Source organism: Emys orbicularis, chromosome 23 (assembly GCF_028017835.1).
Source record: "Emys orbicularis isolate rEmyOrb1 chromosome 23, rEmyOrb1.hap1, whole genome shotgun sequence".
Lineage (NCBI taxonomy): Eukaryota > Metazoa > Chordata > Testudines > Emydidae > Emys > Emys orbicularis.
Window position 1 is genome coordinate 12,308,391 of NC_088705.1, and position 70,614 is coordinate 12,379,004.

The 70,614-nt window shown below is 56.0% G+C and overlaps 1 protein-coding gene across 1 annotated transcript; it reads right to left on the reverse strand.

The window, feature by feature from the left end:
* Positions 1-15,908: 15,908 nt before the first annotated feature.
* On the reverse strand, positions 15,909-57,846 carry LOC135893860 (mitochondrial peptide methionine sulfoxide reductase-like). Its single transcript, XM_065421816.1, has 6 exons — positions 57,774-57,846; positions 40,814-40,882; positions 39,922-40,041; positions 27,681-27,785; positions 21,509-21,615; positions 15,909-16,085 (listed from the first exon to the last, which is right to left on the reverse strand). Exons 1-6 carry the CDS (start codon positions 57,844-57,846, stop codon positions 15,909-15,911), a joined length of 651 nt encoding a protein of 216 aa, XP_065277888.1.
* Between the last annotated feature and the right edge of the window lie 12,768 nt (positions 57,847-70,614).

Here is a 70,614-nt window from a genome sequence, read left to right on the forward strand (position 1 = left end):
GCTTCCTTGAGCATAGGGACAGCACACAAACAGCAACGGGGCAAGCTTCCCCCACTCGTGTGCCTTAGCCTGACCTGGAAGGTAGCAGAAGCTACGTCTACACTACAGAGCTATGTCAGCATAGATAGACACAGCAGCATACAGTTCAGGGCGACTGCACCTGTATTTCCCGTCCGTAGTCCCCCTTCCAGGGCACCCCCTCTAAGCCTTCAGCTCCTCAGCCGTCACCTCTCTTGAGCAGAGACTCACGTCTCTCTCCCTCCTGACCAGGTTTTTTCCAGGCTGCACAGTCCTCCGCCTACACTGCGATATCCCCAGCGAGCCAGACTGCCAAGACAAGCCGAGCATCCCCGCTTTGCGTTCTCGCCAAAGGCCACGCACAGTTGTAATTGCCAGCAGTCACAAGTTCCCCACAAAGCCCTTTCTAAGCAAGCACATTTATTCTTAAGGTGAAAGCATGACCGAGAAAACATATTAAAACCAAGAGACGTTCCGACACGCGCACCAGATGTCACCTGCCAGTTTTATGGGGCCCCACTAGGCCCAAGTCCTTCCAACCCTTCCCAGGGAGGATTTGGGCCCCTCTAGGACAGAAGGCCCTGTCTGGTTGCTGGATCAGAAAGACGGCATTTATCCCAAAGTCCCTTCTTTGTGTATTGGTATCCGGAGAATCCAGTTTTAATCAGTACATGCAGCCTGTCCAGGTGGTGGTACCTCTCTGGAGTGGTTACAACTTGAGTGAATTTGCCTAATCCCCCTCCTTCTTAGTTCATGGGGGCTCTTGGTAATCCTCCCCCCATGGAATTATATATGACCCCTGACCCCCAATGATAGATCAACTGAATACAGTGAGATCTCCCAAAGATATTGCAGGAAATTGCCCTGTCTGTCACAGCTGTGTCTACACTGAGGGTGTTGTCGGCACAGCTCTGTCGGTCAGGGGTGTGCAAAAATACACCTGGGATTCACTGATTTGGTGGCACAAGTGTGAGCTGCTTTGGAGGAAAGCGGTATCAAACCAAGCCTTCTCTCCAGACCCAATCAGACAGACCCAAGGCATCCAGAAAAGCAGCCAGACATTTTTGGGCAAGTCCCTGACCCGAGCTACACAACGTGTCTGTCTCTACTCACCAAAGAACCCAGCTGGAATCAAAGAGGCCATGTAGAGATGGAAGGGCATGCAGCCAAGACTGCTGTCCATCCAGCCCCCTTCCTGTAAGCCGCTTAACCCATCCTGAGATGTGAGATCGAAGAGGCGTCTCTAATGACACGCAGTGTGATGGTAATTCTGCCTTGGCCATTCATCCCGTCTTCATCTGCCCACGTCCTTTCCATTCATGGGTATTTAAAAGTGCAGCAATCCAGCCAGGTGGGAGCGTGGAGACTCACAGCTTCGCATGATGCCTTCCAAAGACGAGCCCGCATGCAGATTTCGGTGCCTGGAGCAGCCTACGCCCCATCTGGTTACACGGCATTTGGACAGGAGGCCTCCGAGGAAAGCACATGCTGATGCCAGAAGTGGCGTCAGCGATTCAGCAGGCAATAGTCAGGAGAGGACAACGCCCCAGCCGGCTGCTAGGCGGCACGGTGCTGAGCAAGGTGACAGCAGCTCATGGTGCACAGAGACATTTCAAAGCGTGGCCAGCTTGTAACTGGGTGCACTCGCTGCTGGGGCGCCTCCTTGCGGCTGGGTCTGGGGATTAGCTCTCTCTGGGTCTGGCAGCTGTTTCATAGAATCATAGACTATCAGTGTTGGAAGGGACCTCAGGAGGTATCTAGTCCAACCCCCTGCTCAAAGCAGGACCAACCTCCACTAAATCATCCCAGCCAGGGCTTCGTTTCCCTGGGCACCTTCCTACCTTATTTCTCCCTCTCCTGGCTCATCTCTGGATTTACCAGCCTAAGCTTCCTCCGCTCCCAGGGGCTACTTCACCCATCTCAGCTTCTCACTAGTCCCTAGTCCAGAGCCAGATCCCAGGATTTACACTTCCCCTAGAAATCCGCCTTGTCCCTAGCCAACTCCCTGTGTCTCTAGTCTAGGGAGTGTCTGGAGAGCCCCTCCCTGTACCCTCCTCCTCTCAACTTCCTGGCTTGATACAAACCCCAGCCTGCCCTTGCCCAGCTGGGCTTCATCATCAATTAGACTTAATCAGACCCTGGCTCTCCCCCAGGGGCAGCCTACCAGGTTAATTGGCCCTTTTTAACCTGCTCAGGCCGTGTGTGTGTGTGGGGGGGGCACACCCCGTCACTCAGCTCTAGCAATTGTATCGCAAGTCTCATGCTACTTGGAGTTTCTCTTCAAGACCCAGCTCCCGGAGTCACGTGATTATGTGAGAATCACAGCTTCCAGTCAAAAAACAGAGCTTCTAACTTTGTGTTTTCAAGCTTTTCTCCACCAACACAAAACCCCCACAAGGCCACTAAATTGTGACATTTATTAGCCTACAACACTCTCATGATTTCTAAGCCAAGGTCTTTTTTCTTTTTCTTTTGCAGCCTGACTCATTACTTTTGAATTGAATGCTTGGGGCCAGCCATCCTGGATTTACCCAACCATTTGGGGCAGGAGGCGAAGCCGACTGCCACCAATTGACGTTTTAGCAGGAATTTTGGGTGGGCGGAAGATACGTTACTCAAAGGGGAAATTAGCACTGGGGTTAACAGCCTTACTATTGCAAAAGGCAGCGAGGGAGCTGGCTCCCTGCATGCAAGTCCGCCCGAGAGCCTGGGCACTTACTGGGAGGCTAGTCCACATTGCAACTTGGGCTGCCGCAGCATCACTGCTATTGGTGCCCGAGTCAGCGAGGTTAAAACTAGTCTGGGTTTGTCTGCACCTGCAGCCATCACACCCCTGACTGCAGTGTAGACAGACCCTAAGACGCCAGGGTTCTGGCTGCACTTTTAAAACTGAAACGTAGCCTCTGTCTACCGTGGCGGCCAAACCATTTTCAATGCCAGGAATCGATGCCTATTGCCTGCCATGGGTCATCTCCCAGTGTAGAGAAGGTTATCTGAGTCCTTGGTGGCTTTGTGAAGCCCAAGAGTCACATAACTAGCTTCTGCTCTGAGTCCCACAGGGGTACGGCTGAGTGCCCGGAAGCCAACAGCAATCTCCACCTGATCGGGTAAGCCAGGTGCATGGCTGGTTTGCACTGCAGGCATGCGGGGGCTTGATGCTTTCAGTGGGTAGTTTGTGGGGGAGGGCTCCCCCCGCTTTTCCTGGAGAGGGTCGGTTGTTTGACTCCAGTCTGGAGCTGTTAGTCAGGACTGTGCTGTTTGGGCATGTGCCCCCTGTGAAGGTTCCCCTATGACTGGCAGCTGTAAGGGAGCCAGAGCCCCTCCCCAGGCCTGAGGGGCAGATGTCACCTCCAAGAGCCCAGCTAGGGGGAGGGATGGGCTCTGTGCCTGGGGAGCCGGGAGGAACTGGCTGGCCAGGGGAGCACTGGCATGGCCATGCCTGGGGTTCACACTCCTGCCAGGCAAGGGCAGCGCCAGCCAGGCGCCAGCCTGCCAAAGCCCCAAGGTCAGGATTTGGCCCATAGTGACGGGGGGGGGGGAAATCCTAGGAAATCAGGCTCCTCGGCGGTTGCTAGTGGAATACGGAGCCACCGATCCACACCCAGCAACAATGAACTGGGCGGACTCTGAGCAGCGTCTTCCTAGTAGACAGGTGTGAACGTTAAAAAAAGGAAAAAGACACATGGCATTAATGGGCCCCCTGGTTAGTTACTTTAGCACGCAGGGGGGGGTCTAGTGGAGGGGGCAGTGGGCTGGGCACCAGGAGACCAAGGTTTTATTCCCAGCTCTGCCAGGGGCTTTGGGCAACTCATTCCCTCTCCCACGGAAGCTCTTTGGGGAAGGGGCTGGCTCTCACTCCGTGTCTGTGCAGCACCTCGTGCACTGGGGCCCCGATCTCTCGGCACTGCTGGAATATAAATAATAATACGGAGAGGCCAAGGAGCAAAATGGGCCTCCAGTGTGACAGAGCTCCTGTAACAATGATTCTTTTGAGCCACTTGGCAGGGCAGCCCGGAAGCAGCTTGCCCTGGCATTGCCCACGCTTACTGCAATGTGGCAGCTCCTCTTTGGAGACAGGCCCCAGCAGCATCTTCTCGGCACCCGCCCGGCAGCATCTGGGTTCCTTTATCAGATTGGATCCCTGCACAGCTGGGGAGCAGAGCGTCTGTGAGCGAGCGCTGTCTGTCTCCACGCGCAGAGCTGGGGGGGGGTCGGTGGTGATGCAGTACGCTGCAATGCTGGAGGAGAGCTGGGGAGGGGCTGAGAGCCGACAGCAGCTGAAATCACCAGGGGTAGGCCGATGGAGTCACAGCAAGGGACCGGGAGAATACAGCCCTGCTCCTCCCCAATGCCTTGTTCCAGCTGCAATAGCCGCACATGCCCTCTCAGCCCCAGAGAGTCATTGGGCACAGGTTGCCTTATGTGGTGACCTGCACAGTGAATTGGCCCCGGCCTCATCTTCCAACCTCTCCCGACAGGGTGTAGCTGGGCACATGGCTGGCCTGAGACACCCTCAACGCCACGGCCCGGCTGCAGCTCCCGCTGCTCCTTGCCCCACTGAGCGCCGGTGCCAGGCAGCCTGCAGCAGCAGTGTTTGCATTGGAGGAGAACCCAGCCACCTCTCCATGGGCAGCCCCCCTCCGCCTGGGAAGGGGAGAGCAAAGGGACATACAGGCAGGAAGTGCATGGGGCGTGGGGCATGACAGCACAGCTCTCCCTTTGCTCTGGTACATTGCCCATCTCTCCCCTCGCAGGTGGGTACGATTTCCCATGGAAGCATGGCCTACTGGTTAAACCGGCGGGCTGGGAGTCAAGCGATTTGTGTCCTGCGCGTGACTCACCCTGCAAACCTGGGGGAGTCCTGTCACCGCTCAGTGCCTCAGTTTCCCCATCTGGAGGTGACAGTTATCTGCCCCAGGTGGGTGCTGGGAGGATGACTGTGTTAGTGCCAGGGAAGCCCAGGAGGGGAGGCCCACAAAGCCTCTTCTGTAGGGCATTGTGCTCTGCTACTATGGCTCAAACTCCCCCCGCCACACAGCTGAGGTTTTTCTTTTTAAAATGTACCCTAATTACCCCGGGGCCAGTGCAAAGGGGTGGAGCTGACACTGGAGAGTGAGGGTCACTCCCCCATAGCAGGTGTGGGCGGGAGAAGCTTCCCTCACCTGGACCCTATCACTCTGCCTCCCCGAGTGAACCGGAGGGGAGAGGGCAGTCTGGGTGATCCCTGGAGGGCTGGGGGGCCCCCCAAAGAGACCCCCCGTAGCCATCCCTCCACAAAAACGTAAGGAGGGGGAACGCTATGAAAGAACTGGGATCAGGGAATTACTGGGGCAAAGAATGCAAAAAACAGGCAGGGCCAGGGGGGCTGGAACAATTTGTACAGTGGGGGAGCTGAGAGCCATTGCACCAAACTGCAAACCCTGGATATCATGGCAACCAGTTCCAGCCCCTGTGGGCAGGGGAGGTCATCGGAGAACAACCAGGGCCCGAGGGGGGGACACTGAGCAGAACCCTGCCCACCGGCCGCTGCACCGAGCCAGAATCCAGCAATTGGTGGCTGTGCCGCCCGACGTGGGGGGCCGCGGGACGTTGCCCACACTCATTCCTTGGCCTCTGTGCTAACGGCAGGGCGCCAACGAACACCCATTGGCGGTGGAATGTGCGATGTCAACGCCCGTCCTCAGGCACCGATTTGAGCCGCCACCAGCCTCCTCCCCTCCGGGTCCCCAGACGGTCACAAGCCGGGGAAGTTGAACCTAGAGGCGAACGAACTCCATGCTCCTTCGGTTCTGCCCTGTCCTGAATGCCAATTTAAAGGGGCAGCGTCCCACACGGTCTCTGACGTGGGCATCGACTGGCCAAGCCTCGCATGGGAGGAAGGCCCCGGCCGCTTGCTCAGACCGCAAGCGCGCCGAGGTGGGCCTCTGAGTTCGCGCCTGAGCTGCACCGGCTCGAGGGCAGGTCGCACGGAAACAAGAAGCGCGTCAGGAAAGGGGGGGCTGCCGCCGTGCCGGCTCCACACAGGACGTGAGTGGGCGTCAGCGAGGCGCTGCTGCTAGCCCAGCGCTCGCCGGAGCCCCGGCAGCTGCTTTCCTGGTAACTGCGGCAGCTGTGCGAGGGCACGTGGGGGGCCGGGGAGCGCCGGGGAGGGGAGGGGCGTGCGTGGGCGGGAGGGGAGGGTGTGGGTCGCGGCTGGTCCAGCGGCAGGTGAGTGGGAGTGGAGGAACGGGGCTCAGAGGAGCAAACAGGACGCCGCAGAGATCAGATTACTCACCTCCAGCTGCAAAGCGCAGCAGCTAATAAAAGACTGAAGCTTCCTGTTGTTCCCTCATTAACACCCTCCCCGCCCCCCCCCCCAAGCCCCAATGTACAACGCCAGCTGCAGCGAGAGAGGCATGAGAGACAGACACACCACCCAGGGACAGCGTATGCTGAGCAGGCCCGGCCTTCACGCTCACTTCCCCAAGCGGGGTCAAGGGGCATTGGCCGAGGACTCGGAGAGCCTGACACTAGAAAGCAGAGGGCCTGTGGTGCTCAGCCCAAGGGGTACGCCCGGGACTGGCCCAGCAGTGCCTGCTGCACGCTGGTCGAGCTGCGCCGGCAGGCCTGCGACTCAGAAGGACCCAGCCGCATTGGTAGAGATCGAGCCGCGTGTGCCAGGCCTGGCCGTTGCTATTGGTCTATCATCTTCCTCCAGGGCTTTAAACAGAACTCCCCCCCCAGACCCATCCCCCCAAAGGGATCGGAGTTCCCGTTGCAGACTCAGATTAAAGCAAGGCGGCAGCCCCGGGTCTCCCTGCAGCCCCAACGCCTGCCTCAACTCGCCCGGCCCGAGGCAGCTCCAGAGGTGCCTTCAATGGCTAGAATATGGTCACCGTGTCAAAGAGTTCCCCCCACCCGCGACATAGCCAGGACTGACGTGGCGGGGGGGCCATTCCTCCAGAAACACAGTGCCTGGGTCACTTGGCCCTTGGGGACGTCCGGGTGTGGGAAGAGAGGCCAGGTCAAGGAGCCAGCCGCAGCTGCCTTGCCATCCTGGAGGGCTACGATCAAACAATACAGCTGTGGAGGGAGGATGGACAGGCAGTTTTCTAGGGAGCTTCCCTGTAAACCAGGGTCAAATACTAGCTCCATCTCCACCTCCCATGCAGCTGGCTGGGCCGGGAGGGCCGGGTCCGTCAGCTTCCTGAGGCGTTCCCGGGACAGACACGACCACACCCTGAATCGAAGCACCCCACGGCTCCAGACTCAGACCCAATGCTGGGCTCATTGGAGCCTCCCTCAGTCATTTGGCAACACCCAGAGCTTCCAACCCATTGCGCTAGGTGCTGTACAGACACACACTCCCTGCCCCAAGGAGCTCACATGCCACCAACAAGACAGGCAGAGGGTGAAATAAGGTGTACATCTAACAGTGCGGGTAAGTCACCACTCGCGGGTCGTGGTGAATTCTCCTTTTACAATCAAGGCAAGGGTTAGCTGTGCCAGAAACGATTTGCCTGTGTCAGACTGGCTGGTCCCTTAGTCTTTGAATCTATGGACCAGACAGAGGGAGGAGGTGACTTTTTCCAAGGTCAGAGAACAGACCCCAGACCTCCTGACTCGCAGGCCTGGACCCCTTCCACTAGGCTACACTGTCTCTCTAAGCAGCCACCCACTGCTAGCAGCTCAGCTGCCCTCAGGGGAAAGTTTGGAGCCAGAGCAGTGGGGCCCCTCCCTACACGCAGTAAAACAGCCCAGGTGCTCTACCCACCCCTTGAGAGAGCTACATGCCAGTAGATCTTCCCATCGCCCCTCCTGGCCGCAGGCTCTGACTCACCCTCCTCCCATCTCTCGTGCACCTGTCTCTCTCTCACACGCACACTTCCTGTTGTGAATCACCTGGAGTTTCCAACCAGCACGGGGCGTTTGAGCTTCTAACCTCAATTGACAGGCTGTTTTCCTGGGGCGGGCATGTGCTCTTTTTCTTCTTCCATTTAAAGGACACCCGTCAGCAATTGTTCTGAACTGGTGGCTGGTGCAGAGACACAAGAGGAGAGAGACCCATCGGCTGTTGCCAATGGGGCAAGGACAAATTCGGAAGCCAAGGCAACCAGGGAGTCTTTTTGAAATGACCCTTTACGGATTCTGAAGGGAACCCGCCTGGTGCCAGACACCTGCCGCACTGACAGGGCAGATTGAGGATGGGCAGCTGCGCCCGTCAGCCATAAAGCAAGGGTGGCCCAAAGGCTAGGGCACAACGCAGGAGGCCTGGGGTGATGAATACAGTAAAGGCCTGGAGGTGCTCAGCTGCTTAGGGTAACAGGGGCCAGGCGCACTCACCCAGCTGGGCGTTTGGATGGCCTGTAGAATGGGGCTGGGGGGTGGTTGGTACAATTGGGGTATCATAGAATCATAGAATATCAGGGTTGGAAGAGACCTCAGGAGGTCATCTAGTCCAACCCCCTGCTCAAAGCAGGACCAATCCCCAACTAAATCATCCCAGCCAGGGCTTTGTCAAGCCTGACCTTAAAAACCTCTAAGGATGGAGATTCCACCACCTCCCTAGGGAACCCATTCCAGTGCTTCACCACCCTCCTAGTGAAAAAGTTTTTCCTAATATCCAACCTAAACCTCCCCCACTGCAACTTGAGACCATTCCTCCTTGTTCTGTCATCTGCCACCACTGACAACAGTCTAGATCAGGGGTAGGCAACCTATGGCACGCGTGCCAAAGGCGGCACGCGAGCTGATTTTCAGTGGCACTCACACTGCCCGGATCCTGGCCACCGGTCTGAGGTGGGCTCTGCATTTTAATTTAATTTTAAATGAAGCTTTTTAAACATTTTAAAAAACTTATTTACTTTACATACAACAATAGTTTTGTTATCTATTATAGACTTATAGAAAGAGACCTTCTAAAAACGTTAAAATGTATGACTGGCAAGCGACACCTTAAATCAGAGTGAATAAATGAAGACTCGGCACACCACTTCTGAAAGGTTGTCGACCCCTGGTCTAGATCCATCCTCTTTGGAACCCCCCTTCAGGTAGTTGAAGGCTGCTATCAAATCCCCCCTCACTATGGGGGAGAGGAGAGGCCAGGGAAAAGGGGGTTTCGTGATTAGGGACTGTCTCACTAGTCACTGGCCTCCTACCAGACACCCGCCCTGTTCTGCTCCACTACGCGCCCAAACTCCATTTCCCCCAAGGGTTCAGGACCGGGGGCTACGCAGGGTCTCGCTGTTTCCGATGCCATCACGCCCCTCTCGCAGACATCGGTGCTGCAGAAGCGTTGGTCAGTGGCCAGAGCACAGGAGGCCTGGGGTCTGCTCTACCACCAACTCATGGTGCGACCACGGGCCAGTCCCCCCCTGGCTGCGTGCTTTGGTTTCCTGGCAAGTGGGGATGAGAGAGTCCTTCGCTTCCTTTGTAAGTGCTTTGAGATCCAGCCATAAGGGGCCGTCAGCAGGCAGGGGGCTAAGCAAGTGTGTGTATGTGTGTGTGGGGGTGGCTGGGGAGGCCCGGCTGATTTACAAGGCCTGGCCCAGAGCAGGGTGCGTAACGTGGAGAGGCCAGGGCCTCAAGGCCCAGCTAACGAGCTTCACAGCAGGAATTGAGCAACTGCAGGTGGGGATGAGGGAGGAAATCTAGAGCTCCGTTTGATTGCACTGATGGCAGGGACTATCTGCTGGGCCCTTCAGCACCCAGGGGTGACAGTCGGGCCAGGGCAGGGAGGGGAGAGGCAAGGGGGCTAGGCAGGGCCGGTGTAACCACTAGGCGAACTAGGCGGCTGCCTACAGCGCCAAGATTTAGGGGTACCAAAAAGCGGTGTCCGGCGTCACGGGAGTCAGGTGAGCGGGGCAGGGCGGGGAGCGAGGCCTCCATAACAAACCCGCCCCGCAGCAAGGGGCGCCGCGCAGGACAGTCAGTGGGAGCCTGCGGCGGAGCAAGGAGGAGGCAGCCGGCCGGGCGCGGCGACCAACGTGGCCGAGGGACGGAGCCGTTGGGGGAGGCAGGACGCGGTCCTGAGTTCAGGTGAGCTTCGCCCTCCAACGCGCTGTGGCTGGGGCTGGGCGCAGCCGCCTCCTGGGGCGAGGGAAAGTGAAACTAAACCCCGCAGAGCGACGGAGGGGATAGGGCTGGCGCAGGTGCCGTTTCCAAACACCAATGCGGGGAGCCGGCCCTGATCCCCAGGGAGATCCTCACCTGCTCCCTGGGAGAGCCCGGCTCTGCCCTCCTTGCCCCCCCCCCGGAGGGCGAAGTACTCAGAGCCTGGGAACGTTTAGAGACCCTGTGAGCTGGGGGCATTCTCAGCCTCCTCCTTGCTTATAGGTTCCCCAGGGCCAGAAGGGACCGTTGTGATCATCTCCTCTGACCCCCTTGTATTAATTCTAATGAACAACGCCACATTATGCAGCATTCATTTTTGACAGTTTATAATAAGCGATGCTCTGGGGGGAGGGGGCGCAAGGTGGAAGTTTCGCCTAGGGTGCAAAATATCCTTGCACCGGCCCTGGGGCTAGGGCAGCAAAGCTGACCTCCAGCAAGTACAGGGCAAGTCCCCAGCCCCCGGGCAGTGTGAGCACCACGTCCCACCTCCTGGGCTCAGGGACACTGTGGCACACGGGGCAGGTGCTGTTGGATATCAGATGAGCCGATGGCCACCCATTCCCTGCTCCCGCGAGGCCTGGAGGGGTGGGTCAGGCAGCAGCAATCCTTGGCGCCGCCAAGGCTCCCACCTGTTCCAAGAGGCAGGCAGTGGCCCCAAGGGAGCTGGCCGGGACTCATAACACAGGCTCGAATGGCACCGCGTTCGCACGTGCCGGACAGCTGGGGGGGCGGGGGGGGGGGCGCAGGCCCAGCCCCAAGGACATGAAAGCAGGGAGTAGGGGTCAGTAGGGCACGGACAGAGAGGCCCACGGGCCAAGTTCACCCCTGCTGTAAGTTCGCTGACTTCAGTGGAGGTGGAGTTTGGTTCACTGGTTAAATGCGACAATGGTCCTCATCAGACAGTTAAACTAAAGTCCTGGGAAACACCCTCCCAGAGGCTTTCCCATCTCTAAGGGCAATACCCCCCCCCCCCCCCCCGCCCCCATGGCTCCCCGGGCAAGAACAGAGTCTGGGATCTTTATCTCTGACGGCTTACGCCTCTGGTGCTGGAGCTGAGGGAGAAACTCTACTAGCTGCTCACTGTAGTAGGCTCTTATCCTCTTAGGTGACTAGCTGAAGCCCGCCGCATGGGGCTGTAGCCCAGCGCCCCGAGCCCCGCCACCCAGGGCTGAAGCTGAGTCCTGAGCAACTTAGCTTTGCGGGGCCCAGGCACTTGCCTGGCTTGGTACCCACTCATGCCAGCTCTGGCTTTTATATGCAGGAAACCAGTTACTGTGGCACAGGTGGGCCATGGAGTTTTTATAGCATGTTGGGGGGGGGGGGGGGGGGCTCAGAAACAAAAAGGTTGAGAACCCCTGGCTAGTGGATAAAGCACTGGATTGGCACTCAGGAGACCTAGTTCCTAGCTCTGCTGCTGGCTAAGCGTAGGCAAGTCACTTCCCTCCCCATGCCTCAGTTTCCCCATCTGCAAAATACTTTGAGAGCTGCTCTAGAAGAGCTAGGTATTATTCTGTGGTGCTAAAGGTAGGGAAAGGGCACAGCCGAGTGCTGTGCAAGCTTCCGTCCTCCGGCATAGCCAACACACCTCCCTGCTGACCTGCTCCAACCCTGCCCTTCGTACCCAGAGACCCTTGTGCAGCAGAAACGCTCCATTGTGCAGGAGGCTTTCGAGAGGACCACCACTGGCGGGGGGGGAGAAGCCAGGCTGAAACCCATCCAACTCCTTGCATTGGTGACCTACCCTGTGAGTCACAGCCACAGCTGTGACATGCCCCAGCACTGATGCAAGCCAGCCCACACACCCTGAGCATCTACTCCACGGGGACTAGCTGCACCTGCTGAAAGATAAATAACCTGATTAACCCTTTGGAGGCTACAGGGATGGAACTACCTGTCCTCCCAATCTACAGAATAGAAGCATTAAGAGCAATTTGGGGTGGGGTGGGGTGGGGTGGGGGCTAGGCGAGCTTTTAGAAACAGAAAGTAGTGTAGATGGGCACAGAAATCTGGCTGAGATTGTCCCCTGTATTAAAGCCGGTTATAGATGGAGGAGGGAAACCCCTCCCTCCAGACACATGGCAGACCAAAGTGAGTCAATATCATTTTTATGGCAGACATAAAACCTAGGCCTGGATTCTCGGGCCGCTGCTCAAGGATTCCAGGGGCGGGGCACCTTCCCGGTCGAAGCCAGGCACACGGCAGGCTTTAATGAAGATGAATTCTGAGCCAGCCAATCTCCCACCCCCACCCCAAATCAAAGCAAAACCCACTCCCCTGCTTATCGGAATTCAATTAAGAGGCCTCTATTGAAAGCCCCTGCCTCTTACCCATTTTGCCCCCTCCACAGCCTGATTCACGGGCAGGGCGAGAGCTCTGAAAACACCCGTGTTTTATTTTTAAAGCACGCCAATAAATCCCATCGCCTACAAATGCTTAGGAGGGCCGGCTTATTCTAAGGAGGTTGGGGGGAGACTTGCGTGACTTGCTAGCCGTGGCTGCATTGAGCGGAGTGGCCAGTGTAACAGCACCACCTGCTGGCAGTGTGCCCACATCACCGCCATGGGGGAGTCCACGCCGGAGCCCAAATGAACAAGGCGAATTCCAGGGCAATGAACGGTTCAATCACTTGCCCCGATTCAGCCGTGGCCAGATTCCTCCCCCTCCAACTAATCCATCCCCGCCCCTACTTCTCTCCCCAACCCCTATCCCCATTAGCGGCCTTTGCACGTGAGACCGGCGCCATATGACACTCCCGTGCGGACGTGACCTTGGGATTTCTGCTGCCCGGTCGCAGACAGGGCCTGGAAAGCTGGCCTCAGGCAGAGAGGAAGATACGGGGCAGGCAAAGAGGAGGAGATCCACACGGAGGTGCTGAGGAAAGAGGCCGGCCTCTGGCCTAGTTTTGGGGTGGGGGTTGGCCCTAGGGGTCCCCCATTCTCCTGGAGAGCAGGGCTTTATGGTGAGTGGCAGCTGCTCTGCCGCGGTGCTTTAAGTGTCCCCCTGGGATGAAACATGAGGCAGGGGGAGTCCCCTTTTGCTGGGCCCCAGCCAAGGTAACTTCCACGGAGACTCAGGGCAGACAGGCTCCGCCAGACTTTCGAGGGAGCTTCGGTGGGTGGTCGGGTTTATGGCTCTTTTCCTCCTCCCACACACCAGTTCGGCCTCCCGGCCAAGAATCACAGCTCCTCGCTGCTGAAAGGAAGAGCCGCAGGGGAGCAGTCACTGCGCACGGACTGTACTGGGCACTATTGCCCTCTGCTGGACAGAATCAGAACTTCCCACCGGGCATGTCATAGATTCTATACTGCTAATGGGGATTCACCTCTGGCTCTAGAGGCAGGAGTCTGTGCTCTCAGGGCAGGAGGAACCTAATGGGAAATTGCTAGTGGCGAAGGGGTGCAGATAGCAAGAGCTATCAAGGATTCGTTACATCTGAAGCCCAGTTAACTCCCCCTTTCTCTACCCAAGCATGAAAGCCATGGGCACTTTACACTTGTGCGCTGAATGGGCAACGTCTTGTAACTGCACCACCAGGCACGGGAGCGGTGAGCAAGCCAGCGCCTTTGGCTGCTGGAGCCTGCTGTGCACTAGCCCTTTTACCCCAAGCCCCTGTAACATCACGCCCCCACCCACCCCCATCAGTCCTCAACCCAGGCTAGGAGCTGCATCAACGCAGAGACACCAACACATTCATCAGCCCAGACACAACACGAGCCCCTGCCGTCAATAAATCGATCCCTTCATTTATTCAGCGCAGCCCAGGAGACGCTGGATCATTGCAGAGGATCAAAATGGCACGGGGCCAATTATGAACAAGGCCGGCCCCACCCTGGTGAGCGTCAATTTAAACGCCACCTCTCTGCCCAGGGGAGTTCAACGCCCGCTCCCCCGCTGGCCGTAGGCAACACTGGCGCCGAGCACAGGGTCTCTTTGCTGGTGCAGACTGGGTGGTGGCTGCTGCTGTCAGGGTGGGGGAGAGGGGGGCTGGCCCTTTAAGGGGAGCTGGGCTCAGCCCTGCCTGTGCCTAGTTATCTGCCTTCCAGGTGGTGGGTTTGGGCATGGGCAGGGCAGCATGTGATGGGAGCTCAGGGGCAGGGCAGCCTGTCAGACGGAGCTGGCTGGGTTAGAAAGACCGGCAGGGGCTTCAGGGAGGACGCAGAGAAGAAGTTGATCTCTCGCCCAGCGAGAGGGCAAGGCCAGGCTGGCACTCACTGCAGTGAGGGGCAAGGAGCAAACTCTTCAGAGGGCACCAGCAGGCCCTGAGGAAGCAATTGGCATGCGGGGGTGGGGGAACTGCAGGTTCCTGGGGAACCGTCGGTGAAATAAGTGGCTGGGGGGTGTGCCACTGGCTGGGAATCCGGACGGAGGGGTGGGACCCCCAGGACCATATGAGTTAGGGCAGCCCCAGCAGGGAGCGCGGGAACAGCCCTAGGCTAGCATCGCTCCCCAGGCAGTGGGAGAGCAGAGAGTAAAGGACAGGCGAGCAGACAGCAGCCCACGAGATGTCTCTCCTCCCCTGGTAGGGTTCAGATCGGGAGGAGGTCGAACCAGGCACCAAAGGGAGCCCAGAGACAGCGAGTCAGGATTCAGTGACTGCTTTCCCAGTCCCCTGGGGCAGAGCCCATTACAAGCTCCCCCCACCCACGGCTGCCCCCGGGGCGCGTTAACAAACCCTGCTGCTCATGGGAAGGGCAGGGCTGCTGGTTGCTAACCCGGCCAGCACCTGTGTCCATTGCTCGGGGAGTCTCATTCTCCGGGCCACGGGGGATCCAGGAGACCAGTGGAGCAAGGAGAATTGGTGCTTTGGTATCATTGTCAAGGGTGATGGGGGGAGGGGGAGACTAGAGGCCAGGGCTAAGCCCCAGGACAGGGGACTTCTTGGCCTGGAGTCTAACGGCTACAAGTTAATAGGTCCCCGCTCTCTCCATGGGGAGGCCTCAACCACCTTCAGCGATGGCCCGGCTCCTTCTCCACCAGGGGTGAGGCTCCAGCTGGCAGCAGGGGCGGGCTGCAGCTTTCCCAGGGTGGTCTAGCAAAGCCAGGTGGAGAGAGCAGAGCGTTTGCTGCCTGCCCCGAGGTCCCTGCGTCCCCAGGGCTGGGCACCTCTGTCCAGACCCTCCCAAATCCAGCAGCAAAGGAGGCTGAAAACTCTTGGCCTTGCCTCACGTTGTGGTGCCGAGGTTGCCCCATCCCGCGGCCAGTCCATGTGTGACAGATGCTGTAATGGCCGTGGCAAGGAAATTCTTCAGGTGGTTAGCAAGCGAGTTACCCCCCTCTCCTATGCTCCAGCCTCCCAGTGAATCGAAGTGACCCCAGAGGATGCTCTGGAGGGAAGGGGGGGGCGTAGGTGTGAGCAGATCAGGACGAGGAGCCAGCAGCAGCTGGTGGTTGTGCAGGATCAGCTCCGGGCGGCTTCCTCTTCAATCAGGGCCAACGGGACCAGGGCAAGACCCCCCACCTCAGCCTGGAGGCAACCGCAAAGCGACCAGGACCGAGGGGTGATCTCTGAACCTTGGTGCCTCGCCGGGGCTCAGACCCAGAGCATGCCCTTGGACATCCCCAGCACTATGGTAACCATCCAGAAACGCAGGGCAGGAAGGGACTCAAGGGGCAGTTTCCCCGGTGCAGAACCCGTCACGTCTGTGAATCAGGCTGTCCAGCTGGGTCCAGAGGTGGCCGGGAAAAGAAAAGCCACCCTGCGCTCCCGATGGGCGCTTAAAATGAGGTACTAGGCTGCTTCCGTTCCCATGGCAACTGCTCGTGGGTGTTGATCGCCATGGCTCCCAGACATACTCCCTTCATGACTCTTGTTCAGCTGCGGGGCGGATGGGACAGGCCACGCTGGTCCCCTTTTGGCCGCAGTATCCCTTGGGGGTCTTGTGCAGGTACTGCTGGTGGTAATCCTCTGCGTAATAGAACTCCCCGGCCGCCTGGATTTCTGTGGTGATGGGCCCCAGCTGCCGTTTGGCCAGCTCCTAACGAGAGGAGACAGGAGGAAAGGATGTCAAGCTTAGTGCTCCTGGAAGGGGAGCAAGCGGCAACCCCAGCTGGAGACAGGCGTATAGGTTGACAGGCGTTGTGGGGGAAGCTCACAGGCTTCCCCGCTGGTCCAGTCCGGGAGCTTGGGGCAGAGGCGGTGATGTGATCTGGGGAAAGGAACCGCAGCAGGGACACCACCGGCAAACTCCAGGGGCAGCTAGTGGGAGAGAGAAATGACAGCAGCTACTGCTTCCCCTGACACCAGGACCCCTTCCCAGAGCAGGGGCGGGGGGCACAGGGACTGGCGCTGGGCATACGCAGCAGTAGGCAGGGAATCTGATCGGGGGGGAGGGGCGGGAAGCGTTTTCTATTCCCTTCCATTCAGGGACACTCTTGGCCAACAAGAGCTCCAGCAACGTGCAGCAGTTAAGCCCTGCAGCACCCCAGGGAGGCAGGCAGCAGGTGTGAACCCTGGTTTACACTGGTATATGGCCTTGGACGAGTCAGCTGAAGGCCTGGGAATAGAACCCAGGAGTCCTGACTCCCAGGCCCCTGCTCTGACCGCTAGGCAAGTCCCCCAAAAGGAACTTGAAGGAGTGGGCTAGGAAGAGACCTGCCAGCAACTGCTAGCCTCACTGGGAGACCTGAGGTGTTCGTGTCAAACTACCTCTTCAGCCAACACAAACCCTACCCACCTAGAGCTCCCACAGTACCTTCCCTGCCCGTCCAGCCCAGACGCCTCAGCGATGGGCCCACCGGGAACATGTGTCAGAATAACAGAACCGGAGCCGATGAGCACCAGCCAGGCTGCCAGAGAAGAAATGTAGGACTCGGGCTGCACCCGCCACCCCCTTTCCTTAGGCAGCCGCTGTCATCGCCGAGCCAACGGACAAGAACCGTGTTTCTGAGGGTTCTCCTCCAGCCCTGCTAGGCCCACACTGGATACCAATGGGAACTGTGCAGGGGTGGCAGTACACCAGACTGGCCACAAGGGGGCTGTAAGATACCCATTTCCCTAACGGGTTCTAAGCCTGGCTTGGCGGCTACCCGGCTAACACCCCCAAACAGAGGCATTACGTGAGCAAAGCCCCTGGTGCAGATCCGTCACCCCACAGTGTGTGTGTGGGGGGGGGAGGGGCTGGGCTCATGGGATCCCAGCAGGGAAGGAAAGAGGGGGAAGGGCAGGGCAGGCTGTGGGGTGAGAAGGGAGCAGTTCACCTCCACCACTAACCCCCCTCTGCAGGGTCTGAGCTCAGACCAAGCCAGGCCCCTCCACGCACGCTCTGCAAAACACCAGGCGTGCTGAGCAGAGAGCCGCCCAGACGAGGCGAGGGAGGGTGTCCCTGGGGCGCCCCTCTCCAGCCTGCCGTGAACGAACCCCTCTGCGTCTCAGACAGCGTCTCGCCGAACGCCTGCTCCGCCGCACCAGCCAGGCTCCCACCAGCGGGAGCAGCTCAGCCAGCAGACGTGGAACGACCGAGAGCGCCAGGATCAGCCCTTGTAAACCCAGGTTTCCAATGCAGTGTGGACACTTCAGCCAGGCCCCTCCACGCACGCTCGGGCTTACTGCGCATAGACATATTCTCAGAGTGCAAGCCCTTTGGGGCAGGGTCCGGACCGAACTATGTCCATACAGGACCCGGTACAATAGGGCACCCATTCCTATCGGCTATTTGCAAAGGCTCCTCGGTACCATTATTCCCATTTGGCAGATGAGGGGAAACTGAGGCCCCGGAGTCAGTTTATGGCAGAGACAGAATAGAACCCAGATCTCCAGCCGCCCAGCCCTGAGTTCTAGCCCCTGGACACAGCTACCTCTGAAAGGGCTGAACTGGCGGCTCCAAGAAAAGGAGGAACGCCGCTTGTCAGGGCCGCTGTCAATCACCCGCTGAGCCAAGCCGTGATGGGCGGAGGTGCTGAGAAGGGGGTTTTATGTCAGGGCGCAGGTATCTACTAGGAGGAGGAGGATGGAGAAGAGGAGGGGTTTGTCTCCAGTTGGGGGAAAGCCCCTTGGGGCTCCCATCAGCGCTCGCCAGTCAGCCAGCTCTTTGATGTGGGGCGCATCATTAATTGCATTAAAGGAGTCGGTGGCACTGGAGACTTTCCAATGGATGGGGGGATGGAGGGGGAGGGGGGAGACTTGCGTTTCTCCGGGGCCCAGAACAAGGCAGCTTATCCACGGGCAGAGTTAATTCACATGCAGGAGGGGGGACGCCGGGTGTGGGAGCCGATAAGGAGGCCCAGTTAATTAATTGGAACCCAGCAGGGCCTGAAGTTGGGGGAGGAGCCGTGGTGGCAACCCAGCAAGCAGCAGCCCCAAGCTACAGGCCACTGCAAATGAAGGGAGGGGGATTCGAACCCCCTGCTGGTGGCAGCCCACACAGAGATGAGATGCGGGCCCTGGAGAGCCACAGCCTCTAGCGCCGGAACAGGGGCAAGGTCCCTCACCCTCATGCCTCAGCCCTGGCCTCTAGAGCAGCACATGGCCATGGGATCTGTGTCCCTTTCCTGCCCAGATCAGGTCAGGCCCCAGCTCCTCATTGCCTAGGTGGGGGCTTTAGGGATTTTTTGCAGAGGAAATGCAGGACAGGGAGGGGGGCTGAGTTTAGTGGCCGGCTAAGAGGCCAGGTAAGCTCTTATCTAGCGCTTTTCATCCACAGAGCTGAGAGGAGAATGACAGAGGAGGTCAGGGGCATTACCCCCATTTTACAGCTGGGGAAACTGAGGCACAGAGCGGGGCTGTGACTTGCCCCAGGTCACAGAGCCACAAACAGAACCCAGGAGTGGGGAAGGCCATCGGCAGCACGCCTGTCACCACGGCAGCTGAGGAAGATGCCCCAGGGCTGTCCCGGGAGAGATGGCCAGTGCTGCGCTGGGTGCTCTTCTCCTCACACTGGAGGTGGAATCTGGGGGGGGAGAGGAGAGAGCGATGGAGCCAGAATCCCAGGAGGCACCTGCCAACCACGCTGCTCAGCTCCCTTAGTCCCATTAATAAATGCAAAGTTGTTGCTGTCACTGAGTCCAGGCCCAGGCCGAGCCTCGGGAATGGGGCGATGGAATATTTCCCCCCCTGCCAGGGAATATCTTTGCATGGCTAATAGGCTGCGGGAAGCAGAGCTGTTGGCACAGAGCCTCGTTACATGTCACCGGGGATCCCTGAGACGTGGCTGGATTCTGATCTCCGTCACGCTTCTGGAAATCCACCGTAACCCCCTGGAGATGGAGGGACGCTGGATCCGTGCCAGCGCAGTGGCTCAGAGCCGGGCCCGCCGTCACCGTGGAAACAGCAGAATTCAGCCCATCACCACTCAGGAAGGCCATAACTGCATGGGTTGGATTTTCATGAGCGCTGATGCTCCGCCGAGCAGGCCCCTGAGTTCCTGGCACTCCGCACCTCTGAGAATCAGGTCCTACATGGATCTATTTTATGGCAGGTGTCTATGTGGCTTAGCCGTTAAGGGACCGACGGACAATTCTCCTAGGAGATTCCCCAGTGTGTCCCTGCTCTAGGGAAGAGCCAGGACTCGGCTGTACAATAGAACAGGGGATGGGGGGGCTGCTAACACCCGCCGGAGTCAGCCCACGTCCTGGCCTGGATGAAGCAGTCATAGATGGCTGACGGCGGGGGGTGCATGCGGTGCGCACTCGCTCCCAGAGGGGCAGGGAGATGGGCTCGTTTTTTGTCACCCGTACTGCTGCGTGAGAATGGGAAACCCCAGATCACCTTTGCTTGGACGGATGAGCCCGCCCCGGGGAGATGTAATGTGGTAGAGCAGTGCTAAGGCTCACTGTCTGGAGAAGGGGTAAAATCCCTCGTTTTGCTCTTTCCATCAGTGGAGCCCGACCCACTTTAATGAGTGGGTAGGGATCACCCCCCCCCCATTAGAGACCGGGAAACTGAGGCACAAAGAAGCAGTGACTTCAGCCTTGTCTATGCTTAGATTGAGGCCCCCGCGTAGCTACACCGGTGTAGGCCCCTAGTGTGGACAGGATTCACATAGGTGCAGCACTATCTGTACCAGTGTGGCTTGCCCCAGCATCAGTCCGAGGAGAGCTGCAAGTTTGTGCCCGTGGCTAAAATGCTAGTTCAGACAAGGCCTGGCCCACAGTGCCACAGGAGGTCCATGGCACGTCCAGGTCTAGAACTTGGCTCCCGGCCAGGTGCCCTGCCGCCGCAGGATCTGCTCAACCCACAAGAGTCTGCGGCACAGCTCAGCGCCCAGCAGAGATCGCAGGGGCCGCTGTTGCAAACACAGCCCCTTGATCTTGCAACTGACTAGCCCACGACTGTGCAGCCCACTAGAGACTCGCTCCACCAGCCTTGCCCGCGACCCATCGTGCTCCCACACACACACACACACGCACACGCGCGCCGCGTCTGCCCGGCACGTGAGGATTTAAACAGGTCGCCTTTAATTGTCCCAGCGACGGCGGCTGGGGGCAAACCGCTTAAGGCAGTGAATCATTTTCAGGGGATGCTGCACCTGTCTCAGTCAATGACCATGGCCCCCTCCCAGCCCCAGCTGCCAGTTGCCGTGGCGGCAGGTTGCCAAGGAGACTGGTTTTTCCCCCAGCCCCCTTCCTCATCAGAAAGGCAGGAAGGGCCTTGCCGGGGTAATTAACTAACTAGGCCTTGCCTCCCCTCCCTCCCCACCACAGGAGGCAGCTCAGAGGGCACAGCCTACCCACAGCAGGGAGGGGGAGCAGCTGGGAATGCGCAGACACAGCAGAAGCAAGGGGAACAGCTCCTCCATCCCCCCACCAAGGGAGACTCCCGGCATTCGTTGCACCCACAGAGCAAGGTCCAAAGCAGCCCTGGCTCGAGAAGCCTCCCTCGGCACTACAGCAGCGGCCCCAGACCCAGCGCAGACGGTCGATACAGCCAGCACACTACAGCAACGCCACTCCAGCCGGGTTCTGCAGAGCGGGCGCTCCCAGGGCTTTAACAAGTGATATTTCTAGGCCTGACAGCTGCAAACAAAGCTTTTCCAGCCCTTTGGCAAGCAGTCTGAAGCAGCCGCTGAGAGATGCGAACAGCTCCCTAGTCACATTGTGTTAACTCTGGAGCCTACTGATGGTGATATACATGGCAACATGGTTCACTATTTCACCGCCCATTTTAGCGGAAACACCTGGATACTCTGGGATGCTGAGCAGAGTTTGGGATCAAGGTCAGAGTTTAGATGGAAAAAAAACCCCACTGATTTCCCACACTGGCCCCCTGCCTTACTGAGAGCTGGAGATCTTTGGGGACAGTAAGTCTGTGAGAAGAGCATCCCCTTACACCTGCAGGTGAGTGGAATCCTGGGAGCAGCTCCCAGCCATCACTCACCGAGGGACGAGAGAACGCGTAAGAGATGCTAAGCAGCCTGGTTCGCCCCGCCCCATCCCAGAGAAACAGCCTCTGCTCCAAACCTGCCTGTTGATATATCGCCTTCGACTTCAGGGCAGCATCCCTCTGCTGGGCTCCGAACGTGTGGATGACTGAACGATACTGTGTGCCGACATCCTCCTCTTGCTGCATGCCTGAAAGACAGCAAGCCGCACGTTAGGGGACAGAGGGTGCCCCGTGAGAAGGCACACCAGGATCGCCAAAGAGAGGCGCCCAAGCTTAACCTTCACCCCCCAAAAAGAGCATTCACACTGAACTCAAGGGCTAACCTCATCCCTGCTGGCACAACCTGTCTGATTCCTTTGACTCAGGGCGGGCTGCTGGTTTTCAATGGCAGCCTTCTGCTCCACCATTCAAACAAACCGTGACACTGTCTCAGCAGCCGATAGGAGCTTCCATTATTACGGCAGCACCGAGATCAGGGACCCAGCTACGCTAGGCGCTGTACAGACACATAACGAGACAGTCCCCACCCCAAAGAGCTTGCAACTACACAAGACAAAAGGATCATTATCCCCAATTTACAGATGGGCAACTGAGGTCCAGAGAGATTTGACTTGCCCAAGGGAAATCTGTGCCAGAGCTAGGAATTAAACCCCGATCCCCTGAGTCCCAGTCCAGTACCTTAACCACTGCGCCTTGCGTGAACGCTCCTCCAGAGATACAGCAGCCGAGGTTAGTGTAAGTGACTAGAGCACTGTTGAGTGGTGCTAAACTGGCACCCCTGCCAGCTGCCTCCTATCCACAGAAAAGGGACGTGGGCAGAGTCCCCCCTGCATCCTTAACCTGAAGGGCATGGCCAAATAGACCAGCCATTGGTCTACCCTCATAGCCTGTCCCATCTTATCAACTGAAGAGCCAATCAGGAGACCGAATGGAGAGGTGGGCGGGGCACCGTTTGAGTGCTTAACTGACCACTGGGTAGGTCCGCAGGGTCCCTGTGAGCTGGGGGAGACTGAGGCACAGGGAGGGGAAGCGGCTTCCCTGAAGGTGTCGATAGATGAGGCAGGATTGGAAGCAGGGAGTTCCCGGCTCTCAGGCCCACTAGGCCCTGCCTCTTTGCAGGGGGAGGGGACACACAAGCCAGTCTTGCCATGCTCTGAACCTCCCTTTCCCTCACCCCCCGCCCCGAATGGACTGCACCCCTCACAGCGCTAGCGAAAGGGGGATGGAGTCAGGCTAAACAGGACCCAGGGCCACCAGGAGCTTTTCCTCCCAACCCAGCCCCTAGCCTCTCTCGCCCCGAGATGGATTCTCCGTCTCAGCCCTCCTCACCCTCTTCTTCCTCCCAGGTCCCAGCAGAGTATCAGCCATCAGCTCCGCTGCCCCCCACCTCCCGTACTAGGAGGGGCCCCAGGTGCTCGGAGGATCCTGCCATAACCCACTTCAGGAGAGGGGAAATAGCATTATCCCAGGGAACTGGCAGAGCTCCACCAGAGTCGGCGGGGCCAGCCGCCCAGCCGGCGGGAACCGGCAGAGCTCCACCAGAGTCGGCGGGGCCAGCCGGCGGGAACCGGCAGAGCTCCACCAGAGTCGGCGGGGCCAGCCGGCCAGCCGGCGGGAACCGGCAGAGCTCCACCAGAGTCGGCGGGGCCAGCCGGCCAGCCGGCGGGAACCGGCAGAGCTCCACCAGAGTCGGCGGGGCCAGCCGCCCAGCCGGCGGGAACCGGCAGAGCTCCACCAGAGTCGGCGGGGCCAGCCGGCGGGAACCGGCAGAGCTCCACCAGAGTCGGCGGGGCCAGCCGGCCAGCCGGCGGGAACCGGCAGAGCTCCACCAGAGTCGGCGGGGCCAGCCGGCCAGCCGGCGGGAACCGGCAGAGCTCCACCAGAGTCGGCGGGGCCAGCCGGCCAGAACCGGCAGAGCTCCCCCGCAGTCGGCGGGGCCAGCCGGCGGGAACCGGCAGAGCTCCCCCGCAGTCGGCGGGGCCAGACGGCCAGACGGCGGGAACCGGCAGAGCTCCACCAGAGTCGGCGGGGCCAGACGGCGGGAACCGGCAGAGCTCCACCAGAGTCGGCGGGGCCAGCCGGCCAGCCGGCCAGAACCGGCAGAGCTCCACCAGAGTCGGCGGGGCCAGCCGGCCAGAACCGGCAGAGCTCCACCAGAGTCGGCGGGGCCAGCCGGCCAGAACCGGCAGAGCTCCACCAGAGTCGGCGGGGCCAGCCGGCGGGAATCGGCAGAGCTCCACCAGAGTCGGCGGGGCCAGCCGGCCAGAACCGGCAGAGCTCCACCAGAGTCGGCGGGGCCAGCCGGCCAGAACCGGCAGAGCTCCACCAGAGTCGGCGGGGCCAGCCGGCCAGCCGGCGGGAACCGGCAGAGCTCCCCCGGAGTCGGCGGGGCCAGACGCCCAGCCGGCGGGAACCGGCAGAGCTCCCCCGGAGTCGGCGGGGCCAGACGCCCAGCCGGCGGGAACCGGCAGAGCTCCACTGGACTCAATGTGGCCCCCCCCCCAATCCTTCTAGTGACCAGGAACTCCAAAAGGGAGAACTCAGCCCAGGCCAGGAAGTCAAATCTGTGGCATGTCTGACCACACAGCCCCCCCACCCCCCACCCCCACAGCCACTCCAATTACTATTCCCATCACAGGATGGGCTGTTAATCACAGCTGTACACAAATCTAAGGCACCTTCTGAGCTCCTTGTCAGCCCAGTGGCTGCCGCCGGTTATTAATCTGCATAAATTACGGTGCTCGGGTTTGCCACTCACTGGGAATGGCGCTCAATGCAGTAACGGGCCGCACTGGAGGGGGGCTAGGAATTATTGAGGCAGAGGAGGGATTGGAGGCCCCATGGGCATCCTCTCAGCCAGATGCTTCAGGGAGGAGGGGCTGGACTGGCCGTAGGGGCCCTCAAGCTGCCAGGAGGGGCCTAGGGAAGGCAGCATCAGGCCATGCTCAGGCTCTGTTACCAGGCAGCACAGGGTGGAGGGAGATCGGACAGTGGAGCTGTTCCCCGCCCCCGCTAGTCCAGCTGCCCCAGAGAGAGACGAGAGTTGCACGGAGAAGGGAGTCAGAGCAAGGGGTGAGCAGGAGGGGCAGACGGTCAGGCTGGTGGTAGCTGGAAGGCTCCTAGCATCACACGCTAAGAGAGGGACGTTCGGAGCCACGGATGGGTATTAAACTCTCCCAGTGCTGGCGTGTCAATATCCTATCCATGCTAGGGCTGGGGGTGATCTGGTTAAAGAAGGAAAGTCCAGTTCATTGGTGGGGGGGGGGGGGGGGGGTGAGTGTGTGAGAGAGAGAGAGAGTGGGAATAAAGATCCAATTGGTCCCCACAGGACATGGAAAGGGGGTGTTTAGGAGGAGCCTGCCCAGAGCTACCCATCCCTCTTCGCCTCTCTCCTTCTGGGAGGACTTTGGTCCACGGCGGGCGCTCCCCACAGAGGCTGCAGGCAAGGGGCAGCAGAGGCGAGAGCCAGGGGTGATGGCCCAGGGAGCACCTCAGAGCTGGTGGTGCTGGGAGAGTCTAGAAGCACCACAGGTCCAAGCATTGGGATGGCACAATTCCCAGCTCTACCATGCATGTCCTTGGGCAAGAAACTGCACCCCTCTGTGCCTCGGTTTCCCCATCTGTGAAACTGAGGCATGTGCACTTAGTGCCGCAGATGAGCAATGCTATAGCGAGCGGGGACATCGGCCAGGAGGGGCTGCATCAGGCTTGGGGTGACCAGATGTCCCGATTTTATAGGGACAGTCACGATATTTGGGGCTTTGTCTTATATAGGCGCCTATTGCCCCCCACCCCCATCCCGATTTTTCACACTTGCTGTCTGGTCACCCTACATTCAGGCTAGACGCGTGACCATTCACACCCCTTCCCCTGCAGCCCTTTGAGGCCAACTGCATCTTGTCCAAGGGCTTGTAAATCCAGCCCGGGGTCCGAGTGTTCCTTCAGAGGGTTAACCAATCTCCTCTCCCACTCCACTCCAACGGCTTCAGGGCCCAACTCCACAGAGTGAGTGGCTGAATACAGGGGACGCGTGCTGAGCTGCGAGGCGCTATTCCAAGGGCAGCAGTCCGTACAGAGGGCACTGGGCCTGCAGCCAGCAGGAAGGGGTGGCCATACAAAACCCTATGGGAAATACCCTGAGCTAGCCAAGGAGCCAGGCAAAGAGCGTGCAGAGGCCAAGGAAGCTGTTTGGGGCCAGAGGCCCCACGCTTGCCCTAAAGCAGGGCCCAGACCTGGGGACCCCATGGGAGCAACTGCTCGGCGCCTCCCAACTCTGGGGGAACGCGGGGCCCTGTGTGGGTAACTTGGGCGCCCAGCAGGGATGGCTCAGCACGGAGCTGGCTCGACGGGGGGAAAGCGACCCCCCCCCCCCCACGGCCTCAGCCCCGGGAGGCACCCAGACTTGGGGGGGAAGGCACGAGAGGGCAGAGGACGGCACGAGAGGGCAGAGGACTGCCCTCTGTGCCAGGCCTGTTAAGAGTTTGGTGGGCCGGGGGGCCTATGGTCAGGAGCAGGGCCGGCTCCAGCATTTTTGCCGCCCCAAGCGGAAAAAAGAAAAAAAAAAAGGCTCGACCGCTGCCGCTTTATTCTTCAGCTGCAATTCGGCGGCGGCTCCTTCCCTCCGAGAGGGACCGAGGGACCCGCCGCCGAATTGCCGCTGAAGAGCCGGACGTGCCGCCCCTTTCCCTTGGCCGCCCCAAGCATCTTCTTGCTGCGCTGGTGCCTGGAGCCGGCCCTGGTCAGGAGCCAGCCTGCTACCAAGGTGGCAGAGCCAAGCCTGGGCCATTTACATCAGGAGTTAGAGGGTCTTGTGTGGGGTAAAACTGTGGGCAAGTCCCATACCCCCCATGGCCTCCATTTCTCCCACCCTTTCTCCTGTCGATTGCAAGCTCTGGACCGGGCCCTCTCAGAACACAAGCCACCGGCCTCCCTCGGGGCCTGTAGGTGGCACCGGCCGCGCCCCCTCCCCACTACTGCCCGTCCGCGGCACGGGCACACGTTGCCCGTTAAAACACAAACACGCAATTAGAAGCCGGCCAGCGACACGCAGAGACTGCTAATCTCCTCATTAAAATTACGCTTTGGTACAACAGGGCCCCAGCCCGGCCTCTCCCCCTTCCCTCCCCGCCGCCGACGTGAGGGGGGTTTCAAACAGTCCTTCCTCCCCGCCCCCTCTTTAATACCCCCACCTCTGCGCAGCTGAGCCCCTCCCCCCGCCGGCTTCCTGAGGCCCCTTGTCAGCTGTAGCATCCCCATCAGTGCCACAGAGCTATCCTGGGGCTGGAGCCATTTAAAGAGACAGAGAACCCTTTGGGGGGGCGGGGGGGAGAGCTGGAACTGCTGCGGACAGTGGAATGAGACCACGTGATTTACAATAGAAAGATGTGGAAGGCCTGGTCAGAAGAGGGATTAATAGCAGCACTGGTCCATGCGGCATCCCTCCTCAGTGTATGCCCCCGGCCCCCCCAAGACACGGTGACTTCTAGCGGTCAGATTAGATAGTCATGACAATCCCTTCTGGCCTTAATACTGATGAGTAGCTCTGGATCTCAAAGCGGGAGGGAACCACCCAGCTTTGCCTGGGGGCCCACAGACAGACCCACCCCACCCCAAGCAATGGCTGTGGGTCCCAGAGAGTCCTTCACTTCCAATGCAGCCCACGGACGGAGAGTCAGGGCTTGTGGGTAAGATACTGGACTAGGACTCAGGAGATCTGGGTTCAATCCCCAGCCCTGACCCAGACTCCCCGTATGAGATCTTGGGCAAGGCATTGAATCCTTCTGCGCCTCAGTTTCCCCTATCTGCAAAACGGGGATAAAGATACTCTCTCACTAGGTGTGTGCGCAGCACCTGGCACAACGGGGCTAGTTCTCCAGGCAGCACGTCACTGGCCAGGCCCGGCGTCGGGCTGCCCTGATTGTGATTACACACGTCTCCGTCTTCCCTGCCCATGGAAGCAGGCGACACCCATCGTGAGCAGAGAGCGTCTCTCTCATCCCCAAGCACCCAATGCGGACAAGAGTCACATGGGTTTGAGCTCCTGTCGCTCCCTAGGGGCAGGATCGAAGCCCCAAGAGCACTGCAGAGATCCAGGCTGGTGGTATGGGGGATGAAGATGGCTCAGGTTCCGTCTCTGCTGACAACAGGGGGGGAAGGGAGCTGCAGCCGAAAACCCGAGTCTACACAGGTGGTTACTGCGGCTGCCTCTGGCACCACTCGCTGACCCTACGGACACAGAGTCCCCTAGCCTTACCTTGGGTGGGGTCATGGTTCTCCCAGAAGGCTTTGAGGAGGGCCTCGTAGCTGGTCTTCTGTGGGTCGTACACAACCCTGACCACTTCCGCGTGTCCGGTCAGACCTGGGGGGAGAGGAGAGAGGTTAAACAGCCCCCTCTGCTCAGCAGCGGCTCTGCCCCCAGCCACAGGAATCCGTCTGCAGGAGGACGCTCGCCCGTGATAAATTAGCCCGAGATGCTGAGCGACGGCCTGTTCTGTGGTCCCCAAGCTTTGGGTTTTAAAGCAATTTGAACCACGATTCATAGGCTCCATGGCCAACAGGGGACCACTGGGATCAACTAGTCGGAGTTCCCGTACAACGCACGCCAGAGAGCGCCCCTAAAATAATCCCCCGAGCAGATCTTTTAGACAAACATCCCATCTTGATTCTAAAATGGCTGGTGACGGAGAATCCAAATCCACCACAGCCCTCAGGAAACCAATGGTTAATTGCCCTCACGGCTGGACACGTGCGCCTTCTTTCTGGTCCGTCTTCGTCTGGCTTCGGCTCCTACCCAGCGCTTAAGCGCCCCTTGCTCAAGAGGGGACGCTGCTCGGCGGCGGTGAGGCGTGCCTTTCACACCCCACGCCAATTCTGGCTCAGGTGAGAAGAAGCCAGGCAATTCTAGGCCTAGAGCCCATCACATGACGTGGTGTCGTCCATGCTCACTGCTCAGGAGGGGGCTAATGCTGGAGCAGAAGGTGGCCGGGGGGGGGGGGGGAGAGGAGGAGACAGGCCTGGAATGGCAGGGGGGCCAGAGGGAGCTGCGTGGGTGGGAGACTGCACCTCGCTGGACTGTCAGGCCCTGGCGCCCAGGAGCACAGCAATCACAAGACAGGGCCAAAGGGAGGGGAGCGCAGGGTCAGAGATGTTAGGATGGCGGTACGGTGTGGGGGAGGGGACACACCCTCAAGTCTGCAGACAACAGCTCTAGAAGGGCGAAATGGAATCGCTGGATGGCTGCTGTGAGAGAAACCCTTCCCCCCCACCCCCCAATTAATGGCACCACCACCGGCTAGATCACAGCAGCCATTCCATGATTGCATTTCGCCCTTCTATAGCACCTTTCATCACAGGCATGGGGCCTACCTTCCAGCACCCGAGGCAGGTAGGCATCTGTTCCATTTCACAGACAGAGAAACTGAGGCACCGAGCAGGGGAGTGACTCGCCCAAGGTCGCACCCCAAGTCAGTGGCGGAGCCAGAATCGTCGCAGATCACAGTGTCCCAACACCCAGTCTCCTCCTCTAACCACTAAACCACACTGTCCTCCCGAGCAGTGACAGGAACCCAGGAGTCCTGACTCCTAATCCCCCTGCTCTACCAGCAAGAGCACCCCCTTCCCCCCCCAGACAGGAACAGAAGCCAGCTTCCTCTCCTCCAACCACTGGGCCATGCTCCCTTCCCAGACCTGCCAAGAGGCCTGAATCTTGGTCTCTTCTCCTCCAACCACTAGACTGCACCCTCTCCTTGGTGGGGACCGTGCTTGGGACACTCAGTAGTTAAGGGTGGGGATAGTTAAAGATTGCTAATGCTACAGATGCTTCCCGCTCCGAGGGGCTGGGAGACGACACTGGTCTTTTTAGCATCAGCAACCTCAAGGGGGGTGGGGGCCAGCATAGAAATTGGGGAAGGAAGGGGTGCGTGGGGAGCCCAGGGAGGCGATGACTGAGTCTGCTACACAAACAGCCCAGCGAGCCGTGCCAGCTGCTATGACCTATTATCCGGTGTAAGCCCCCACCAAGGGGCACAGCCCTGGCTGTGCAAACCCCACCGCCCTGCAGCAGACACCCCGACCGTCGGCTGCGCCCAGAAAAGGGACTTCACTTTTTCGCTTCTGTTGTGGCTAGCGAGTCTGCCCCAGATGGCATGGAGGCAGCACTCTCCAGGGTGTGTCATAGGCTCCATAAGACAGAGAGTCTGCTTTAGATCAGTTCGTAGGGTCCAGATCTAAAGGGCAGGCAGCGTGGGGCTCCAGCAGGGGGTCTCAACCTGTCTCTTTCTGAGGCCTCCCCAACATGCAAGAAAAACTCCACGGCCCGCCTGGGGCCACAACAGCTGGTTTTCTGCATATAAAAGCCAAGGCCGGCATTGGGGGGTAGCAAGCAGGGCAGTTGCCCAGGACCCCCTGCCACAGGGGACCCCACAATTCTCAGGCTGTGGCTTCAATCCCGGGTGGCAGGGCTCGGGCTTCAGCTTTCTGTCCTGGGCCCGAGTGAGTCTAATGCTAGCCCTGCTCTCTGATTTATTTTGGTGATCCCCTGAAACCTGCACAGGACCCCCAGGGGGCCGCAGACCCCCCAGCTGAGAACCGCTGGTCTCCAGGGTGGGGCACTGAACTGGGACTCAGACGCCCTGGGTTCTCCACCACTGACCACTGGCAAATCACCTCTGTGCGCGCCACTGATTCCCCTTCTGCCCTTTGTCTGTCTTGCCTATTCAGATTGTAAGCACGTCAGGAACTGTTTGCACAGCTCCTTGCACAATGGGGCTAGTACAATATAAACCAGAGGGTCACATATTTTGTTGTATAATATACACAATACAAAACTAAACCCCTTAAAATGGAAACCAAATGCTTTGATTTTGGTCCAAACAATTTTTTTCTTCAACTTTTCTAGTTTTTGCTCTGATTCAGAACGAAGCCAAAGTCTCAAAATCTCTGTGAAATGGAACTTCCAGCCCCTGCCCAGCCCCAGGTATGGTGATGCCGGATGGCGTCAACGGCTGCCGCCAACCAGGTCTGTGATCTACCGAGGTGATTGAAGCGGATAGCTCTGCTCTCCCGGCAACAACTCCCCCCTTTTGCTACACCAGAGGGGGAAAAGCCAGGCTAAGGCAGCAGCAGAGATGTTGCGGCCAGCAGGCGATGGCCTTTGCCGGTGTTTCCGACGCAGCCGGGCTGGCGCTAGTGTTGGCAGTTAAAGCCACAAGGAGCGCTCAGCCATCTCTCAAATTGTTTATAAACAGGATCTCCCCATTCCCACTGCGCTCGCTTTCCTTCGCCACCCAGCAGCCGGAAGAGTCCACCATTTATAGCTCTTTGCATCCCGGGATCTGAGTAGGCATCACAAAGCTGACTGACTCGTACTCCCGCACTGCAAAGGGGGAAACTGAGGCACAGAAAGGTGGCGTGACTTCGCTAAAGTGACTCGGCCAATCGGTGGCAGAGTCAGAAGCAGAAGCCAGGCCTCCTGACTCCAAGGGGCCCTGCACTTCACTATGCCTTTTTGTTCCGTACCTCCCAGCTGCATGACTTGCCCGGTCCATGGTGCAGTGGCCAGGGATGCTAGCACTCCATCAAACTCCTGTAGCCTGGTGAGCCACGGCCGTGTCCTTAGTGCCAAGCAATGGCCTCACCTCTGCAAACGGCTTTTAAAAGCAATGCAGCCCCTAGGCTGCCTGGCAGATATATTTCACCCGGCCCCACTTCACAAGGCCGAGCCCCCGACCCGGCTCAAGCAGCACTGGAAGGGAGGGGGCAGCCCGGGAGTCAGACTACGTTGAGATGTCGCTTTTGCCCAGCACAGAGATGTACAGAGGGAGGGCAGCGCCGTCTGGTAGCCTCAGCCAACCAGCTGGCGAGAGGAAAAGCATCTCCAGGGAGAGATGCACAGCAGAGCCACGCCGGTGAGCTAGGGACCCACCACAGGCCACCGAGCAGCAGAGGTTTCCAAGTGTTGCAAAGCCGGGGAGGTGGGGAGAGCGAACATCAATACTTCCCTCCCCTCCAGAAGGGCTGTTCTGCTCCAGAAAGATCATTCTGAGCCTTGCATCTGACCATACCTTCCTCAGGAAATCTCCAGATTTCTGCCTCTTTGGGATCAGGCACTAGCTCTCCCTACAGGGGCAGGGCGGACACCTCTCCACCCAAGACAATCATCCTGACCCACACTTCTCAGCTATCTGATGACCCTGTGGGTTGGGCTCCTGCCCTCTCCCCCCCCCCCCACTCCAAAGTAATCTTCCCTCATCTCTCCCCGGACCAGGGCCCAGTATCTTAGATGCCTATATACAAATGCGAGAAGTATGGGTAATAAGCAGGAAGAACTGGAAGTGCTAATAAATAAATACAACTACGACATTGTTGGCATCACTGAAACTTGGTGGGATAATACACATGATTGGAATGTTGGTGTGGATGGGTACAGCTTGCTCAGGAAGGATAGACAGGGGAAAAAGGGAGGAGGTGTTGCCTTATATATTAAAAATGTACACACTTGGACTGAGGTAGAGATGGACATAGGAGATGGAAGTGTTGAGAGTCTCTGGGTTAGGCTAAAAGGGGTAAAAAACAAGGGTGATGTCATGCTAGGAGTCTACTACAGGCCACCTAACCAGGTGGAAGAGGTGGATGAGGCTTTTTTTAAACAACTAACAAAATCATCCAAAGCCCAAGATTTGGTGGTGATGGGGGACTTCAACTATCCGGATATATGTTGGGAAAATAACACAGCGGGGCACAGACTATCCAACAAATTCTTGGACTGCATTGCAGACAACTTTTTATTTCAGAAGGTTGAAAAAGCTACTAGGGGGGAAGCTGTTCTAGACTTGATTTTAACAAATAGGGAGGAACTCGTTGAGAATTTGAAAGTAGAAGGCAGCTTGGGTGAAAGTGATCATGAAATCATAGAGTTTGCAATTCTAAGGAAGGGTAGAAGGGAGAACAGCAAAATAGAGACAATGGATTTCAGGAAGGCGGATTTTGGTAAGCTCAGAGAGCTGATAGGTAAGGTCCCATGGGAATCAAGACTGAGGGGAAAAACAACTGAGGAGAGTTGGCAGTTTTTCAAAGGGACACTATTAAGGGCCCAAAAGCAAGCTATTCCGCTGGTTAGGAAAGATAGAAAATGTGGCAAAAGACCACCTTGGCTTAACCACGAGATCTTGCATGATCTAAAAAATGGAAACTAGGACAGATTACAAAGGATGAATATAGGCAAACAACACAGGAATGCAGGGGCAAGATTAGAAAGGCAAAGGCACAAAATGAGCTCAAACTAGCTACGGGAATAAAGGGAAACAAGAAGACTTTTTATCAATACATTAGAAGCAAGAGGAAGACCAAAGACAGGGTAGGCTCACTGCTTAGTGAAGAGGGAGAAACAGTAACAGGAAACTTGGAAATGGCAGAGATGCTTAATGACTTCTTTGTTTCGGTCTTCACCGAGAAGTCTGAAGGAATGCCTAACATAGTGAATGCTAATGGGAAGGGGGTAGGTTTAGCAGATAAAATAAAAAAAGAACAAGTTAAAAATAACTTAGAAAAGTTAGATGCCTGCAAGTCACCAGGGCCTCATGAAATGCATCCTAGAATACTCAAGGAGCTAATAGAGGAGGTATCTGAGCCTCTAGCTATTATCTTTGGAAAATCATGGGAGACGGGAGAGATTCCAGAAGACTGGAAAAGGGCAAATATAGTGCCCATCTATAAAAAGGGAAATAAAAACAACCCAGGAAACTACAGACCAGTTAGTTTAACTTCTATGCCAGGGAAGATAATGGAGCAAGTAATTAAGGAAATCATCTGCAAACACTTGGAAGGTGGTAAGGTGATAGGGAACAGCCAGCATGGATTTGTAAAGAACAAATCATGTCAAACCAATCTGATAGCTTTCTTCGATAGGATAACGAGTCTTGTGGATAAGGGAGAAGCTGTGGATGTGGTATACCTAGACTTTAGTAAGGCATTTGATACGGTCTCGCATGATATTCTTATCGATAAACTAGGCAAATACAATTTAGATGGGGCTACTATAAGGTGGGTGCATAACTGGCTGGATAACCGTACTCGGAGAGTTGTTATTAATGGTTCCCAATCCTGCTGGAAAGGCATAACGAGTGGGGTTCCGCAGGGGTCTGTTTTGGGACCGGCTCTGTTCAATATCTTCATTAACGACTTAGATATTGGCATAGAAAATACGCTTATTAAGTTTGCAGATGATACCAAACTGGGAGGGATTGCAACTGCTTTGGAGGACAGGGTCATAATTCAAAATGATCTGGACAAATTGGAGAAATGGTCTGAGTTAAACAGGATGAAGTTTAACAAAGACAAATGCAAAGTGCTCCACTTAGGAAGAAAAAATCAGTTTCACACATACAGAATGGGAAGAGACTGTCTAGGAAGGAGTACGGCAGAAAGGGATCTAGGGGTTATAGTGGACCACAAGCTAAATATGAGTCAACAGTGTGATGCTGTTGCAAAAAAAGCAAACATGATTCTGGGATGTATTAACAGGTGTGTTGTGAGCAAGACACGAGAAGTCATTCTTCCGCTCTACTCTGCTCTGGTTAGGCCTCAGCTGGAGTATTGTGTCCAGTTTTGGGCACCGCATTTCAAGAAAGATGTGGAGAAATTGGAAAGGGTCCAGAGAAGAGCAACAAGAATGATTAAAGGTCTTGAGAACATGACCTATGAAGGAAGACTGAAAGAATTGGGTTTGTTTAGTTTGGAAAAGAGAAGACTGAGAGGGGACATGATAGCAGTTTTCAGGTATCTAAAAGGGTGTCATAAGGAGGAGGGAGAAAACTTGTTCACCTTAGCCTCTAAGGATAGAACAAGAAGCAATGGGCTTAAACTGCAGCAAGGGAGGTCTAGGTTGGACATTAGGAAAAAGTTCCTAACTGTCAGGGTGGTTAAACACTGGAATAAATTGCCTAGGGAGGTTGTGGAATCTCCATCTCTGGAGATATTTAAGAGTAGGTTAGATAAATGTCTATCAGGGATGGTCTAGACAGTATTTGGTCCTGCCATGCGGGCAGGTGACTGGACTCGATGACCTCTCGAGGTCCCTTCCAGTCCTAGAATCTATGAATCTATGAATCCCCACCGGCTGGGCAGGAAAGACGTCCTGTTGCACTGCTACGCTCCTCCAGGCCAGCGGCAGAGCCAGCCACGTTCCCGTTCATTGGCAACGTTTGGATTCTACTCCCTGCTCCAAGGATGGTGCTGCCGGGGCGGGGCAGGGCGGGCGGGGAGAATTGAATCTCACAGCTGCGGCTAAGTAGAGCATCAAGATGACCCCGAATGACTCTAGTGGTTGTCCCACAGGCAGGTCCCAGTGAGGCTCCTGCTGCTCTTGCCGGGTCACAGGGCCGTGCTGCCGGAGAGGGGCAGAAATGGGGGGGACACAGCACAAGGCAGAGCGCGGTGGTTACTGTACGGCAAATGCCCCATGGGCAGGAGTGCTACGCATCACTCCGCTACCTACCGGAGAGGGTCACGATCCGCCCACAGGAGCGTCAGCTCTCTCTGCCCACCGGGACAGCACAATGGGCCCTCAGGCTAAGTGGGCCGAGCGAGGCTGCGGTTTCCTGGATGGGAGTCCCAACATCCAGCAGCGCAGTTAGCAGGTAAACAATGCATCTGGCCTGGGCCGGCTGCACAAGTTCACTGCCTTTAGCAGCTGGGGAGCACGGAGATCTTTGGCTAGAAAGTGCTAGAGAAGGGCAACAAACTAGGGGATTTGTCTTCCGCTTCCCCAGCTCCGGCTACCAGTACAGACGAAGCCTGAGCTTGGAAGCTGCCTGGTAACTACAGTCCATTTCCTCGTGGCCAGCTCATCACAGACCGGGGCTAGGGTAGAGATGGCAGAGCATAAATGCCCCCACCAGATTTTACAAGATCTGAGACACTGGCTTACATAAGCCCTTATGGGGAAAGTCCTAACAGATTTAACAGGGGTGAAGTCATTTGGATGCTGCAGAAATTACTCTACAACCGACCGAGTTTAATGGAAGATGAGATCTTTCCCACAGGCTGTTTCTTTTTTTTAATCCATCTTGTAGAATTCTAATGTTCTATTCACTTCGACGGGGGACTTTTCCCAAAGGGAGTATTCTCTCGGCTGAAATTAACAAGTGGGTGAGTTGTGGGGCTGGGGAAAGGTGCTGGATTGACAGCCTTGCAGACAGAGGTTCTCCCCCCCACAAAGCAGGCAGAGCAGGGACAGGTCCCTTGCAGCACCCCAGCCCACTGTCCCCCAAGCCCCAGCACCGCCTGCCCTGAATCATTCAACCTATCGAACCTTCAACCTGCCAACAAGGTGTTCAGGGAGCCAACAGCACCCGTTGCAGTGGTAGGTTTTGTGATCTCAGCCTTCACCCGGCTAGGAACTGGACTGAGACCCAGCAAACTCATTTCACCTGCTACCAAAGTGCACTGGGCAACAAAGATTTGCTGACCGTCACCAACCTGGGCTGGATTGGCAGCAGAAGCAGCCTGCACATTCACCCACGCCCTCACACCAGCTCACCTGACCTGCCCAGCCCCGCCAAACTCCCGCCAGTGCCCCTGCACCCAGGGGACACCGCCTCCGCTTTGCGCAGTCATTTCAGTCGCTCCTTACGTGCAGGGGGATAAGACGCTCTCTCCCCCACTGCATTATGTTAATACCCAGAACTGAGACGACAGACGCAGATAATATTTCTTGCAGACAGGTAATCCTCCGCACCAGTGTGCGGAATGTTTTTGCAGATAAGACATGAAACCGTCTGTTCAGATTTCTGATGAGTTTGGGGGGGCGGGGCTGGAGAGAGAAGGGGAAGTGGGCGGGGGGGATTTATTAGGAAGGCTAATCCATTAGCACACCGCACTGCAGCACCTCTTGCTGTTCATTAACAAAATCCCCCTCAATTTCATGCTAACAGCTGCTCTGGATAGTGGCTCTAGAATCTAGTGGAGGTTCTGGATAACAGGGGGCTAGGCAACCTACGGCTGGGGAAAGCCATAAGCAAATCAGAGACTGGGTCAGTATCATTCCCACTTTACAGATGGGGAAACTGAGGCCTGGAGAAAGGTCACATGGAGAGTCATGGCAGAGCCAGAAGTAGCACCCGGGTTTCACTAACTTCCTAGCCCTGCTGCTGAGTGGGTGATGCTCAGGGGAGGGGAGAGGAGAGAAGTCACGGAGTTGAATGGTCAGATTCCAGTCATTTTGCAAAGGAGACCACCAGAAAAACACCTCCTCCCTCCTTCCCCCCGTGCAAGGAGTTTAGATTTCATCCAGTCAGCCTCATTCAAAAGCCCAGTGTCGGGTACCTGCTTCCAGGGTATTGTACACAGTGATCTCTGGACCTCAGATCAAGAGAGCCACGGCATTTCCCCGAGCCTCCAACTCACTTAAACACTGGGGGCACACAGTCACCAACGGGACATGCTAATCCCAAAGGGAGCAGCCGCAAGCCTGGGATGTAGGTCCTACACTCGGCTTCTCAATCACACGGTCCAGCCTGTGACCGCTGACTGCTTGATGAGCTTCAGAAGGTGCTGTCGGGGAAGGGGGCCCACGGCTCAGAATGTGGCAGGCACCATGGGATTCAGCCTGGGGGTGGGGATGTCTGTTGTGCCGCTCCTTCGAGCCAGGCCCTGGATCTGATCACCCTGGGGATTTAGGAAATGTCACATCCGGACCCACCCCTATGGCTCAGCCCCACGTGGACTGGGCCCGGGGAGAGCCTGGCTCCGTGGTTAGAGGGGGTTCACATTAGCCCTCAGCTGACGGTCTCATCAACCGGATAATCAAGCCCTTATTAACACAAGCTGGGGGTGCTCGAGTGGCCGCCTCTCCCCAAGACAGCCCAGCTCAGGCTTCAATGGGAAGCATCCTCTGACCCAACCCCCAAACTTCAGAGCAAGCCCTAGTAGCTCCAGACCCAAGTACCTCCTGTGTCCCAGGCCTCTCTATTTGGGTCACTCCATCAGACCATCTTGAACATCCCCCCCATGATCTGCATGGCTGGCTTAGCTGGGCCAACCTGGCTTCGTGTTCGTTTATTGCTTTACCGCATCCCAGGTCCTGTTTCCAGAGGGCCATGTTAGAGCAGGACAACGGCCTCCTCTCCCGGCTGAATGTTTGATAGCTTCCTAAAAGGGCACATCTCTCGCAAGAGGTATCCCTCCACCTCTTCAAAAGACAGGACACTAAGGGCGAGCAAAGCTATTACCCCTCTGCACAGCAGATGAAGGCCAGCACTGTCCCAAAGCGATGAGAGAGCTGGGCCCCGAGAGGCCGCATTTCGCATTAGGGTTGGATAAGCTTCTGGGGAAGGGGAGCGAAAAGCCACAAACTGGCCCCGTTGGACTTCACTGAACCGAAGTCACACTTGGGGAAATGGGCGTTTGGCAGGTCAGTGAGACAGTATCCACCGGCTCAGAGGAGACTCTCGCGCTGGCAGCCCAGAAGGGATGGCTGCTTCTCCTGCCACCTACACGCCATCCCTGCAGCATGGGCTCTGACAGCCTGGCGTCACCACTTAAAATGTTGCACTTGTAATTCTACCACTCTGGAGCCTACCTCCTCGCCCATCAGTTCTCATATGCTCAGCCGGCTTGGAGCCGATCCGAACACGGATGGCAGATCTCCAAGGAAAAGCCAGGTGCTGCAGGAAGCAGTGCTGGCAATTCATTAGATGGCACTCTCCTTCCGAGTCTATGCCCTCACACTAGGTGGCACTGTGCTGCCATCTTTTGGAGGAGACAAAGCAGAAATCCCGACATGCACCTTCCACTCACGCAATGATTATTAAAAATCCTACGACAGGGTATAAGCCACTATGTCCCAACCAAACTGAACTGGTGAATTCCATTCTAACTCTCTAAATTCTCACTGCAATTTCAACTGAATCCAGCACTTTACACTTCCTATCCTGAGCCATCCCGTTGCTGCACGCTGTTAACAGCAGCCATGTTCTACCCCAGAAGCAGCTGCAGTTCAGCAGTAGCTGAAGCAGTTACTGTACAGTGTGTAAAGCACTGAGACAGATGGCATTGTATAGACATGTGTAGGGTCATCAATAAGTCTTGGAGTACTAGGGAAGTTCCAGAAGACTGGAAGAAAGCTGATGTGGTGCCAATATTTAAAAAGGTTAAATGGGATGACCCAGGAATTATAGGCCAGTCAGTCAGACATTGATCCTGGGCCACATAATGGAGCGGCTGATATGGGACTCGATTAACAATTAAAAAAGGGTAATATAATTAATGCCAATCAACATCGGTTTATGGAAAATAGGTCCTGTCAAACTAGCTTGATATTTTCTTTAACGGGATTACAAATTTGGTTGATGCAGGTAATAATGTTGATGTAATAAACTTCAGACCTCTGTAAGGCATGCGTCTTGGTACCACACAACGATTTGATTAAAAAATTAGAATGGTATAAAATGAACATGGCACACGTTAAATGGATTAAAAGCTGGCTAACTGATAGATCTCAAAATGCAACTGTAGATGGGGAATCATCATCAAGTGGGTGTGATTCTAGTGGGGTCCCGCAGGGATCGGTTCTTGGCCCTACACTACTTAACATTTTTGTCAATGACCTGGAAGAAAACATAAAATCCTCACTGATAAAGTTTGCAGCTGACACAAAAATTGGGGAGTGATAAATAACGAAGAGGACAGGTCACTAATCCAGAACGATACGGATCGTTTAGTAAGCTGGGCGCAATATGCATTTGAATAAGTCTAAATGCAGATGCATCCATCTAGGAACACGGATCGTAGGCCGTATGAACATGATGGGGGACTCTATCCTGGAAAACAGGGACGCTGAAAAAGATTTGGGGAAGGGGGTAGATAATCAGCTGAACATGAATGACCAGTGCGACGCTGTGGTCCACAGGGCTAATGCAATCTGTGGATGCATAAACAGGGAAATCTCAAGTAAGAGTAGAGAGGTTATTTTACATCTGTATTTGGCACTGGTGTGACTGCTGCAGGAATCCGGTGTCCTGTTCTGGTGCCCACAAGTCAAGAAGGCTGTTGATCCATTGGAGAGGGGTCAGAGAAGAACCACAAGAATGATTAAAGGATTAAGAAAATCTGCCATATAGCGATAGACTCAAAGAGCTCAATCTAGTTAGGTAAGAAAGAGAAGTTTAAGGGGTGATTTGATCAGTCTATAAGAACCTTCCTGGGGAACAAATATTTGCTAATAGGCTTCGCAATCTCGCAGAGGAAGGTCTAACACGACAATGGCTGGAGGTTGAAGCGAGCCACATTCAGCCGGGAAATAAGGAGTAACGTTTTTAACAGTGAGAGTCATTAACCACTGGAACAATTTCCCGAGGGTCATTCTCCATCACCGGCCATTTTTAAAATCAAGATGGGATGTTTTTCTAAAAGATCTGCTCTCGTTTGCACAGGGAAGTCCTGCGGCCTGTGTTATGGAGGAAGTCAGTTCCCCAAATAGAAGAGAAGCGAGGTGTTACCTGTACAGATTTCTTTGTAGGTGGGGTTTGGGGTGAAGCCTCCTGCATAGCCCACCTGGGTGGAGAAGACGCCCGGCAACTTCCAGAACATCTTCTCGGCTCCCCAAAAACATCCCATGCCTGGAAAGAACAGGAGATCGAGAAGGTGAATTCAATGCAAAGAACTTAATCTGAAACCAGGGAGCGGCAGTTCCTCCTCAGCCCAACCCTGCCAGGACACAACGTGCTTTGGAGCATGTCCCTTTCCTGCTCTCCAGGCCACCCATGCGCAACGGCCATTGACTTCAACGAGCGCGCCACGCCCAGACATCATGGCCGGGGCTGGTCCCTAGTTCAACATGTGGCTTTTAACACCGCAGACACCTACAGGGTCTGCAGAGGAGGTGGGTGAATGCTGCGTGCGACCAGCAGGGTACTACAGAGTCTCCGATCAGATCAAATTCTCCCACTGATCTGAAAGTGGGGGACCCACTTGGCCCTTAATAGCCTTCAGGACTGTGAACGGGGGAGCCCGCCAGGAAGGGGCTGTTGGCAGTGGGTGGAGGGGCTGACCAGAGGTGATGAATGAAGGTGAGGAACTGGACTGAGACTCAGCAATTGCTTATCGGTAGTGAGATCTAGGCTGTGGAACAGCATCTGCAGGACAGAGGGGGCAGCTTCAGCTCTTGGGATGGAGAATAGACTCCAGGGGGCCTGATAGCTCTCCCCCTCCCCCCCGCCATCTCCAACCTCAATGGTTCATCCTCCCCCCCATACGGCCCATTCTGGTCCCAATGGACGGCTGCTGTTCTGGCCCGAGTTCTAGAGGGAAGGAGGAGGGGGCAGCCCGCACTCTCACCCAGCCGGTGCCCCACCGCCAAGTTAGAGAAGGGAGAGGGAACAAACCACACACCGAAAATGGCCATCTGCATTCCCTCTGGGAACGGCGGGAGCGTCGCGTTCCCGCTGACGGCATGCTTGGCTGCAGGAGGAGAGACAGACATGGATGAGCCCCTTTGCCAAGTCTTTAATAGCCATAATCCCCAGTTCTTATACAGTGCTCGCCATCAGAAGATCTCAAAGCACTTTACCAAAGGAGGTCAGTATCTTTGCCCGCATTTTACAGACGGGGAAACTGAGGCACGGGGCGGTGAAGCGACTTGCCCAAAGTCAATCTGCAGGCCGGGGCAGAGCCGGGAATAGAACCCAGGTCTCCCAAGTTCTAGCCCAGTGCCCGAGCCACATCAAAGTACTGAAAGCTTGCCACCGAAGCTTTAGCTGCCTGCCCAAGAGGGGCACCTGGAATCCCCACCCCCAGCTAGACCCAAGAGTCATGTCAATCTGGGACGCTGAGACCAGCAGTGGCTGATCCCAGACCCGTCGGCACCATTCATTGTGCTGCATCAGGGGGTTCTCCAGCTTCTCCCAGAGACGGTCTTGTGGACTCCCCCCGCCTCGATCCACGCCCCACCGAGCTCTTAGTCTTTAGGCACAAAGAGCATGCTCAGCCCTGCTCAGCCAGGTCAAAGAGACGTTTGGGGCCTGGCCCATCGCGACGAACCCACCGCCTAAACAGCCCCATTCCTTTGCCGTTTCCATCCAGCTTCTGGTGCCCTTGTGCTGGGCGCCTCTGGGGTGGCTGCCAGCTCTTCGGGGCAGGGGCCACGGCTCTACCCGCTGGCTGGCGGGGCGGATCTGAGCAGTACACTGTCTGCACTCAGATCCGCTCCGCCAGGAAATAGCTCATTTCTTGCACCTGGCTTTCAGGGAGGGCCCCCCCATTCCCCAGTTTTCACAAGGTCAAGGAACTCTCCCTCCTCCAGGGTGACAGGCAGAGCCCCAGCAGCTCAGCTGGAATGAGAGGCCAGGAGCCGCCTTTGTTACAGCGACTGGACACACACGCCGGGCCGTGGGTTCACAATGGAAACCCAGGAAACGCAGCACAGGGCCCTGCAGCAGCTTCTCTTTGCCTGTCGCCCGGGCTCCATTGCACACATGATCAGCCCCTCAGGCGGTGTGAAACTCGCCCCTCAAGCCCCATGGGGAAGGCGTTAAGTGGGACTCAAGATCTGTGCACCCCCCATCCTGGCCCTTTGCTGCACAGGGGTGAATTTCACCTTCGTAACTCAGCCGTTCCTATAAGGCCAGTGGCATGGAAAGATCCCAGGAGAGCACAGAAAAAACAGAGCCCTTCAGAGTCATCTAAACCCCCGAATCCCAGGGCCTAAACAGCAGACGGAACCACAGGAAGGGGAAGCAGAGTTGGGAGGTTCCTAACACTAGTTAATTCCATTAAGGACTCAGGGGTCCGAGCCTTTAGTCCCTTCTATCTAGATGCCCCATTGAAAAGAGTGTTTGGAGAGGGTGTAGCGTAGCCCGCCATCCATCCCACAACGGCTGGATCCCTGCCCAGGACTTCAGGAGAGCCTGCGTGGGGCTAGCATAGGCTGTGTTAGCCAAGAGCCAGAGAGAACCACAGGCTCATGGGCATCGGGGGTCGGAGAAGATCGTCGGAACCACAGGACCGGAAGGGACCTCCTGGGTCAGAGAATCCAGTCCCCTGGTGTGGCAGGCCACCCCATCCACAAATCAAGCTCCATGGATCTTAAAACTAGTTAGGTTGCTTGCCCGGATGCTGCCGCACAGGGCATCAGCCCCAACTGCCTGCTAATCCCGGACGTGTAATAGGGTTATCCAACGCCCCCAGCGCCAGCTGGGGATTAGCCTGCATGGCCCCGATCTGCTCCTTTGTCTCTTCCCCAGGGCTCTATTTTAAGCCTTTGTATCTTCCCGGGGCCGAAGCGAGGACAACTTGTGCAGAGAGCGCCCCCCCCCCCCCCCCCAACAGATGGGAGAATCTATGTTCATAGACAGCCTGGGAGAGATCAGCTGAGCGTCACAGCCTTAATGCTCCTATCGGGGGCCTCCCGGGGTGAGGGAGGAGCACAGACAGCCCTGGCAGATTAACACAGCTCAGCTCATGCACTCTAAATGGGATGAGGATGGCACATAAGCCAAAAGCTCCTCCTAGCAGGCAGGAGATCACCATGCTTAATGGCCTCAGGCCTGCTGCTTCGGCTTTAATAGCAGGGCTGCTCCCAGAGGCAGGAGAGCGGCGGGCGTTCAACCGGGGTGTGGGGAGAAGGGTGTCTGTCTATGGGGAGGCAGCACTGGCTTCTCTCCCCCGGCCACTGGGGCAGGTCGCTTCTCGGGAGCCGACTGAAGGATGCTCAGATGATTTATGGCGGAGCCGGTACAAGGCAGAGGAGGATAGAGCTGCCCGGCACTGGATGGTGCCAGTGTGGGCAGACACCACGCTGGCTTCCCACACACAGCTCTGTGATGCGCCCCGATCCCGACCCGCAACCCGCCCGGTTAGTCCAGTCCTGGCCCCCTGCCCCTCCCCTCCCCACACACTGAGTTCTGCCAATGCCCCTATTCCCAGCCTGCAGCACCTGCTTATTCCAGTCCTGGCCCCCCACTTCCCCAGCACTGCCAATGCCCCTCAAGCCCAACCCACAGCCCCCTTCTTTTCCAGTCCTGTCACCCCAGCTCTGCCGCTGCCCCTCACGCCCAACCCACAGCTCCCCACCACCATACTAGTCCAGGCCCAGGCTCTTCACACAGGTGATCTCTTTCCCCCAGCCCTTCCCACTTTCCCAGCAGCGTGTCTCCAGAGAGGGTTTTCAGGATCAGCCACTGAGCAGCTGCTGTCACGAGGCAGAGCATCCTTCTCCGAGACCTAGGTTTCCTTTTTCTCTGGCAGCGTCGCTCACAGGGAGCCACAAGCAATCGCCCTGCTCCACATCCAAACCCACAGCCCGTCTCCCCCCAGAGACTTGCGCCTCTGGGAGCCAGATCTGCAGGCAGCAGCGTGCATGCGCTCCCTGCCAGTCCGCCTGAGGTTAGAGCTGTGTGGGGACCAGCTGAAGTGGGACTCTTTCGAGGAATGGAGTAAAGGGATCTCCACTGGGAACAGGGAGCCTGGCCTCATGCCTGCCTTGGTCTGGTCACTACAATCAATACCAGCCCCACCCCAGTCCAGAGCACCTTGCTCAGTCCTTGCCTCCCCCATCCCATTCTGCTTACAACCCCCACTGCAATACGCCTCCACCTTCTGCTCCAAGGCAACCCACTTCTCCCACCCCATCAGGGCTTAACACCACACCTGGACAGGGCAGGGCAACACAAGAGGCATTTTGACCTCCCCACTCAGTGACATGGGCTTTCCTCCCCCTGCCCCACCATCCCTGCTTTGTCTAGGTGGCGGGTAAGGTCTAGGAAGCAGATAGCCACTCTTACTGATCTGCAAAGTGCCTGCCACTCTGTTGGCACAATACGCAGGGAAAGATTGGAGCCTGGGGGCTCCTAGCTTTATACCAGCTGAGGATCTATTCTGCCCCCAAGTCCTACAGAGAGCTGGTGTGCACAATGAGGGCAGATAGTGAAAACTACCAGGTGAAGAGATGTTCAATACACAGCAAAGCAATCAGCGATCCGTCAACTGTAGGCAGGCGAAGATGGATGAATGGAATCCTGCCACACCAGCGAAAAGGGCATGCACGTTAGGATGGCACAGGAGGGCCATATTTCTGGGGGGTACGTGTGTCTGGACCTCCCTATATGAAAGGAACCCCTTTTACTATGCAAGTCCACGTTTTGATTTCACAGAGGGATAATATGTAAACGCAGGTTGCTCCTGTAGCATTCACACAGCATGTAGTTTGTCCTACATGGGCCCATGGTGGGAACAAGTTAGATGGGGAAACTGAGGCACTGAGCGTTTAAGACCAACACTTTCAAAGGTGTCCCATTAGTTTCGGGTGCCGGCCATAAGATAATTGGGCCGGATTTTTCATCATGTGCTGAGCAGCCGTTACAGCTGACGGAAGCATGTGCTCAGAAATCAGGCCCAAGGGGTCTCATGATGGACACCCAAAATTAAGAGACCCTTTTGGAGAGAAAGTGGCTTAAGCGACTTGCCCCGGGTCAGACAGCGAGTCAGTGTCAGAGCAGGGAGCACAACCCGGAGATCCCCGCCCCCCGCTGCAGCGCGTTACCCTCCGGACCGGCCTTCCTTCCTTCCTTTCATCCAGTAAAGGGTTGGAAGAAAAGACCTTTGCCTTAAATGTCTTCCGGGCTCCTCCTCCCCAGATCTCCTCGTTCTCGGATTTACACACCCACACGCAGAGCTCCAAGCAACCTAGCAGCTACGCAAGCAATTCTGCACAAGGGGGAGACTGCTGCCAGCATTCACTTAACACCAGATACCGGCTTATACTGTATCTGCATCAGCATCACACGCTCTCCTAACAGACCTTCTGCCAGAACCTGGGAACCGAGTGGGGTGGGCTATGGACCCTCCCCACTAGGGAATCGTCAGTAAGGGAGCCCTGCTGCCCACCCCCTACCAGCTCCCTGCTTCTGGGAGGGTAGTAAGAGCCAGCACCGGCTCACAGTCCCATCCCAAGGGAATAACCCAATCACACCCCCACCTCTCCCGGGGCCATGCCCACCAGCTCACTCTGCAGCCCCCGAGAGCGACCCCGGACGGCCAGATGGGTGCAGCATGGGAGAGGGGCCAGACGGGACCATCTCTACATGGAGGGGGCCCTACAGAAGGCCGGCAGGCCCCGACGTTGAGCTCTCAATTGACCTGAAAGATCCACTATGCCGATCGCTCCTAGAAGGGCTCATCAGACTCGTCCATCCCGTCCCTGCTAATCATGGAGCCTCCTCCTGCCCCCCGCCCCCCGCAAGGCTATTCTGATGAGCCCAGTGTCTGTATATTTCCCCAGCCGTCCAGTCAGGTGGAACAATGACTCTCCATGGTCCTCATCCCACCTTAGCAGACATAACGCTTCCCAGCTCTAGCCACGGCCTCCCGCGCCATGCCCCCACCCCCACCTGACGCTGCCAGGACACAGCCAGGGAGACTCCTAGACCTCGGAGCCCAGGGCAAGGGCCACGCCGGCGACTCCAGGGACCTTAAGCTCAGGGCGTGTGATCACCACCCGTTGCACAAGGGAGCACCCTCCAAATGTAAGGAAGATCCTGACTTCACACAACCCAGCCCCTTACAAGGAGGCCCAAGCCCCATTCCCCACCCTGAGCCCCAGCTCCCTCCGATCACATACCCGGACTGGAGCCATTTTATTCTGCTTCCAAAACACATAGCTGCCGCGGAGGTGGGGATGTCTTGTCCTGATTTTCCTAGCTGCCCTTGGCTACCTGCTAAGGGCTCCGAAGGTTTAGCAGCCAAATGTGAATAGACTGGAGAGAGTTGGGGGCCAGGGAGGGGAAGAGACACAAAAGCCCAGAGTCGGACTCGGGTCTGCGAGGCGTTTCGCTGGCAGCGCGGCCGGGCAGCTTGGCAGCTTGCAGACGATTCCTTCCCTGGCTCTGGCTCTCTCCCCTTTCCCGAGGAGGACAGGCAGGCTACATAATTTCCTTGGCCCGGATTCAATTCAATCAGCGCAGGAGCGGGCTGCGCTCCCCAAACACCACTCCCGGCTCCACGGAAAAAAAACACAAAACATCTCACACAGCCATCGATAGCTACCAACAATATGTGGGAAGGCGAGATTTGTTTGTATCATCTTCCCTCGCCCCCCAAAAAAGCAAGGGCTTTGAGCCCCCCCAACTTCCCCCCACCTCCTACCCTCGATCTCTCCTACCCTTGCATCTCCCCCCCTCCCTGCACACCGCACCATCAGCCCCGAGCCACCCCAGCCTTCCCTGGCATTGCTGCCAAGCAGCGTTGGCAGCCCTCCAGCCTGTGCCAGCTTTATTCTCTCCCTCTGTCTCACGCCTTCCTTGCCAACCTCCATCCCAACTCCTAGTGTCTCTGTCCCCCAACCCCCTCTTCCCCCCCCCCCCCGGCTGTTTCCCCTGCTTTGCAGATCCAGGGCGTGAGCCAACAAAGTAGGAAGAATCAAAAATTCACAGCAACTAGTTTACTTAACAAAAAAAAAAAAAAAAGGAGCGAGAGAAAGAAAAGCAGCAGTTTACCAACCTCTGAGCACGGGCCTCCCCCCTACCACGCGGGCCGGTGCCTGTCGGACCCCTCCGAGATGCCCGCCTTGTGCCCACCACCTCCGGGAGCTTCTGAACGTCGGGAAGGGGGCAAAGAGAGGGGGTGGGGCAGGAAGAAAGAAGGCGACAGAAGACCAGGCAAGGAGGAGGCTGACAGGAACTGGAGATCTCGCATCTGAGCGGTGCCAGGCTCTTCCCCCCCTCCTGCCATCGTGAGAACATCCGCGGGCAGCAAAAGCAGCCACTCTTTTATATGGCACCAGCCTGCTGAGGTGCAGAGCATCATGGGACAGGGAGAGGGGGAAAAAAATAAGAGGGGGTGGGGGGAGAAGGAGAGAGAGAGACAGAGAAGGAATGAAAAATGACATGCAAGTTTCACCTCTGAGGAAGGCCACTTGGTGACTTCTGAGAACAGGGCTCAGACCCACCCAGGGGATTTAAAGAGAGGAGAAGCCAAGCTGCTGCTGGTCCTTCCTGGGTGAAAGGAGACCAAGGCAGGAGCCCGTGCTCACCACAAGACACCAGAGCTCACTGCCCAGCAGCCTCATCCTGCCACAGCCCCACTCGCACCCCGATCTGGAACTGGTGCTGACGGATTCCCCAGCCTCCCACGAAGACAACTGCAGAGATGGAAGCCATGGGTCCCAGACACCGAACCCTTCGCTCTCCCCACAGTTCATCTCTGAGCATCAAGCCATGCACCTCTGAACGCCCCCTCCACGGGCAGGAACAAAAGGCCCCACTTCACACACACACACACACACCTTGAGGGGAAGGTACAAACTTTTTGGAAGAGGAAAATAGCACCCAGTCCAACTCACCTGTGATTCACCTTAGGCAGGACACTATTTGTGAAAGCATCTGTACTGCTATCTATTTACTTTCCTGCTGGCCTTATTAACAGCATCGTCCATTATTAAATAAAAAAGGATTGTAGCAAAAAACCCAAACAAACAGGGCCTGCTTTTCCAGCGCTGAGGCCTGCTTGTATTTCAGGGAGCTTTCTAGAAGCTCATTTCCCCCCAAAGTTAAAAACCATGGAAGCTTTTGCATTCATTGAGGGGCTGCGCGTTCAGAGCTAATACTTTGCCCTTGCAGAACGTGGCAGCGTCCTTTCATCCCCAGCCTTCCTGTCTTCTCACCCGTCGGCCATGTTATCCAGCACCTTTTACCCTTCCCATCTCTCACCGGCTTTTGGTTGCAGTGTTGACAACTCCCAGGGTTTTATCCCGAGTCTTGCAACACATTTGGTGTTTCTTCTTAAACCCCCAGATCCTGCAGTCCTGGGATGATATGAGACTCTCTGCACTCTCCAAAAAAGCAGGTTTCTAGCCCTCATAGGTGTGGAGAAAAGATTAAAACTATGACACACACACATACACCCCCAGACACACACACGCACGCACTCCAGTGCCGGAATGCAAATAAAGAGACCTCCACCGTTTATTAGGTTTTCAATATCTACGATTTTTAAAGCCTAGCTCGTGATTCCGGAGGTGTCTGCCGCATTGTTCTTCGATGCTTGGGGCTGGTAATGACGGGGTTGGCAGAGGGCGGAGGTGAAGACTAGGAAAGCCAACTGACGAAAAAGGGGCAGAAATGGACATTTACGTGGATTACTAATAATGATTGCGCTGGATATTTTTTATGAGGACACAATATGGGGAAGGGATATTAAACCTCAGGGCTCAAGCTGTTCTCCAATTACTAGGGATTAGGATGAGACCTAACGTAGGGGGCAGATTATCCCGTACCTGCCTGTTGCGGGGTGCTTATACCTGCTTCCGAGGCATCTGGTGCTGGCCACCATCAGAGATAGGACCCTGGGCTCTGATCCAGCCTGGCCATTCCTAGAAACGCACTGGGTTACAGGACAGAGCGACTGTGACAAACAGCCTGAGTTGGGGGAAGGGGGGAAAGCAACCCCCCATTGCCAGGGATACAGTAATCAGGGCACAGAGCATCATTGGGACATTCTCCGGCAACCAGTCCGGAGCCCAAACAAGTCGAGAGGCAGATACAGACCACAGCAGATCAGGGCCGCCCAGAGGATTCAGGGGGCCTGGGGCAAAGCAATTTCGGGGGCCCCTTCCATAAAAAAAGTTGTAATACTATAGAATACTATATTCTTGTGGGGGGCCCTGTGGGGCCTGGGGCAAATTGCCCCACTTCCCCTCCCCCCCCGGGCGGCCCTGCAGCAGATACAGCCTCGGAGAGAGACAGCCAGAAGCGTAACACCTTCACTGCCCCCTGCTGGCCAGCAATGGCGGGGTTAGGGCATCAGCATGAAGGGCGCATGCAGCGCTGGAGGCCCCTCAGCCAGGCACCGCCACGCCCACCCTCATCTACCTTCTCCCTGGCTGAGGAGATTCCCTGGCACGTCAGGCAGCAGGAATAGGGGAGCTGCCTTTGCCTGGTGGTTCTCCGACGTGGGCGAACGTCTGCGAGGCAGGGGGCTCTGTTCCGGCGTGAGTCCCACACGAAGCCCCTCCAGCGTTGGAGCGGGAGCCAGCCCCCGGGAGGAGGTGGGGGGCCACCAACCACATTTCCCCTCGTGATCCCAAGAGGAAGGGAACAGAGGTCTCCAGGGACGGAAGGCCAGCGCCCAGCTCCTCCCTCCACACCCCCAGCCCCATTCACTCGAGCGTGATCGAGGGAGGAGCCAGCTGCTCTGCGGCAGTCCCCAGCCCGCGAGGCACTGAATGGGCCTGCCAGCCCCCCACTCGGCCGCGATTAGCCACTGGGGCAGCAGGCCACAAGGATCATCACACACCGAACAGGACTCGGGTCTCATCACTCATGGAAGGGAGCAGCAGGGTGGAGACGCTTCCTGGGTTTGCCTTATCCTGCCTCCCGCACCCTCCATTCACTTCCAGCTCCCGGCAGCAGCCACAACTCATCTGACCAGAGGGTCGGCCCAACTCTCCTCCCCCACCTCCCTAAGACACCTGGCCCACGGCTCCCTGCAGAGCACCCATCCCTTCCTCATCCCCATTCCCCACTCACATCACCAGTTCCCGGCCTGAAGCATCAACTAGGAAACCCCAGAGCTTAGCCAGCACCCTGCGCTGGGAGGTACAGATCATTCACTCCCCTACCTAAGTCAAGCCCTTCCCAAATCCCATCGGTACCTATTATCCTATTACAGTAGCCCCAGCAAAAAAAAAAAAAAAACACCCCAAAACCATGGCTCCATTATGTTAGGTGCTGGCCATACACGCTAGAGTTAAGTGGGGCGTCCTACTCTGATCCCAGGCACAGGGAGATCAGTCCACCCCCATTTCTTCTGATTTAACAACCGAGGGGGAGAGTAGAAACAGCATCATGGGGAAGAGGGTGATGGTGGGGGACTCGCTGTGGGGACCAGTTTACACGGGGATTGGAGAAACTGGCCTCTAAGAGAGAGCCAGGCTGGCGCTAGCCCAGCCCCCACCCTGCTGCCCTCTCCTCATTTGCTAGGGAGAGGGGAGGGGTCTTGGTAAGGACCCTGCCCCAGAACCAGTGGCTCCTGCTGGGTAAAGTTCCTCCCACTCCAGGGAGCAGGGCTGCACAACTTCCCCCCAGCCACTGTCAGAGACCGAGGGCAAAGCTCAGGCTGCCTTCACGTCTGTCTGCCCCGTGTTAGCCCCTGCTGCCAGCTGGGAGAAGGAAACCCTCTTAATACCCCACTACAGACCACACAGGAAGAGGGCCTGGCTCGTCCACTTCCACTCAGACCTGCTGCTTAGCTTCATGACATACCTGCCTGACCCTGCCTAGCCCGGGCGTGCCCAGGTGGGGCCTTTTGGGTCTATACACAGCTGGGTGGGAAGGGCTTTGACACATGCCGCGGTGGGGCTCCTGCCTGGGGATCTTCAGCATAGTTAAGTCATTATCCGCATTTTACTGGTGGGGAAACTGAGGCACCGAGGCGGGGATGTGACTTGCCCAAGGTCACCCAGCAGGCCAGTGGCAGAGCCAGGACCAGAACCCAGGTCTCCTGAGACCCAATCCAGTGCTCCTTTCACCAGGCCAGATTAAGCCTTGCCTAAATCCTGGAAGGAGATGTGGGGGGGCGGGGGGGGGGGGGGGAGTTCACAATCCGCATTTGCAGATGGGCAAACTCCTCGGGCACAGAAAGCAACAGGGCAACATAGACAACACCCCCCGGCCCCCCTGGCAAAACAGTGGCAGTGCTGGGCATAAAAGCCAGGAGTCCTGACTCCCAGATCCCTCCTCTAACCACTGAGTGACACACCCTCAGGTCTGTCTTTACCAGGATTGGAGGGGGGTGTCAGCGGGACACGTTAGCGAGCACACTGCATCCTGACGCCTAGCCTAGCAGCCCGACGTGAAGCTTCACCATGACTGGCTCTGCACGCGTCACAGTCAATGCTGCTAGCACAGGCCAATGCCCCTTCATGCCCTAGTCACGCCAGGCCCTGACACCAGGGTTTCTTTCCTTGTGCTCCCGGCCTGTCCACGCCTGCCGTCTCGTCTCACACGTGTATTGTAAGCTCCGTGGGACGGAGGCTGCCTTTCGGCTCTGCGTTTGTGCGGCCCTAGTACAACGGGTTCCTGGTCCAGGTCCGGAGGTGCTAGGCACGTGGGTGAGACACCTAATAACCAGTGTGCAGTGCCCAGCACACCGAGGCCGGGTGCACAACTGGCCTTTCTAGGCACTACTGCAACACAAACGGATAGGAATAATCTGCATAGCCTAGTGGGGTAGGAGGCCAAGCACTCTCACGCCGGGGCCAGAGACATGCTCCCAGGGCGCGCTGCCAACATCGCAAGCGAAGACATCAAAGCCGCCTCGCTGCCAAGGGGGCAGAGTTCACCCGGCGCCCGGGAGATGCGCCCGGACACGTCGGGGAGGGGGCACCATTTTAGAACCGCACCCTGACGCTTTCGGAATGGCCTCTGGGAATCGTAAACCTGCAACCCCCCCACCCTCCCCGGGGGCGCGGCCAAGCTCCAGCGATCTATTGCCCCCCACACGTAGCGCCCATTTCACGCACCGCACGGAGCCAGATGTTACAGCAGCACAGGGACCCGTTCCCCCAGAAAGCCACAACAACAGGGCTTAACGGGCACTGGAGGGCAGCGCCCCCTGGTGGCGCTCTCGTACACCCCCCTCCCTTGTGCTCCCCCCATCCCTCGGCCTGGCGGGGGGCAGCATCTCCTGAATAGTCTTGTTCCACAGACACGTGGGGAGCGCTGGGGAGGAGAAGGCGGAGGGGGCAGGGAGGAAGGTTTCTGGGCATCCCTCTCATCCTTTCATTCCTCTGCTGTATCCTAGCAACACCATCTGTTGCCATGGCGAGCACAGCCCACCCTCCTCTCTCCCCATCGGCGTGATGGGAGCCCTGTTGGCGGCGGGGCCTCATTCCGCAGCACAGCCCCCGGCACAAGCCCAGAATACAAACGGGGGCGACCGAGCGTGAAGGGGGGGGCGGGGACACGGGAGGCAGCCTCTCTCGCCTGGATGCTCAGGGTGAGCTAACAGCACGAGGCACATCGGACAGGCCCCGCGGCGCATGGGGGCTTCAGCGGGACACACACCCCGGGGATAAGCGCTGCTGGGGGCTTCCTGCTGGTTCCTTCCCCCCAGGCACGCTCCCTTGACAATCCACTGCGGGGCTGGTCACCGGGCCTCCAGACTCCCAGAGCCTTTGGGAGGGTACAGACATGGGTGAGAGCCCTCTCCCCCCACCCTACCAGGGAGGGGATTGAACATAGGGTCAAAGAACCACCTCTGGCCACAGCCTCGCTCCCCCCTGCCCTGCTCTGCCCTCGGCCCCAGCCTTGCCTCCCCATGGGGCTGACTGGCTCTGCTCCCGCCCCCACGCAGCCAGCGCTCTCCTCCCACAGGTCTCCCCCATGGATAAGTTCATGGGTGAGAATCCAGGATCCTTCCCTCACAGCGAGGGAGGGGGGCAGCGGATGGCTCGGCGGGGCTGCTAACGGGATAGATGGATTGTGGGGTTGGCCCCAGACACCGCGCCAGCTGCAGACAGGGTCCAAGACAGAGAAGTCCCTGGCATGGGAGGAATGTAAGCAGGCCTGCACTTGGGTGGGGGGGCAGGGCATGGCTGCAGAGCCGTCCCCAGGGAAGCTGCTGGAAGTCAAAGGAGGCCCAGGGACACACTCACTTTCATCAGGGTCCTACCAGCCCCCCCGCACAGGCAGCATCTGGGCACACAGCCACCTTTGCCCTCCCCTCCCGCTGGGCTCCCCCACACCCCACCCCGCTCCGAGTCCCCAGCTCATTAGCAATCCAGGGCGGTTACCAGCCAATGGGGCTGATACATGAAATGAGTTTCAGTGGGTCTCAGCCAGGTCCCAGCAGCCAACCACTCACCACGCAGAACCCGCTTTCCTAATGGGGCACCCCCGGGAAGGCGCCAAGGACACAAGCAGATTCAGTGCTGCTCTCTTATCTCCAGCTCTGGGCGGGGGCCCAGCGGCACAGGAATGAACACTGGCACCGGCCACGTCGGACCCTGGCCCACGTCACACAAAGCAGCCTTTGCTAATGACAATAGCAAAGGCTGATCTGTAATTTCCTGGGGGTGGTAGCCAGTGGGGGGGCTTTTCGCCTCCAATCAGGACCTGGGTGCCCTGGCAGGTCTGATGTGGGGAAGGCTACAGGCAATGGAACGGGTGCAAGGGGTAGACTCCTAGCTACGGCCCTGCCCTGGAGAGAAGGGTTGTTCTGGGGGGGCACCCGAGTGCCAGAAGCGTCGGCTTTCCAAGCCGAGCCTAGTGCTAGAAAAGGGAGCTCTTTGCTCTGGGAAGAAGCCAGAGCCGAGTGACTCAGCAAGGCCTGGACTCCTGGCCTGCCTGCCAGCTTTCTTGCCTAGCCTCCGAGAGAGCCGGGAAAGGGCAATAAAAGGAGACTGGTTGCTGCAGCGTTCATCCTGCCAGGAACACCATACGAACAAGACTCATCGCTCTCCCGTTGTTGTCAAAAGCCTCAGCAGGGCCCTGTGGCGCGCCCCCTCCTGCCTAGGGCTGAGGAGCTCACACAGTGCCTTCCCCCTACGGCTCTGGTATCGAAACAGCCCCATCACCGTGGTAGCAGCAGTCTGACTGCACACCGCTGTTTAGGACAGGAAGTGAAGAATGCCACAGCCAAGCCACACGACGACAGGAGGGCATTTTGGGAGCCAGGAAGCCGAGCCAGCCCAGTGACAATGAGCGCTCATGAGTCTCCCCGGCAATGTATATGGAAGGTGGGCACTGGACTGGCACTCAGGAGATCTGGGTTTAATTCCCAGCTCTGCCAGTCTCATCATGTGTGACCGTGGGCAATTCCCCCATCCTTCCTCCGCCTCGTCTATTTCAACTGCAGTCTCTCTGGGGGCAGAGACGTTCTCTCAATCTGTACGTACAGAACCTAGGGCAACAGGGCCGACCTCTGGCATACGCCAAATTGATCCTGCCGGTTCGGGTCTGCCAGGATCACAGGGCTGCCCCAAGGCTTCTGGGGGGAAGCGTCAGTGAGATGCTTCTAGCGAGTCCACGCCAAATGTAACCGCCTCGTTCTACGTAAGCCGGGCACGTTTCAAATCTTTACGCCTCTCCCTGCCCCGGCCGCTAAATCAGAGCCTCACTGCTTGATCCTTTCAGCCCTAGGATCTGTTTGAGTTCCCAGCGTGCTTCAGGAGAAAAATGGCTAGCAGCTGGATCATGAGAAACCGGGGTGAATGAAGGAGTCAGAGGAGGATTAGGGGTTGGGAGGCCCTGGGCCAGAACAAGTGGGGGCCCTGCCCACTCCTTCCACCTGCAGTCTCCCCCTCCCCCCTGCCGCGCCCCAGTCCTTGGCAGGAGCACCAGGTGGGCAGCAAGCCCCCGCACCCTGACCCTGCTCCCCGTCAGGAGCACCGAGACGGTCGGGGTGCGGGGCCACCCATTTTTCCAGGAGCCCAATTGGCCGGGGCCCCTGGACACAGGCCCTGTTGGCCCAGTGGCTAATCCACCACTGGAAGGTAACTGGGAAACCTTTCCCCCCCTAATTCTTTGCAAGGCAATCTTATGGGCCAGCAGCTCAGAAAGCCCAGCCCTATGGGGCATTTCTTAAAGGGGCCCTGCAAAGAAAGTTACATGGCCTTGTGCCCCTGTTCTGCTTCTTTATGTTGGAAGCAGTCCAGATTGTTGTTTTAAAAAACAACAGGGTTTTTTTTTTTTTCTTTTTCTTTCCTGCTTGCTTTCTACCCTAGAAATATCAGAAATGGCAAATCTGGTCTCCTTTGGAGGACTCATTTGATGGCGTAGAGCTAGAATCGGTGAGCTCTCTCTGAAAAGATAGGGATGATGAATTTCTAACCCTTTTTCTAAGGCGTTGGAGTTAAACAAAATATTTTCACAAGAATCTAAAGAAAAGGCTCACATCCCCTCTCGTGCATGACACACAAGATCTCCAGTCATCCATAGAGTCTTCCAGGAGTAGAGAAGATCTGAATTTTTAGTGTTTAAAAAAAAAAAAATCACCCACAAAAAGATAGAACAAAAATCTCTTTTGGAGGCCGGCTTTGTCCATCAGGAGAAGAGCGGGGCAGGGGCTGTGGGGGGGCGTGGACTGTCTGAGCTGGCACACAGCTGATCCAGAGTTAGGTCACAACAGGAACGTACAACACTCCTGCAGCAGAGACGCCCCATGCGGGGTTACGCGCTGGATTGCAGGCTCCTTGGGGGCAGGGATTGTCTTTTTCTTCTGTTTATACAATGCTACTGATGTAGCCGATTAATTGACTGCACTCGCGGTTCAATAATAAAAATGTTCACGAGACCAAATAACCAAGCTTAGCCAATTTCCTGCCTAAAGACAAAACAGTACGATACAAAAAGGAGACCCATGCCCTCCGTCTTCCGGGAAGCAATTTGCAGCATGTTCACCTCACACAGTAGGTTTGCTTCGAAGATCCACCCTCAAAATTACTTTTCTTTATCATAGGGTTGCTTACAAGCTAAAAGCACTTTATACTTCACCTAAGATCCAACCCACCAGTTCCTTCTCTCTCGTTTACCACATTCCAAAGGAGCTGGGCGCAGAGGTACTTCCCAGCCTGGGCAAGGACACACCATTCATGCATCTTGTCTTTTGACACCTTTCCTATTTTCTAATGCCAAAGCTGACTTCAGCGTTGCAAAGTGTTGTGGGATGCCTGACGTGGGTGAACAGAATTGTGGGACGAGCACACGACATTCAGTCAACACAACTTCCCAACACCTACCTATGTGCATCTCCTATTAACACTGTGCACATAATACCCATTAACATGGTGTATTCTAAACCTAACTATATGTATTGGCTAACAGCTTAGCACAGGGCGTCCTCATCCAGACCCAGTGCTCTTAGACATTTTAGCAGGGGCGGCCACACTTACTGACCCACCGAAAACCTTCAGAAGTTTGAGAGCCGGGGCACGCCTGCCGGGAGTCGGGCCTTCAGCCCCTCAGGAGATGCCTGCTAGGGCTCTGGCAGGCGTGTCCTGTGGGGCTGAAGCCCTGAGACTCCCCCCTCCCTGCTGGGCAGAAGCCCCTACCCCACCACCCTGCTGCAAGGCAAAGGTCCCCAGTGGAGAATGGGGGGTGGTCCCGAGAGCCGCGCTTTAACTGTAACAGCCACAGTTGGGCTACCCCTGCATTATAAACCATCATCACAGAAAAGGGAGGAACACCTAGAGTGCGTCTACACAGCAAAAAAAACAAACAAGCCCCCAAACATGGCAGTGAAACAGAGCTAAAAGCTGCAGTGTAGCACCTGGGCTCCAAGACCCTCTCCCGTCACTGGGTTTCTGAGGCCAGGCTCCAGCCTGAGCCCAGACGCCCACACTACTATTTTTAGCCTGGCTGCCGGAGCCCCAGTCAGTTGAGCCGGGCTCTGAGCCTCCTGTAGGTTTGCCTTGGTTCTCACGGTTTAGGGCTCCCCCTAAACAGTAAAGAGACGTAGCGCAAGGCTAGGCCTGGAATCTGGTCTGTGTGGGCAGAGCCTGTGAAGCCAGTGGGCTCTGCCTGAGTTCAGGGGTCCAATACAACTGGGCCCTAGTTATTTTCAAGTCACCTTTAAACCAGACCAGAGACCATGAGACACAGTGCCAAGATACTGGCTGGCCCATATCTTTGGAAGCAGAGGGGGCTCTGAAACCCCACCTCTTAGCAGGAGAGCAGCGATGTCTCCCCCACCCCCCAGCAAACATTACCTGGCCCATCAGCTGAGGCCTTGCAACTCAGGGCACCCATTTGCTTCCAAAGATGAAACAAGTGGCACATAGTTATACCTCACCCCCCTCCCCTCCTGGGGCCTGCTCCTCAAAGACAAAGGGAAGTCTGGAGCTGCCTGTAAGTATAAATGTATGCAAGCAAGCCCCACAACCCTGCAATCAATGGGAGGGGGAGTGTGTGTGTGTGTTGCAGGGGCGGGGCCAGGGTTGTTGGGGAAGGGTAGTGTATCTTTAAAACAACATCACAAGCACCCCCACCTCCTTCCATGCAGGATTGGGCTGAGTGAATCAATCTGGAGGGAGGGGGGGCATGGAAGGAAGCCCCCTGCTCCCCAAGATCCACTTCCCAGGCACAGAGCGTGAACTTGAGACAAAATCCCTTCCCACACAGCCACTCCCACCAGCCGTGCCCTGGACTTTACACCCCCCCTGCCAGCTCCCAGCCTCCCTCTCTGAGCCCACACCCGCCCCTGGGCCCCCGGGGCACAGCTTGCACCTCCTTATCACCCCCGGAAGGAGCCAGCCTTGCAAGACAGGAGGAGGGGGAGAATTTCCTTTCCCACCCCCCACCTCCTTTCCTCCTCCCATAGGCACCTGACGCCCCCCCCGCGCAGCCCACGTGGAAAGTACCTGACACAGGGTGTCTCTGCGGTCTGCCTGGCAGCGCCTCCCCCCGGCTGGGGAGCACGGTTTTGCCCGGCATGGCTGCACGCAGGTGATCGGGCTGCCCCTTGTCCAGCCTCCGCGTGCAACTAACTAGCCAGCAACTTCCTAACGCCGTGGGCGTGGCCAGAGGGGAGGAGCTAGTGCAGGGGGCGGGGTTAGTGGGGACTGGCTCCCCGCCCCATGGAAAACTCTGAGGAAGACGCGTGGATTTTCACAATGAATCCTGCTGATGCACTTAACGTGTGTCACTGTGGGAGATGCCATGCAAACCACTATCTCTGCTGCTTAAGATTTGCAGAAGTTGGGGGGGGGGGGGTGGAAGCTCAGGAAGTCCGTACAAAGATCCCAGGGGGCCCATGCGGCATGGGGCCCCGATCTTGGCCCTGGATCCATGTGGGTGGATCCTTGGGACTGGGCATGGATCTGATGGCAGGATCAGAGTCATGGGGAGCTGGCTATCACCCTGACTTGGGACAATTTGTTGAGTCGTCCCTAGAGCTGGGTGGGAAGCGGAGACTTTCATGGTATAGATTAAAATGCTCCTGAATTGAGACAAAGAGTAAAAATCTCAGGAAATCTTCACCAATGGAAAATATGAAGAAATAAATTGGTCTGGGTCAATCAAAATGTTTTGTTTTGATCCTTTTGAAATGTTTCAGTTTTGACCAATTTTTTAAATTTTTACTGTAATTCGCTTCGGTTTTGAACTGAAAAGTCGCTTCAAGCTGGACAACTGGGATTTTTTTCATTTAGAAACAAAACCTTTTGGCAATTTCAAAACTTTTTTTTATTTCCCCCCAAAATGTCAAGAAAAAAAACCCTTTGCGGAAAAGAGTGGGGTTTAGCAAACAGTTTTGGTTTCGACGCATCGACATTTTCAGATTTAAAAACCTGATCAGCTTTGGTCATCCCCCTCCCCTCCTCCAGAAGGGTGAGGAATTTCCAGGCCCATAAGTTTATGGGCTCAGATGAGATTTTCAAAAATGGCTAGTAATATTTGCAGCCTCATGGTTTGGATGACTAACTTGAGACACCTTAGAGGGGCCTGATTTTCAGAGGTGGTTGCCCAATGCTGTTTGACAATCCCTTTCAAGAGTTCTCCCCCCTCCCCCCCCCCCAATCACTGGTCACTTAGGAGCATCTCAGCCTGAAGAGCCTGAGGCCTGGTCTACACTAGGCGTTTATGTCGAATTTAGCGCCGTTACATCGAATTAACCCTGCACCCGTCCACACCACGAAGCTATTTAGTTCGACATAGAGGTCTCTTAAATTCGACTTCTGTACTCCTCCCCAACGAGGGGAGTAGCGCTAAATTCAACATGGCCATGTCAAATTAGGCTAGGTGTGGATGGAAATCGACGCTAATAGCTCCGGGAGCTATCCCACAGTGCACCACTCTGTTGACGCTCTGGACAGCAGTCCGAGCTCGGATGCTCTGACCAGCCACACAGGAAAAGCCCTGGGAAAATTTGAATTCCTTTTCCTGTCTGGGCAGTTTGAATCTCATTTCCTGTGTGGACATCGTGGCGAGCTCAGCAGCACTGACAACGATGCAGAGCTCTCCAGCAGAGATGGCCGTGCAATCCCAGAATAGAAAGAGGGCCCCAGCATGGACTGATCGGGAAGTCTTGGATCTGATCGCTGTGTGGGGCGATGAATCCGTGCTTTCCGAGCTGCGCTCCAAAAGACGGAATGCAAAGATCTACGAGAAGATCTCTAAAGCCATGGCAGAGAGAGGATACAGCCGGGATGCAACGCAGTGCCGCGTGAAAATCAAGGAGCTGAGACAAGGCTACCAGAAGACCAAAGAAGCAAACGGACGCTCCGGATCCCAGCCCCAGACATCCCGTTTCTACGAGGCACTGCATTCCATCCTAGGTGCGGCCGCCACCACTACCCCACCACTGACCGTGGACTCTGAGGATGGGATATTGTCAATGGCCGGTTCCTCGGACATGTTAGCGGACGGGGAAGATGAGGAAGGAGATGAGGAGGACGAGGCAGTCGACAGCGCTTACAACGCTGATTTCCCCAACAGCCAGGATCTCTTCATCACCCTTACAGAGATCCCCTACCAACCGTCCCCAGCCGTTAACCCGGACACAGAATCAGGGGAAGGATCAGCCAGTAAGTGTTTTAAACATCTAAACATTTATTTTTAACAGAACAGGAATATTAACAATAACAACAATGGGTTTCTCATGATTAGTTTGCCCTAGGCGCTTAACGTTTCAGTCCTGGGCAGTGCAAGTATTGAAAAAAAATCTAACAATGTCCGGTTTAGCATGATTGTTCTGCCCAAGCCGCTCTACTGTTTAGTCCCTGCCAGTGCAGCTACAGTAAAATGCGGTCTATATGTCCGGGGATAGAGCTGAAATCCTCAACGGACATCTCCACGAAGCTCTCCTGGAGGTAATTGGAAAGCCTTTGCATCAGGTTCCTGGGGAGAGCGGCCTTATTGGGTCCTCCATAGTAGCAGACATTTCCGCGCCAGGAGACAAGCAAGTACTCCGGGATCATTGCCCTGCAGAGCATGGCGGCATACGGCCCTGGTCTTTGCAGGCTTTCCCGAAGCATTCTTTCTTTTTCCGTGTCTGAGATCCTCATCAGGGTGATGTCGCTCATGGTGACCTGCTTTGAATTAGGTAGGGGAATGTTAGTATTGGGACTGCTTGCCCGTTCCTTTACAGAACTGTAACCAGCGGTTTACAGCCATGCGGTGGAGGCGGGAGAGGGGCAGCATACAGGGATCTTTCCCTGGGACAGCCGCGAGGGGGTGGGACAGGGGCAGAGTTCATGCTTGCCGGATTGCTGGCAGCAGGGACTGGCATTGCTTTCAATGTGAAAGGAGGCCAGTGCTACTATTAAAGTTTTAAGCAGCCACAAGTCTACGGCTTACCATGTCGGCCTGCTACACAAATTCCGGTGTCCTGCCCCACTTCTCTGATCTGCATTGCAAGACCCCAGGAACTGAATGCGAAGGCCGAAAATTCGACCTTGTCCTGAGTGCGCATGTGATAGTTGCTGTGCATGGTCTTGTTCACAGAGAAAGACTATGTTCTTTGTTCACAACTAAATTTATCTTTCTGAGGAATTCACTCCCTTTTTCCCATTCCCACAGCTGTGACTGTCTCCCAATCCAGCCTGGCATCACACTCCCAGAGGCTAGCGCAGATTAGGCGTAGGAAGAAGAGGACACGGGAGGACATGTTCTCGGAACTTATGGGCTGCTCCCGAGCCCAGACAGCACAGCAGACCCAGTGGAGGGAGAACTTGTCCCAAATGCACCGTTCACACGTGGAACGGGAGGAGAGGTGGCGGCAGGAAGACCAGCAGGCGACTCAAACGCTGCTTGGACTAATGAGGGAGCAAACGGACACGCTCCGGCGCCTTGTGGATGTTCTGCAGGACCGGAGGCAGGAGGACAGAGCCCCGCTGCAGTCTATCTGTAACCGCCCTCCCCCGTCACCAAGTCCCATACCCCCCTCACCCAAAGTCCAAAGAAGGAGGGGCGGCAGAGTCCGTGAAAACTCTCACTCCACCCCTGCAGACCGCTCTAGTACTAGAAGGCTCTCATTCCCCAAAATTTGACAAGTCCTTTCCTTCCCGCCTCACCCAAGCCCCCGTCCAAGTTTCACCCCCCAGTTTCATGTGTAGTTGCTAATAAAAATTACGTTTCTGTTAATTACTGTTTCCATCATGTTCTTTTAGAGGAGAGTCTGTCTGAAGGGGGGGAAGAGGGTTGGTAATTGGACAGGACAGTCACCTTTACCAGGGTACAGAGGCGGGGGCAGGTTCAGCAGCAGGGCACACACACATTGCAGTCACTAGTTACCCTGGTCAGTCTGGGAGGTGGTTTTAGTGTTCGGTGGGGGGTGGGGGGTGCTCTGTGACTTTGTGGCGGGGGAGGGCAGTTACAGATCTTATGCAGCGGTCCTTATCCTGGATCACAGAGCCACGCAGCAGGGGATCTGTAACCGTCCTCCCCCTGCCACAAAGTCACATAGCCCCCCCACACACAGAGTCCCGAACAGGAGGGGTGGCAGGGTCCATTGAAACCACCAGTCCACCACTGCGGAGCCTGTCATTCCTGGAGTTTAGAAGCGTCATTTGCATCACTACACTACACCCGCTCCCCGCCACAGTCTGCGTCCCAGGTTCAACACTTTCCCACGAAAACAGTAATAAAGAAAACGGTGTTCATTAACAAAATTCAAGTGATTTTATTTTTAAACGTGTGTTGGAAGGGGGGGGAACGGGGTATGTAACTGGAGAGGATACTGAACATTTAGTGGGTAAAGAAACGGGGGCAGGTTCAGCTTCTCTGTACACAAACTGAAAAGTCACTGGTTACCCTGCTCACTCAGGAGCCTAGCTTTCAAAGCCTCCCGGATGCACAGCGCGTCCCGCTGGGCTCTTCTAATCGCCCGGCTGTCTGGCTGGGCGTAATCAGAAGCCAGGCTATTTGCCTCAACCTCCCACCCCGCCATAAAGGTCTCCCCCTTGCTCTCACAGAGATTGTGGAGCACACAGCAAGCTGCAATAACAATGGGGATATTGGTTTAGCTGAGATCACAGCGAGTCAGTAAGCTTCTCCATCTCCCCTTGAGACGGCCAAAAGCACACTCCACCACCATTCTGCACTTGCTCAGCCGGTAGTTGAACAGTTCTTTTTCAGTGTCCAGGGCGCCAGTATAGGGCTTCATGAGTCAGGGCATTAGCGGGTAGGCTGGGTCCCCGAGGATGACTATAGGCATCTCCACATCCCCAAGAGTTATTTTGTGGTCCGGGAAGTAAATACCTTCCTGCAGCCGTCTAAACAGACCTGAGTTCCTGAAAACACGAGCGTCATGAACCTTGCCCGGCCATCCGACGTTGATGTTTGTAAAACGTCCCCTATGGTCCACCAGTGCTTGCAGCACCATTGAAAAGTAGCCCTTTCGGTTGATGTACTGGCTGGCCTGGTGGTCCGGTCCCAGGATAGGGATGTGAGTTCCATCTATAGCCCCACCGCAGTTTGGGAATCCCATCGTGGCGAAGCCATCTATGATGGCCTGCGCGTTTCCCAGGGTCACTACCTTTGAGAGCAGTACCTCAACGATTGCGTTGGCTACTTGCATCACAACAACCCCCACGGTAGATTTGCCCACGCCAAAGTGGTTCGCGACTGACCGGTAGCTGTCTGGCGTTGCAAGCTTCCAGAGGGCTATGGCCACTCGCTTCTGGACAGTCAGGGCTGCTCGCATCAGGGTGTCATTGCGCTTCAGGGCAGGGGACAGCAACTCACAAAGTTCAAGGAAAGTCCCCTTCCGCATGCGAAAGTTTCGCAGCCACTGGGATTCATCCCAGACCTGCAGCACTATGCGGTCCCACCAGTCCGTGCTTGTTTCCCGGGCCCAGAATCGCCGTTCCACAACATCCACATGACCCATTGCCACCGTGATGTCCTCGGCGCTGGGTCCCGTGCTTTCTGACAGGTCTGTGCTACTCTCAGACTTCAGGCCCTCACCGCGGTGCCGTAGCCTCCTCGCCTGATTTATCTGCATCTGCCTCTGGGAAAGGTGGATGATAAGCTGCGAGGCGTTGACAACGGCCACAACTGCAGCGATGGTCGCAGCGGGCTCCATGCTCGCAGTGCTGTGGCGTCCGCGCTGTCACTGACCAGAAAAGTGCGCGAACTGATTTCCCGCCGGCGCTTTCAGGGAGGGAGGGCGGTAGTGACGGACGGATGACGACAGTTACCCAAAAGCACCCTCGACACATTTTTTTACCCAGAAGGCATTGGCGGCTCGACCCAGAATTCCAAGGGGCAGCGGGGACTGCGGGAACTGTGGGATAGCTGCCCACAGTGCACCGCTTCCAATGTCGACGCTTTCCCCGTTAGTGTGGACTCACAAAGTCGAATTACTGTCCTTAGTGTGGACACACACGTTCGACTTTGCAATATCGATTCCACATATTCGATTTAAGTAAAATCGAACTACTCTCGTAGTGTAGACATACCCTTAGATTCAAATATATTCTCCTGTTTTTCATTGAGCTTGTGACCAGGGTCCTAGTGGGGAGCCAGCTGTGGTCACTCAATTAGGGTGAACTGCAAAGAATGGGGCAGACAATCCCCAAAAAGCCGGTGGATATTCCAATATTTAGATTTACCAAGACAGCATAAACCAGCTTCTTTATTAATAGATTCATAGATTCTAGGACTGGAAGGGACCTCGAGAGGTCATTGAGTCCAGTCCCCTGCCCGCATGGCAGGACCAAATACTGTCTAGACCATCCCTGATAGACATTTATCTAACCTACTCTTAAATATCTCCAGAGATGGAGATTCCACAACCTCCCTAGGCAATTTATTCCAGTGTTTAACCACCCTGACAGTTAGGAACTTTTTTCTAATGTCCAACCTAGACCTCCCTTGCTGCAGTTTAAGCCCATTGCTTCTTGTTCTATCCTTAGAGGCTAAGGTGAACAAATTTTCTCCCTCCTCCTTATGACACCCTTTTAGATACCTGAAAACTGCTATCATGTCCCCTCTCAGTCTTCTCTTTTCCAAACTAAACAAACCCAATGTTTATTACCTTACTGGTTACTCAGAAATCCAAACAACACAGTTCCCTTAAAGTGATCCAGCCTCAGGCCTCCTCCATCCAGGTACCTAAGTCAAATATGATGATTTCTGAAAATCTTATTTCATTATATAAAAGAAAAGGTTCTGTCAATCCCTTTGACAGATCAGACACATTACTTCCCAGGTTATTGAATATTCTAGATCTTAACTAAATACACACTACAGCCAATTCTTAGTAACTACACTACAATTTATTAAAAAACAAGAGAGAGAGAGTATGGTTAAAAAAATCAATATACATACAGACATGAGTTTAATTCATTGAAGATCAGATTCATAGCAGAGATGGCAAGCTTTGTGGTTGCAAAGAGTTCTTTCAGAAATAGTTCATAGTTCATAGTCCAATGTCCAAATACCATATTCAGGGTGTACCAGCATAACTGGCACCTCAGTCTTGCGACTCAAACTTCCCCTGACGAAGCCTAAGCAGATCTGAGATGACAGAATCAGGACCCAAGGAACTTTTATACAATTCATGTCTTTTGACAAGTTGGAGTTCAAAAGGTAATTAGCATGACTTTGAAGGAGGTCCATCACTGGTACTTAGCTACAGAATTAACATAAGGCAATTTGCTTGTTCCTCCATCATTCAGATTATTTGCTATACATTTCAAAGAGAGATGAATACCGAGATATCCCACATTTACAATTAATTAAAATGCTAGGATGTTCTTTTGACCTCTGAAGTAGACAGACCTCAGGGACTGTTGATTACATTGTCACCTACTCATACACATGGAAATACACAAAAACACAAACATGCTCTCCCGACAAGTCTTTTGAGGGTTATTTATTTTGCAGGATGTTTAACCCTTTCTAGCCATGCCTCACAGAGGTATTCTTCAATTTCATGCACATTGCTGGAGGATTATTAGTAGCATCTAAGAATGATAGTGTGATGTTGGCTGCCCTGTGGGCAAACTCACTGGGGACCTCCAAAGCTAAAAACATGAGCTACTACAGCATGAACTAAAGAGCCAAAGCTGTGTAGCTAGAGACTGGAAAAAAACTCATCTCCTCTGTGGATCAGCCCAGAGGGGGTCTCGTAACACACACTCACCAGAGAGTTACAATAGCACCTACACAGAGCGTCATGTGTTCGTGGGAGGGTAATGAGCAGTACTTAATTATTCCTCACAGTGCAGACAGGCAGGATCACTGTTCCCATTTCACAGATGGTGCAACTGAGGCATAGAGAAAGAAGGTGATCTGCCCAAGCTCACACAGCGAGTCAGTGCCAAAGCCGTGATGGGAACTCAGCCATCGTTTTTGCCTCTTGATCATAAATCTGTGCCTCTTCCTGACATCTGTATGCTATAGCACCATATCAGGGTATTTACTCATATACACCTCTACCCCGATATAACATGAATTCAGATAGAACGCGGTAAAGCAGCGCTCCGGGGGGGCGGGGCTGCGCGCTCCGGCGGATCAAAGCAAGTTCAATATAACGCAGTTTCACCTGTAAGATTTTTTGGCTCCCGAGGACAGCGTTATATCGGGGTAAAGGTGTATTCTGCACGCAATTTAGCACTCTCTTGGATGTAATAATGTTAGATTGTATAGGAAGGCATGACATAAATCTGCTTCCTGTTGTTTGAATGCGTGCTCTGAGAATGGTATCAATCCACACACTGGTCCTAACCCAGGAGAAGGGCTTACAGCTCAGATGTCCAATTTTAAATGAGCCTGGCTGCTCCGGCTGCTTACTGAAGTAATTATAATCCTGTGTTGGTGACATAATCATCTCCATGGCAACCAACAGTGATGTCACCAGCAGAGGATTATGATGTGAGGTGGAGGAAGAAGCAGCAGAAGGGGCTGCGGGTCGACTCTTAAGAAACAAAGAGCCGGCTTGACATGCACATATCCCTGCTGGGAAAATACAGGGAAGGGAAGGTGCAGAAGACAGACATGCTGTTTAGCACTTTCGAAAGCAGTTTACTAGCGAGCTGGTCTAACTAATGAAACCTGCTCTAGCAACTGAACAGAGAAGCGGTGTTACCTAATGGTTAGAGCAAGGAGCCAGGACTCCTGTGTTCTGTCCCCCTCCTCTTCCTCTGACTTGCTGTTTGGCATTGGGCAAGTCACTTCTCTCTGGGCCTCAGCTTCTCCCATGGGGATAATATACCCACGTCCAGTGATCTATGGGTAGATTCGAACTAATCTAGATTCTTTGCAAGGGATTAGAGATCACCTACCTACCTCCCAGGGTAGTGTGAGTTTAATTCATGTTTGTGAAGTACTTTGGGTCCTCTGCATGGAAGGCACTTAAAATTAAGGATTTCCCCTCATTAGGCATCAGCTTCTCTTTAAAATCAGCCTCTGGAACATCAGACTAACCGTGGCCTTAATTTAATTCCTAGCCCATGTATCAAATACCAGATGAGGCCTAGTCAAAATAAACAGAGATTCATTGGTGTTTTGGTGGAAAAGAAACTGCTCTATTTTAACACCCATCCCTAACAGGCGAGGTACCAGGGACTTCTGGAGCTACGAAGAACCAACAATTGGTGGATCCTGGCATAATTTCAGGATTATCCCAAAATAATTTACTCTAATGATGCTGTGTTTAGCCAGGTAACTGTTAGGATTATAAAAACAACAAGGAGTCCGGTGGCACTTTAAAGATGAAGGGATTTATTTGGGCATAAGCTTTCGTGGGTAAAAAACCTCATTTCTTCAGATGCAGGTTTTTACCCACGAAAGCTTATGCCCAAATAAATCCCTTAGTCTTTAAGGTGCCACCGGACTCCTTGTTGTTTTTGTGGATACAGACTAACATGGCTACCCCCTGATACTTGACACCATGATATTAGGATTATGTTTCTGTGTCCTGCACCTTTAAACCACTAAGAACTCTCTCTGCTGGCTGTAGAGTCCGGCAGCAGTGTTGCATTCATTTCAGAGCAGTTACAGAAGGGAAACCCACACTTTGCTCTCTCATTCATGGAGACTTTAAAAGAACAACAGCAGAAGAAAGAACAAATGTAATCTATGTAAAAGCCATTAAGACCGAAAGCATCTGTTTGCTCTAATGCAACCCTACCAGGATTATATCCTTGATTCTTTAAAAGCAGATAAATAAAACAAAATAAAATTAAAATTAAAATACATTGGTGCCACTGAGTTTTTTTAATGGAAATTTTGCAGCTCAAATTCCCCCCCTCCATCAAATAATTTAGATGTGTCATTTTCCCCTAAAAAACAATACCCTCTCAGTATTGGCAACTCCTTCCCAGGGGGTCTGGCTGGCTCAGCTGCACCAATCTAGCCCAGAAAAGTAGTGAGCAAAAATCACACCCATCTGATGCCTGGTTGGTGACTCATGTGAAACAAGTTGGGTGGGTCTCCGTTGAGTTTGTGCTAGCCAGATGTCCAAACCACAAAGTGACAACGGTTCTAAGGGCTTGATCCTATAGGATGCTGCGCCCCCTTCGTTCCCAGTGGGGCCTGCTTAGCCCTGAGAACCAGGCCTGGCCTGAAGTGCCGCTTTCATGCCTATGGGATCTCAGCACCTTGAGTGATCCCTTGGTGGCCGTTTCAGCACCTCATGCCAAGGACTGACTGCCCCCCAGGGGCTGAGCTTGGAAATGCTCCGTCCAGGACCCATTGTGGGAAAGAAGCAGCATCTCACCGACCCATGACCAGTCAGGAGGGGGAGGCAGGGGTATCCTAGGGAGGATTTAGTGCTTTATCCCATAGGGGGAAGGTTGGATTCCCACCTAGGCCTCCCACCAGTGATCGCTATCAGGAGGGCACCAGCTGTTCCATTGCACTGCTCCAGCGAGCGAAAACAAGGGAGAACATCGAGCCCTGGAGACTCAATAGCCATCCCCGGGCACTTTTCAATCATCAGTGAGGCCGTGACCTGAAGGGGCAGGGCTGAGCTCCCCAATGCTCTTACTCAACAGCTCAGCCAGACAGAGGTTACCTTTGGACTTCAGTGTCAGCGGTTTTGTTTCCTTCTCCGGATTTCGTAACCCATTAATTCCCAGTCTGGTTCAAACTCCCTCTCAGCCTCTAATCCTTGTCCCTCCCTCTTGGCCTCCTGCCCTGTCCCCTCCCCAGTCCTCAACCCCCCCAGTCAGTCTCTGCTCTTGGCTTCCTTATCTTACCATTCAAGTCCTACAGAGCTCTCCCCCCCCGTGCCCTCCCACCACGCAGGGCTTATTTTCTACTAGCCATCACTGGTATCAAGAAGAATTTTAATCTAACGCCAGCTCCCCCCACACCTGTAACCTGCCAATGCCAGCTAGCGCTCCAGCAGCGGGAGCTTCCTCCCAGCGGTGCCCTGGTGTGGCAAACTTCCTCCCAGCGGTGCCATGCCAGCGACTGACCTAAGCAATGTGAGCTTTGCCAAAGCAGTGCCCTACAGTGGGGAACTTCCTCCCAGCAGTGCCCTTGACCATGCTCATGCCATCCCTGCCTCACTTTCCCCTCCCGTGTTTCAACTCCAGGGCATAGTGTTGCTCAGACAACAGCCGTTGGACCCAGGCTGTTGTATAAACCTGCCCTCTTTTTTTCCCTCTCCTCTTTGTTGAATTTCCCCACAACGACTGCGCTTGGTGGCCCGGGCTGGGTTGTCACCTGAATGAAGGAGTGTAACTGTGTCCTAGAATTTCCTACTTGATGTCGAAAGGCGATTAATAAGGGCTCTTTGTGAGTGCTTGAGAACCCTCTGCTGATGGAGGGAGAGACCCCGGCACAGCTCCTCTCGTTCTTCCCCAGGTGCTCCATTAACTGCACTTGTAACTCCTTTGTTTCCATTTCATTCTTTTTTTTTTTTTTAGAAATTAAATGAAATCTTGGCGAAGGAGCCCAAAGCCTTGAAAAGACAAGTCCCAGCTGGTGCATGGGGAGAGCGGGCCAAACACAGCCCTGGGGTAAGTGGGAGCAATCGCTTAGGTCGCCACGAACTACCCATGTGGTGCTGCAGGGCTGACCTGTGGGCCACATCCCAACATTCCTGCTGAGAGATTCAGTGGCAGACTATAGAATGGGGAGAACTGGCATCAGAGCTCCCCTCCAGTCATCTCTCTGGACTCTGGGCACGCCCCCCACCACGCTCCAGCCAGCCCCACGGAGAGCTGGGGGCTCTAAGCCCCAGCCAGCCCCCACCATGACCCAGCCGGCCCCACGGAGAGCTGGGGGGCTCCACTCACCACACCCCAGCCAGCCCCATGGAGAGCTGGGGGCTCTAAGCTCCAGCCAGTCCCCACCATGACCCAGCCAGCCCCACGGAGAGCTGGGGGGCTCCACTCACCACACCCCAACCAGCCCCATGGAGAGCTGGGTGCTCTAAGACCCAGCCAGCCCCCCTGAGAACTGGGATCTCCACTCACCACACCCCAGCCGGCCCCACGGAGAGCTGGGGGGCTCCACTCACCACACCCCAGCCAGCCCCATGGAGAGCTGGGTGCTCTAAGACTCAGCCAGCCCCCCTGAGAGCTGGGATCTCCACTCACCACACCCCAGCCGGCCCCACGGAGAGCTGGGGGGCTCCACTCACCACACCCCAGCCGGCCCCACGGAGAGCTGGGGGGCTCCACTCACCATGCTCCAGCCAGCCCCACAGAGAGCTGGGTGCTCCACTCACCACACCCCAGCCGGCCCCATGGAGAGCTGGGGGGCTCCACTCACCACACCCCAGCCAGCCCCACGGAGAGCTGGGGGGCTCCACTCACCACACCCCAGCCGGCCCCATGGAGAGCTGGGGGCTGGCGAGGGAATGAAATTGGGACACTCGCTATTAACACACACAGCCGCACCCCCCCGGAGACAGAGCCCCTCTCGTGTTGTGCATGCTCCCAGTCAGACACAGACACGTGGAAACCCTCCGACACGGTCAGAGAAACACATAAACCCTACAGCTCCACACAGCCAGCACCAGACATTCCCTCTCCCCCAGACATACACGCACGCAATGCCACACACACCAACCCAGCTACAAAGATGGACGCTCTCCCCTCCGCACACCCAATGGGCCGGATTTAGACTTAGGGCCTAATCCAAAGCCACTGCATTTTCACTGACTCCGGTGGGTTTTGGCTCAGCCCCCAAAGGGAGCAGCCTGCCATTAGTGGAGCGTCAGCCCGGGTGTAAGAGGATGCAGAGGGCATTAAAAATGTATTTGCTGACTGCAGGGTTTGGTTGCAATGCCCAGGGGAGAAG

Coding starts and splice junctions, on each gene's coding strand:
- LOC135893860 (XM_065421816.1), bottom strand. CDS start 57,846: ATGCCGGGCAAAACCGTGCTCCCCAGCCGGGGGGAGGCGCTGCCAGGC. Junction 40,042..40,813: donor AATGCAGATGGCCATTTTCG/GTGTGTGGTTTG, acceptor TGTTCTTTCCAG/GCATGGGATGTTTTTGGGGA. Junction 21,616..27,680: donor GAACCATGACCCCACCCAAG/GTAAGGCTAGGG, acceptor GCTGTCTTTCAG/GCATGCAGCAAGAGGAGGAT.